The 72089-nt window shown below is 44.7% G+C and overlaps 1 long non-coding RNA gene across 1 annotated transcript; it reads right to left on the reverse strand.

The window, feature by feature from the left end:
• Positions 1 to 20192: 20192 nt before the first annotated feature.
• On the reverse strand, positions 20193 to 45692 carry LOC120987001. Its single transcript, XR_005775872.1, has 3 exons — positions 45681 to 45692; positions 30777 to 30785; positions 20193 to 20316 (listed from the first exon to the last, which is right to left on the reverse strand). It is a non-coding gene; the product is annotated as an uncharacterized LOC120987001 (long non-coding RNA).
• Positions 45693 to 72089: the final 26397 nt, after the last annotated feature.

A 72089-nucleotide genomic window follows, 5' to 3' on the forward strand; every position in this document is an offset into this window, starting at 1 on the left:
AACAGAGAATCTGGCCTTATGTCAGCGCAGAATCTGTCTTCATGTCATAGCAGAGAATCAGGCTTCACGTCACCCACCACTGGAACAGGCCACTGTCACACATTTAGGCCCAGGCACCCAGGCAGAGGAGAGAGGTCCCGTAACAGAGAATCTGGCCTTATGTCAGCGCAGAATCTGTCTTCATGTCATAGCAGAGAATCAGGCTTCACGTCACCCACCACTGGAACAGGCCACTGTCACACATTTAGGCCCAGGCACCCAGGCAGAGGAGAGAGGTCCCGTAACAGAGAATCTGGCCTTATGTCAGCGCAGAATCTGTCTTCATGTCATAGCAGAGAATCAGGCTTCACGTCACCCACCACTGGAACAGGCCACTGTCACACATTTAGGCCCAGGCACCCAGGCAGAGGAGAGAGGTCCCGTAACAGAGAATCTGGCCTTATGTCAGCGCAGAATCTGTCTTCCTGTCATAGCAGAGAATCAGGCTTCACGTCACCCACGACTGGAACAGGCCACTGTCACACATTTAGGCCCCGGCACCCAGACAGAGGAGAGAGGTCCCGTAACAGAGAATCTGGCCTTATGTCAGCGCAGAATCTGTATTCATGTCATAGCAGAGAATCAGGCTTCACGTCACCCACCACTGGAACAGGCCACTGTCACACATTTAGGCCCAGGCACCCAGGCAGAGGAGGGAGGTCCCGTAACAGAGAATCTGGCCTTATGTCAGCGCAGAATCTGTATTCATGTCATAGCAGAGAATCAGGCTTCACGTCACCCACCACTGGAACAGGCCACTGTCACACATTTAGGCCCCGGCACCCAGACAGAGGAGAGCGGTCCCGTAGCAGAGAATCTGGCCTTATGTCAGCGCAGAATCTGTATTCATGTCATAGCAGAGAATCAGGCTTCACGTCAGCCACCACTGGAACAGGCCACTGTCACACATTTAGGCCCAGGCACCCAGGCAGAGGAGAGAGGTCCCGTAACAGGGAATCTGGCCTTATGTCAGCGCAGAATCTGTATTCATGTCATAGCAGAGAATCAGGCTTCACGTCACCCACCACTGGAACAGGCCACTGTCACACATTTAGGCCCAGGCACCCAGGCAGAGGAGAGAGGTCCCGTAACAGAGAATCTGGCCTTATGTCAGCGCAGAATCTGTATTCATGTCATAGTAGAGAATCAGGCTTCACGTCACCCACCACTGGAACAGGCCACTGTCACACATTTAGGCCCCGGCACCCAGACAGAGGAGAGCGGTCCCGTAACAGAGAATCTGGCCTTATGTCAGCGCAGAATCTGTATTCATGTCATAGCAGAGAATCAGGCTTCACGTCACTCACCACTGGAACAGGCCACTGTCACACATTTAGGCCCAGGCACCCAGGCAGAGGAAAGAGGTACCGTAACAGAGAATCTGGCCTTATGTCAGCGCAGAATCGGTATTCATGTCATAGCAGAGAATCAGGCTTCACGTCACCCACCACTGGAACAGGCCACTGTCACACATTTAGGCCCCGGCACCCAGACAGAGGAGAGCGGTCCCGTAACAGAGAATCTGGCCTTATGTCAGCGCAGAATCTGTCTTCATGTCATAGCAGAGAATCAGGCTTCACGTCAGCCACCACTGGAACAGGCCACTGTCACACATTTAGGCCCAGGCACCCAGGCAGAGGAGAGAGGTCCCGTAACAGAGAATCTGGCCTTATGTCAGCGCAGAATCTGTATTCATGTCATAGCAGAGAATCAGGCTTCACGTCACCCACCACTGGAACAGGCCACTGTCACACATTTAGGCCCCGGCACCCAGACAGAGGAGAGGTTCATTCAACTTTGGGTTGCCCCGCAATATAATGGTAAAATTAAATTAAAAATAGTATTGAATGAGGAAGTGCCCTGGAGTAGAATAATATATTGTTAAGGGGAGGTAGTTAATATCTAATCTGCACAAGGGATGGACAGGTCCTGTGGGATCCATGCCTGGTTCATTTTTATGAACGTCAGCTTGTCCACATTGGCTGTAGACAGGCGGCTGCGTTTGTCTGTAATGACGCCCCCTGCCGTGCTGAATACACGTTCAGACAAAACGCTGGCCGCCGGGCAGGCCAGCACCTCAAAGGCATAAAAGGCTAGCTCTGGCCACGTGGACAATTTGGAGACCCAGAAGTTGAATAGGGCCGAACCATCAGTCAGTACGTGGAGGGGTGTGCACAGGTACTGTTCCACCATGTTAGTGAAATGTTGCCTCCTGCTAACACGTTCCGTATCAGGTGGTGGTGCAGTTAGCTGTGGCGTGTTGACAAAACTTTTCCACATCTCTGCCATGCTAACCCTGCCCTCAGAGGAGCTGGGTGTGACACAGCTGCGTTGGCGACCTCTTGCTCCTCCTCTGCCTTCGCCTTGGGCTTCCACTGGTTACCATGTGACATTTGGGAATGCTCTCAGTAGCGCGTCTACCAACGTGCGCTTGTACTCGCGCATCTTCCTATCACGCTCCAGTGTAGGAAGTAAGGTGGGCACATTGTCTTTGTACCGGGGATCCAGCAGGGTGGCAACCCAGTAGTCCGCACACGTTAAAATGTGGGCAACTCTGCTGTCGTTGCGCAGGCACTGCAGCATGTAGTCGCTCATGTGTGCCAGGCTGCCCAGAGGTAATCACAAGCTGTCCTCTGTGGGAGGCGTATCGTCATCGTCCTGTGTTTCCCCCCAGCCACGCACCAGTGATGAGCCCGAGCTGCTTTGGGTGCCACCCCGCTGTGAACATGCTTCATCCTCATCCTCCTCCACCTCCTCCTCATCCTCCTCGTCCTCCAGTAGTGGGCCCTGTCTGGCCACATTTGTACCTGGCCTCTGGTGTTGCAAAAAACCTCCCTCTGAGTCACTTCGAAGAGACTGGCCTGAAAGTGCTAAAAATGACCCCTCTTCCTCCTCTTCCTCCTGGGCCACCTCCTCTTCCATCATTGCCCTAAGTGTTTTCTCAAGGAGACATAGAAGTGGTATTGTAACGCTGATAACGGCGTCATCGCCACTGGCCATGTTGGTGGAGTACTCGAAACAGCGCAACAGGGCACACAGGTCTCGCATGGAGGCCCAGTCATTGGTGGTGAAGTGGGTCTGATCCGCAGTGCGACTGAGCCGTGCGTGCTGCAGCTGAAACTCCACTATGGCCTGCTGCTGCTTGCACAGTCTGTCCAGCATATGCAAGGTGGAGTTCCACCTGGTGGGTACGTCGCATATGAGGCGGTGAGCGGGAAGGCCGAAGTTACGCTGTAGCGCAGACAGGCGAGCAGCGGCAGGGTGTGAACGCCGGAAGCGCGAACAGACGGCCCGCACTTTATGCAGCAGCTCTGACATGTCGGGGTAGTTGCGAATGAACTTCTGCACCACCAAATTCAGCACATGCGCCAGGCAAGGGATGTGCGTCAAACCGGCTAGTCCCAGAGCTGCAACGAGATTTCGCCCATTATCGCACACCACCAGGCCGGGCTTGAGGCTCACCGACAGCAACCACTCGTCGGTCTGTTGTTCTATACCCCGCCACAACTCCTGTGCGGTGTGGGGCCTGTCCCCCAAACATATGAGTTTCAGAATGGCCTGCTGACGTTTACCCCGTGCTGTGCTGAAGTTGGTGGTGAAGGTGTGTGGCTGACTGGATGAGCAGGTGGTGGAAGAAGAGGAGGAGGAAGCTGAGTAGGAGGAGGAGGAGACAGGAGGCAAAGAATGTTGCCCTGCGATCCTTGGCGGCGGAAGGACGTGCGCCAAATAGCTCTCCGCCTGGGGCCCAGCCGCCACTACATTTACCCAGTGTGCAGTTGGGGAGATATAGCGTCCCTGGCCGTGCTTACTGGTCCACGTATCTGTGGTTAGGTGGACCTTGCCACAGATGGCGTTGCGCAGTGCACACTTGATTTTATCCGACACTTGTTTGTGCAGGGAAGGCACGGCTCTCTTGGAGAAGTAGTGGCGGCTGGGAACAACATACTGTGGGACAGCAAGTGACATGAGCTGTTTGAAGCTGTGTGTGTCCACCAGCCTAAATGACAGCATTTCATAGGCCAGTAGTTTAGAAATGCTGGCATTCAGGGCCAGGGATCGAGGGTGGCTAGGTGAGAATTTACGCTTTCTCTCAAATGTTTGTGAGATGGAGAGCTGAACGCCGCCGTGTGACATGGTTGAGATGCTTGGTGACGCAGGTGGTGGTGTTGGTGGTACATCCCATGTTTGCTGGGCGGCAGGTGCCAACGTTCCTCCAGAGGCGGAGGAAGAGGCCGAGGCGGCGGCAGCAGCAGCAGAAGAGGCCGAGGCGGCAGCAGCAGAAGAGGTAGTAGGGGGAGCCTGAGTGACTTCCTTGTTTTTAAGGTGTTTACTCCACTGCAGTTCATGCTTTGCATGCAGGTGCCTGGTCATGCAGGTTGTGCTAAGGTTCAGAACGTTAATGCCTCGCTTCAGGCTCTGATGGCACAGCGTGCAAACCACTTGGGTCTTGTCGTCAGCACATTGTTTGAAGAAGTGCCATGCCAGGGAACTCCTTGAAGCTGCCTTTGGGGTGCTCGGTCCCAGATGGCGGCGGTCAGTAGCAGGCGGAGTCTCTTGGCGGCGGGTGTTCTGATTTTGCCCACTGCTCCCTCTTTTGCTACGCTGTTGGCTCGGTCTCACCACTGCCTCTTCCTCCGAACTGTGAAAGTCAGTGGCATGACCTTCATTCCATGTGGGGTCTAGGACCTCATCGTCCCCTGCATCGTCTTCCACCCAGTCTTGATCCCTGACCTCCTGTTCAGTCTGCACACTGCAGAAAGAAGCAGCAGTTGGCACCTGTGTTTCGTCATCATCAGAGACGTGCTGAGGTGGTATTCCCATGTCCTCATCATCAGGAAAAATAAGTGGTTGTGCGTTAGTGCATTCTATCTCTTCCACCCCTGGGGAAGGGCTAGGTGGATGCCCTTGGGAAACCCTGGCAGCAGAGTCTTCAAACAGCATAAGAGACTGCTGCATAACTTGAGGCTCAGACAGTTTCCCTGATATGCATGGGGGTGATGTGACAGACCGATGGGCTTGGTTTTCATGCGCCATCTGTGCGCTTTCTGCAGAAGACTAGGTGGGAGATAATGTGAACGTGCTGGATCCACTGTCGGCCACCCAATTGACTAATGCCTGTACCTGCTCAGGCCTTACCATCCTTGGAACGGCATTGGGCCCCACCAAATATCGCTGTAAATTCTGCTGGCTACTGGGACCTGAGGTAGTTGGTTCACTAGGACGTGTGGCTGTGGCAGAACGGCCACGTCCTCTCCCAGCACCAGAGGGTCCACTAACACCACCACGACAATGTCCACGTCCGTGTCCCTTATTAGATGTTTTCCTCATTGTTCCCGTTCACCACAATTCTGAGAATGGCAAATTTGGGAATGCTTTTTCAACCCAGAACAAAAAGTCTGCTTTTACGGTCACTACAAATAACTTGACCAGCTAAAACTGTGCAGATTTGGTTGAATAGAGATGTGAGACCTGTTTTTTTTTTGCGCTGTGTGACAGTTATAGGTTTAATCACAGAATGACACTTCTATCAGCACGCTAGCGTGTGTCTTAGGTTTTTCTAAATGACACTATCAATACCTTCAATGTAAAATTTTCTTTTTGGGATAGATTTCAAGTAGGCCTCAAATACCACAAACTAGTTATTTTGAGAATGGCAAATTTGGGAATGCTTTTTCAACCCAGAACAAAAAGTCTGCTTTTACGGTCACTACAAATAACTTGACCAGCTAAAACTGTGCAGATTTGGTTGAATAGAGATGTGAGACCTGTTTTTTTTTGCGCTGTGTGACAGTTATAGGTTTAATCACAGAATGACACTTCTATCAGCACGCTAGCGTGTGTCTTAGGTTTTTCTGAATGACACTATCAATACCTTCAATGTAAGATTTTCTTTTTGGGATAGATTTCAAGTAGGCCTCAAATACCACAAACTAGTTATTTTCAGAATGGCAAATTTGAGAATGCTTTTTCAACCCAGAACAAAAAGTCTGCTTTTACGGTCACTACAAATAACTTGACCAGCTAAAACTGTGCAGATTTGGTTGAATAGAGATGTGAGACCTGTTTTTTTTTTGCGCTGTGTGACAGTTATAGGTTTAATCACAGAATGACACTTCTATCAGCACGCTAGCGTGTGTCTTAGGTTTTTCTGAATGACACTATCAATACCTTCAATGTAAGATTTTCTTTTTGGGATAGATTTCAAGTAGGCCTCAAATACCACAAACTAGTTATTTTGAGAATGGCAAATTTGGGAATGCTTTTTCAACCCAGAACAAAAAGTCTGCTTTTACGGTCACTACAAATAACTTGACCAGCTAAAACTGTGCAGATTTGGTTGAATAGAGATGTGAGACCTGTTTTTTTTTGCGCTGTGTGACAGTTATAGGTTTAATCACAGAATGACACTTCTATCAGCACGCTAGCGTGTGTCTTAGGTTTTTCTGAATGACACTATCAATACCTTCAATGTAAGATTTTCTTTTTGGGATAGATTTCAAGTAGGCCTCAAATACCACAAACTAGTTATTTTCAGAATGGCAAATTTGGGAATGCTTTTTCAACCCAGAACAAAAAGTCTGCTTTTACGGTCACTTCAAATAACTTGACCAGCTAATACTGTGCAGATTTGGTTGAATAGAGATGTGAGACCTGTTTTTTTTTGCGCTGTGTGACAATTATAGGTTTAATCACAGAATGACACTTCTATCAGCACGCTAGCGTGTGTCTTAGGTTTTTCTGAATGACACTATCAATACCTTCAATGTAAGATTTTCTTTTTGGGATAGATTTCAAGTAGGCCTCAAATACCACAAACTAGTTATTTTCAGAATGGCAAATTTGGGAATGCTTTTTCAACCCAGAACAAAAAGTCTGCTTTTACGGTCACTACAAATAACTTGACCAGCTAAAACTGTGCAGATTTGGTTGAATAGAAATGTCAGGTCTATTTTTTAGGCGCTGGGTGACAGGCTCAACTTGCCCCTGATGTAATATATGGCCAAAAAATAACCACACTGTTGATGGTTAAATGCACTTGGGTGACACAGGCTCAGCCTGCAGCTGATGTAGTATATGGCCAAAAAATAATCAGACTGTTGATGGTTAAATGCACTTGGGTGACACAGGCTCAGCCTGCAGCTGATGTAGTATATGGCCAAAAAATAACCAGACTGTTGATGGTTAAATGCACTTCGGTGACACAGGCTCAGCCTGCAGCTGATGTAGGATATAGCACAAAATAACCACACTATCGATGGTTAAATACACTTGGTGATAGCTCGTGCTGGCGCACCACAAGTCACAAAATGGCCGCCGATCACCCCAGAAAAAAAGTGATCTAAAAACGCTCTGGGCAGCCTCAAAAAAGTGAGCAAGTCAATAATAGCACTTCAATGATCCACAGCTGCAGATCGATCACAGAATGAAGTCTTTTGGAGGAGTTAATCTGCCTAATGTCGCCCTAATGTCGCAGCTGCAACCTCTCCCTATACTGATCATAGCAGAGTGACGTGCGGCGCTACGTGACTCCAGCTTAAATAGAGGCTGGGTCACATGGTGCACTGGCCAATCACAGCCATGCCAATAGTAGGCATGGCTGTGATGGCCTCTTGGGCCAAGTAGTATGACGCTTGTTGATTGGCTGCTTTGCAGCCTTTCAAAAAGCGCCAAGAAAGCGCCGAACACCCAACCCGAACCCGGACTTTTACGAAAATGTTCGGGTTCGGGTCCGTGTCACGGACACCCCAAAATTCGGTACGAACCCGAACTATACAGTTCGGGTTCGCTTATCCCTAGTGATGTGTAGTGTTGCTTTTGCGCCAAACATATCTTTTGGAATTATGGCCAAAAAGTTCAACCTTGGTTTCATCAGACCATAACACCTTTTCCCACATGCTTTTGGGAGACTTCAGATGTGTTTTTTTTCAAAATGTAGCCTGGCTTGGATGTTTTTCTTCGTAAGAAAAGGCTTTTGTCTTGCCACTTTACCCCATATGAAGAATACGGGAGATTGTTGTCACATGTAACACACAGCCAGTACTTGCCAGATATTTCTGATGCTCCTTTAATGTTGTTGTAGGCTTCTTGGTAGCCTCCCAGACCAGTTTTCTTGTCTTTTCATAAATTTTTTGAGGGACGTCCAGTTCTTGGTAATGTCACTGCTGTGCCATATTTTCTCCACTTGATGATGACTGTCTTCACTGTGTTCCATGGTATATCTAATGCCTTGGAAATTCTTTTGTACCCTTCTCCTGACTGATACATTTTAACAATTATATCCTTCTGATGCTTTGGAAGCTCTCTGTGGAGCATGGCTTTTGCCGTGTGATGCAACTAAGAAAATTTCAGGAAAGACCAACTAGAGTAGCTGAACTTTATTTGGGGTTAATCAGAGGCACTTTAAATGATGGCAGGTGTATGCTGACTCCTATTTAACATGATTTTGAATGTGATTGCTTAATTCTGAACACAGCTACATCCCCAGTTATAAGAGGGTGTGCACACGTATGCAACCACATTATGATTTTTTTTTTTGTTTTCTTCCCTCCACCTAAAAGACTTCAGTTTGTTTTTCAATTGAGTGGTATAGGTCACATTAAAGGTGGAAAAAGTTCTGAAATGATTAATCTTTGTCTCATTTTTTTACAGCACAGAAACCTGACATTTTAACAGGGGTGTGTAGACTTTTTATATCCACTGTATGTATATGTTGAGGAAGGGTTGAGACGCATGCATATATATATATACATACATGCATGCAAACACGTGCGTGCATGTATGATATATATGCATGCATTAATCACGTTATAGGAGTATGTGCGCGGATCTGCCCTTAGTGGCCCACAGGGGCTCATGAAGGCCCCTGTGGGATATATGTGATCCCTTTTAATATATGTAGGGGCTTGTGCCCCCTTATGATGTAGGGGCTTGTGCCCCCTTATGATGTAGGGGCTTGTGCCCCCTGATAATGTAGGGGCTTGTGCCCCCTGATAATGTAGGGGCTTGTGATGTGCCCCTTATTATCTGTGCCCCCTTATATATATATATTAATGTGGTCCCTTATATAATCCCCCTTAAAATGTATGATTAATGTATACATGTGTATGGATGTGCCCCAAGCATCAATACACATGTATATTCATATAATGCCCCTTGTCATATCCCCATACCATATAAATCCCCCCCCCCCTTACATGGACACAGATGCATCAATCTAAATGTGCCCCAAGCATTTACATTGATGTAATCTGGGTGAAGGCGCCAGAATGACCGGACAAGCTCCGGTCATTCTGGTGAACTCAAAAGGATTCAAATTCAATAGAATTTGAATCCTTTTGTTCTAATTATCTGCAGTCCTGCTGGAGATAATTAAGCATAATAGAGAGAGAGGAGATACCTCCGCTCACTCTATTATGTGCATTCTGGCATCGCAATTACCCTTGCGATGTCCAGAATGCTGGGAGCTACAGGCGGGAGATCAAAGGATCTCCCGCCTGTCAGCAAGTGCACGCAGCCCTGCGGCGCGCGGGCAGGGACGCGCGGGCAGGCGCGGTGACGTCATCTAACCGCGCCGGCCCACGTGTCCTGCACTGGTGTGTGCGCGCGCGCGCGCCCCCTGGTGGCGCGGGAGTGCGGGCCGCCGGGGGGGATAAATATCCGGCGGCCCTGGCACTCTGGAGTCAGGAGAGGCCCCCCCCACCTTGAAGAGCGCATTGGCGCTCAGGACAACGCGGCCCCACCGGCCCAAGGAAAGACCGGACCCCCCTTCCTCCCTGATACAGCGCGGTCCTCCCCAAGAGAGCGCAGGCAGCCATCCGGGCTGCGCTGCACAGAGGACCCCTGCTGCCCCCCCCCCCAGAAGGAGGAGAGCGTGATCGGCGCTCGAGACAGCGCGGCAGTCTCCCCCCTGCTGGAGAGAATCACCCTGGATGAACGAGCAACAAAACATTAAGTATCGCCCCCTTACTAACCCCTATCCCACCAACGATATCCTAACCCTATTACCCCTTGGGACCCCTGGTATACCCAGTCCCCCCCCTCTGGTTAACCCCTACCAACCCCCATGGAGCTGTATCCCTGACCCCTATTACCCCTGGTAACCCTACCCTATTCACCCCTGGTTAACCCTGTTACCCCTGGTCACCCTTGATCCCCTGATCCCTGGATCCCCTGGTTACCACTGTACCCTGATTAACCCCTGGTTCCCTGCCTTGGTTCCTCTGTAGAGCATGCTTCTGCTCTGCAAACAATCCTTTTTAACCCTTCGTCATACCCCGTAGGGACAGTGTATAGTCAGGTGAGGTGGATTGTTAATATAACTTGTATGTGTGAACTGTGTAGTTAGTTTATGGGTGGAATTGGGAATGTGTAGTGTAGTTTAGGATTGTATATGTAGTGCTGTATTGTAGTGTACTGCGTGCGTAGTGTATTGTTAGTGTATTGCGTGGTGTAATAAATACCGTTATATTTGTACCCTTTTGTGTAGCGTGTACTTGTTAGCGGTAGCGAGTTAGTAAGGCGCATGCAGCTAGCATAGCGATCAGTGTAGAGCATAGCGAAAGTATTATTGTTATATAAAGGCATAAATGGGCGGAGTCATCAATAGACGGCTCCTCCCATTTATGAATATTAATTATCAATATTTGCATAAATATTGGTGATTAATATTCCCCCTTTACAGTATATATATATATATATATTGTGAGACAGTGACGGATCTCGCACAGGTTAGAGGCAAGGAAGGGGTGGATAGTGTGGTCCACACCCCTATTCCACTACAGGTGAGACCAGCTGGAAGTAATCAGGCTGGCATAAAGCACCTCCCAGGGTGTCAGCAAGGGGGAGTGTGTTACCTGTGGACAGATGCCTGGAGGCTCTGTGTGTTCCAAGCCAGGAGGGCTGAGAGTCCACTATTCCCCAAGAGACACTGGACTGGAGACAGTGGGCGTACTGTGCTCTGTACAGCCAGGAGGCTGTGGGACATTGGCTGAGAAAGCCGCATGTGTTCACAGGGTGTGAACAGGGACTTAGGTGAGTCAGGAACATTATGTTTAGTTAGAGCCTGGACGGGCGAGTGTTTATTATTTTTGTCATTTTGCTTGTGCTGGTGTATCACAATAAATTAACTGTTTGGACCTGAAACCTGGTGTCCTGAAGCCGTACCTGTGAGGATGATCCCCTGAAAGAAAGCTACCCCTCACAATATACAGATAGTTAGTTAGTGGGAGATACTCAGTGTACCTTAGTTAGTGAATAGTGTAGCTGATAGGTTCCAGTGCAGGGTGTTAGGTACACTATATAGTTAGTTAGTTAGTTAGTTAGTTAGTTAGTTAGCTCTAATATATAATACAGAGAGTTAGTGAGATATAGTCAGTGTAGGTTAATTAGTGAATAGAGTAGCTGATAAAAAGTATTTTTTTTTCTGTTTTAGTGTCATTGTCTTAGTGTTTCGTGTGCTAGGGAGGGATTAACATCAGCGTCATTCGTCTTTGTAAAAATAAAATAAAAGTCTTTTGCTTACTGTTTTATTGTCATTGTCTTAGGGTTTCGTGTTCTAGGGAGGGATTATAGTCATCGTCTTTCGTCTTTAAAAAAAAAAAAGGATTTTGCTTGCTGTTTTAGTGTTACTGTCTTAGTGTTTTGTGTGCTAGGGAGGGATTAGCGTTAGCCTTGTTCGTCTGTGAAAAAAAATAAAAAAAATAAAAATCTTTTGCTGTCTGGTTATCTGTCATTGTCTTAGGGTTTCATGTCTATTTTATTGAATTTTTGCCCCATTATCCCAATTGCGCTCCTGTAATTTGCCCACTGGCTCCTGGTATTGCCTACATGGCCCAGGTAGGTTTAGCGTTAGGTCCCGAGCTACTTGAGAAACCTTGGCGCGGTGCTCGGGCTCAGACATGTCCTCACGTAGGACATGTTGTCTAATCTCTCAATTTTAACACCAGTTTGAGGGCTTAGTAAGACCGCAGAGTGCACCTGTCTATGTTTTTGTTATATTATAAACACTGCTTTTTGGTTTAAATTTTTATTTTATTTTTTTATTAGGTACACCCCAAAACATTGGGAAATATAACCTATGATAACCCCCTCCAGTCGTGCTAAACACACTTTCAGACAATACACTGGCTGCAGGGCAGGCCAGCACCTCCAAGGCAAAAAGGGAAAGCTCAGGCCATTGTGCCCAATTTGGAGACCCAGAAGTTACAGGGGGGAGAACTATCAGTCAGTTCGTGTAGGCGTGTGCAAACATATTGCCCCACCATGTCGCACGTCCCCTTGATATTCACGATCCAATTGGATATCTGCTCTATCAACTTTTGATGTTCTTTTATGCGCATACCATGGTGATCATAGGTAACGGAGAATCAGGGTGCTAGGCCGGAGAGGGAGCCTGAGAAAGGGATACCACATCCAAGGGAGGTCAATGGATGAAATCTGATTGGGTGGAAATGTGGGACAAGTTATTGAAGCGGAAACATGCAAGGAAGGCAGCAGGCACGTGGCAATTGCCCACTCCCGAGGAAGTGATGATAAATAACAATACAGGACTCTTAAGATGCCCTGTTATTGGAATGATTAATTAAAAATTACAGGGAATGTCACTGCGGTATTTTGGATTAGAAAACGTTAGACAGGAGAGGCCCTGCTGCCGCTTTGTTGACTCTAGATAACTTCTGCCTGATCGTACGTCTCTGTGAAGTCCACGATCCATTTGGATATCTTCTCTATCAACTTTCGATGCTCTTTTCTGAGCCTACCATGTTGATCACGGTTATCGACGAATCAGGGTTCCACACCGGAGAGGGAGCGTGAGAAAGAGAGACCACATCCAAGGGAGATCAATGGGTGAAATGTAATTTTGATCGAGCGGAAATATGGGTAAAGTTATTAAAGCAGAAGCATCGAAGGAAAGGAGGGGGCGCGTGGCAATTACTCACTCCCGACTTGGGGAGGTAGTGACGATAAATAACAATACAGGACTCTTAAGATGCCCTTTTATTGGAATGATTAATAAAGAATTATAGGGATTGTCACTGCGGTATTTTGGATTTGAAAACGTTAGCCAGGAAAGGCCCTGCTGCTGCTTTGTTGACTCTAGATAACTTCTGCCTGATTGCACGTTCATGTGACGTCCACCATCCATTTGGATATCTTCTCTATCAACTTTCGATGTTCTTTTCTGAGCTTACCATGTTGATCCAGTTTATCGGCGAATCCTGGTTCCACGTCAGAGAGGGAGCGTGAGAAAGGGAGACCTCAACCAAGGGAGGTCAATGGCAGCAATGGGATGAAGCGGAAATGTGGGACAAATTATTAAAGCAGAAGGATTGAAGGAAAGAGCCAATTAAAGACGAATTTTAGAAATTTAAGTCCCTGTCACCTATGCAGAGCAGGGGTTTTTCATTGCCAGAAATGGGTTAATGTAACCCACCAATGGAACAGATTATTTTTAAAAATTTCGGTCCCTGTCACCTATGCAGAGCAGGGGTTTATTCACGTCAAAAATTGTAAAATGTCAACCCAGGAATGTAACAGAAAAATTTGTGACATTTATTAACCTGTCTACTAGGTAGAGTAGGGGTCTATCACAGCCAAAAATTGTTCAATGTCACCTAAAAAAGTAAAATAAAAATTTGTGAAATTTATTAAGCTGTCAACTAGGTAGAGCAGTGGTATATCACTGCCAAAGATTGGTTAATTTAACCCGAAAATGTAACAGACAAATTAGTGTTTTTTTTTTACCTGTCTACCAGGTATAGCAGTGGTATATCACACCCAAAAATAGGTGAATTTCACCCGAAAATGTAACAGACAAATTAGTTATTTTTTTTTACCTGTCTACTATGTATAGCAGTGGTATATCACACCCAAAAATTGGGGAATTTCACCCGAAAATGTAACAGACAAATTAGTGATTTTTTTTTACCTGTCTACCAGGTATAGCAGTGGTATATCACACCCAAAAATAGGTTAATTTCACCCGAAAATGTAACAGACAAATTAGTTATTTTTTTTACCTGTCTACTATGTATAGCAGTGGTATATCACACCCAAAGATTGGTTAATTTAACCCGAAAATGTAACAGACAAATTAGTGATTTTTTTTAACTGTCTACCAGGTATAGCAGTGGTATATCACACCCAAAAAAAGGTGAATTTCACCCGAAAATGTAACAGACAAATTTTTTTTTTTTTTTACCTGTCTACTATGTATAGCAGTGGTATATCACACCCAAAGATTGGTTAATTTAACCCGAAAATGTAACAGACAAATTAGTGATTTTTTTTTTACCTGTCTACCAGGTATAGCAGTGGTATATCACACCCAAAAATAGGTGAATTTCACCCGAAAATGTAACAGACAAATTAGTTATTTTTTTTTACCTGTCTACTATGTATAGCAGTGGTATATCACACCCAAAAATTGGTGAATTTCACCCGAAAATGTAACAGACAAATTAGTGATTTTTTTTTAACCTGAAAACTAGGTATAGGAGTGGTATATCATACCCAAAAATTTGTGAATTTCACCAGAAAATGTAACAGACAAATTAGTGAAATGACATGAAATAAAATAAAATACATACAAAAAAAAGAAAAAATAGATTTATGAGGCGGAGGTCCATATGGAGTAGGATTTTGAGGAGGCGGTGGATGTAGAAGCGGTGGTGGAGGAGGACGAGGTAGCCAACACTGGTTTTTGGTTTTATTTTTTAAATTTATTTATTAGGGTACACTCCAAAAGAGTAGGAAATATGAAAAATACAAAAATGAGAAATTGCGCTGTAGTATAACAATGGCTGGGTTAGGGTGGTATACATGTCTATTCTGCACGAGGTACGGACAAGTCCTGTGGGATCCATGCCTTGTTCATTTTAATGAATGTGAGCTTGTCCACATTGGCTGTGGACAGGCGGTTGCGCTTGTCTGAGAGAACCCCCCCTGCCGTGCTAAACACAGGTTCAGATAATACACTGGCTGCAGGGCAGGCCAGCACCTCCAAAGCGTAAAGGGCAAGCTAAGGCCATGTGCCCAATTTGGAGACCCAGAAGTTGAAGGGGGCAGACCCGTCATTCAGTATGTGTAGGCGTGTGTAAACATACTGCTCCACCATGTTGGTGAAATGCTGCATCCTACTAAGACGTTTCATATCAGCTGGTGGTGCTGGTTGTTGTGGCATGCTGACAAAGCTTTTCCACATTTCGGCCATGATAACCCTGCCTTCTGAGTTGCTAGCGGTGCCACAGCTGCGTTGGCAACCTCTTCCTCTGCCTGCCCCTTGTGCATCCACTGTGCCCCCGCTGTCAGGTGGTAATGCCACCAGCAGCGCGTCTACCAGCGTGCGCTTGTACTCATGCATCTTACGATCATGCACCAGTGACAAAGCTTTTCCACATTTCGGCCATGATAACCCTGCCTTCTGAGTTGCTAGCGGCGCCCCAACTGCGTTGGCGACCTCTTCCTCATCCTCTGCCTGCCCCTTGTGCATCCACTGTGCCCCCGCTGTCAGGTTTGTAATGCCACCAGCAGCGCGTCTACCAGAGTGCGCTTGTACTCGTGCATCTTACGATCATGCACCAGTGAGGGAATTAAGGACGGTATGTTGTCCTTGTAATGCGTGCGTGCTGCAGCTGAAACTCCGCTATCGCCTGCTGCTGCTCGCACAGTCTGGCCAGCATGTGCAAGGTGGAGCTCCAACTTGTGGGCACGTCACATATGAGGCGGTGAGCGGGAAGGCCGAAGTTACGCTGCAGGCGAGCAGCAGCAGGGTGAGAATGCCGAAAGCGCGCACAGACGCCCCGCACTTTATGCAGCAGCTCTGACATATCGGTGTAATTTTTAAGGATTCTCTGCACCACCAAATTCAGCACATGCGCCAGGCAAGAGATGTGCGTCAAACCGGTTAGTCCCAGAGCTGCTACGAGATTTCGCCCATTATCACACACCACCAGGCCGGGCTTGAGGCTCACTGGCACCAACCACTCATCGGTCTGTTGTTCAAGGCCCGTCCACAGCTCCTGCACGGTGTGGGGTTTGTCCCCCAAACAGATACGTTTTAAAACTACCTGCTGTCGTTTACCCCTGGCTGTGCTGAATTTGGTGGTGAAGGTGTTACGCTGATCGGATGAGGAGCCGATAGAGGATGAGGAGTAGGAGAAGGAAGCAACAGGAGGCAAACTGAAGCGCCCTGCAATCCTCGGTGATGAAAGGACGCCAAACTGCTATCCGCCTCAGGCCCAGTCGCCACTGCATTTACCCAGTGTGCTGTTATGGAGATATAACGTTCCTGACCGTGCTTACTGGTCCACGTATTCGTAGTGAGGAGCAATTTGCCACAGATGGCGTTGCGCAGTGGAAACCTGATTTTGTCCTGCACTTGGTTGTGCAGGGAAGGGATGGCATGCCTGGAAAAGTAGTGGCGGCTGGGCACAACGTACTGTGGGAAACCCTCCGCCATAAGGCCTTTAAAACTCTCTGTTTCCACCAAACGGAATGATAGCATTGCAAAGGCCAGTAATTTTGAAATGCTGGCATTCAGTGCCAGGAATCGCGGGTGGGTAGGGGGGTACTTCCTCTTCCGCTCCAGTGTTTGGGAGATGGAGAGCTGAACGCTTCCATGGGACATTGTGGAGATGCTTGGTGACCCAGGTGTTGGTGTTGCTGGCAGATCCTCTGTTTGCGGGGTGGCAGGTGGCACTGTCACTCCAGAGGTGGATGAAGAGGCCGAGACTACAGCAGAAAAGGAAGCAGGAGGAGCCAGAGACCTTTCTTGGTTTTTGAGGTGTCTACTCCACTGCAGCTTGTGCTTTGCACTTAGATGCCTGGTCATGCAGGTTGTGCTCAGGTTGAGAACGTTTATGCCTCGCTTCAGGCTTTGATTGCACAGCGTGCAAACCACTCGTGTCTTGTTATGAGCACATTGTCTGAAGAAATGCCACACCAGGGAACTCCTTGGAGCTGACTTTGGTGTGCTTGGTCCCTTGCTGCGGTGGGCAGTACCAGGCGTACTGTCTAAGGGGACAGCCGCTCTGCTTTTGCACCCTGCTCCCTCTTCTGCTGTGCTGGTGGCTGTGTGCGACCACCGCCTCTTCCTCCAAACTACATAGGTCACTCGCATGACCTTGATTCCATGTGGGGTCGAGGATCTCATCGTCCTCCACTCATCTTCCACCCAGTCTTCACCCCTTCTCTCCTTGTTGGTCTGCACACTTTCGAAAGCCCCAGCAGTTGGCACCTGTATTTCGTCATCATCCGAGACGTGCTGCGATGCCCCTCCCATGTACTCATCTTGAAACATAAGTGGTTGGGCATCGGTGCACCCCAATCTACTATCGCCTGTACTTGTTCTGGCCTCACCATTCGTAGAGCCGCATTAGGCCCGACCAAATACTGCTGAAGGTTCTGTCGTCTACTCGCACCTGAGGAAGGTGTTTCACTTGTGCGTGTAGCTGGCACAGATTGGCTACGACCTCTACCTGCAACAGGAGCTCAACCAGCAGCACCACGACCCGGCCCAAGTCCCTTATTTAACTCTCTCCTCATATTTTTCAAATTTAGGATCTTGCTCAAAATGGGTGTTTTTTTAATAACAGAATAGAACAACAGTATCTAATGTGTGTATCTCACAATGACATATGCAGCAAAAGCTGCAAAATTAAGATTTTTGCCCTAAATGTGTGTTTTTTTAATACCAGAATATGACAGCAGTATATAACGCTTGAATTTCACACGTACAGATGCAGACAAGGCCGCAAATTAAGTATTTTGCCCAAAATGGGTGCTTTTTTTATACCAGAATAGCACAGCGGTATCTAAAGCGTGTATCTCACACTGACAGATGCAGACAAGGCCGCAAAAACCCAGAAAGTTATAGCTGTATTTCTAGCTTAAATTGCACACTGACTAATGCGGCAGAGGCCCCAGATTGAGGGTATAGCCAAAAATGGGTGTTTTTTCAAAGCCAGAAAATTATTGAAGTATTTCAAGCTTGTTTTTAACAATCACAGATGCAGAAAAGGCTGCAATATTAAGTATTTTGCCCTAAATGGGTGTTTTTTGAATAACAGACTATGACAGCAGTATATAACGCTTGAATTTTACAAACAGAGATTCAGCAAGGGCTATAAAATGGTGTATTATGCCCAAAAAGGGTGTTTTTGCTTTATTTCTAGCTTAAATGGCACACTGACTAATGTGGCAGAGACCCCAGATGGAGGGTATTGCAAAAAATAGGTGTTTTTTAAAACCCAGAAAATTATTGAAGTATTTAAAGCTTGTTTTAACAATAACAGATGCAGCAAAGGCGGCAATATTAAGTATTTTGCCCAAAATGGGTGTTTTTTTTACTAACAGAATATGACAGCATTATATAAAGCTTGAATTTCACACGTAAAGATGCAGCAAGGGCTGTAAAATTTAGTATTTTGCCCAAAAAGGGTGTTTTTTAAAACCCAGAAAATTATAGCTGTATTTCTAGCTTAAATTGCACACTGACAAATGCAGCAGAGGCACAAGATGGAGGTTATTGCCAAAAATTGGTGTTTTTTCAAAGCCAGAAAATTATTGAAGTATTTCAATCTTGTTTTAACAATAACAGGTGCAGCAAAGGCTGCAATATTAAGTACTTTGCCCAAAATGGGTGTTTTTTACTAACAGAATATGACAGCAGTATATTACGCTTGAATTTCACACTGACAGATGCAGACAAGGCCGCAAATTTAGTATTTTGACCAAAATTGGATGTTTCTTTACTAACAGAATATGACAGCAGTATATAACGCTTGAATTTCACACGTACAGATGCAGCAAGGGCTGCAAAATTGAGTATTTTGCCCAAAAAGGGTGTTTTTTTAAAACCCAGAAAATTGTTGCTCTATTTGTAGCTTAAATTGCACACTGACTAATGCGGCAGAGGCCCCAGATGGAGGATATTGCAAAAAATGGGTGTTTTTTAAAACTCAGAAAATTATTGAAGTATTTAAAGCTTGTTTTAAGAATAACAGATGCAGCAAAGGCGGCAATATTAAGTATTTTGCCCAAAATGGGTGTTTTTTTACTAACAGAATATGACAGCATTATATAAAGCTTGAATTTCACACGTACAGATGCAGCAAGGGCTGTAAAATTGAGTACTTTTCCCAAAAAGGGTGTTTTTTTAATAAAAGAATATGACAGCAGTGTATAACGCTTGAATTTCACACTGACAGATGCAGACAAGGCCGCAAATTAAGTATTTTGCCCAAAATGGGTGTTTTTTTTACTAACAGAATATGACAGCAGTATATAACGCTTGAATTTCACATGTACAGATGCATCAAGGGCTGTAAAATTGTGTATCTTGCCTAAAAAGGGTGTTTTTTAAAACCCTGAAAATTATAGCTGTATTTCAAGCTTAAATTGCACGCTGACCATTGCGTCAGAGGCATTGCCAAAAATGAGTGTTTTTTAAAACCCAGAAAATTATTATAGTATTTCAAGCTTGTTTTAACAATAACAGATGCAGCAAAGACTGCAATATTAAGTAGTTTGCCCAAATTGGGTGTTTTTTTTACTAACCGAATATGACAGCAGTATATAACGCTTGAATTTCACACGTACAGATGCAGCAAGGGCTGTAAAAGTGAGTATTTTGCTCAAAAAGGGTGTTTTGTTTTTTAAAACCCAGAAAATTATAGCTGTATTTCCAGCTTAAATTGCGCACTGACTAATGATGCAAAGGCACCAGATGTAGAATATTGCCAAAAATGGGTGTTTTTTTAAACCCAGATTATTATTACAGTATTTCAAGCTTGGATTTCAATGTCACAAAAGCACATATGCAGTGCTGGTGCACTGAGCTTGCCTAAAATGGCCGCCGCTTCCCACCTAACTAACAGACGGATAAAAGTTATATTTCTCTGTCATTGGGCTCAGGGCAGGGTAAAAAGATTGTGCACTGCACCCACACAACTAAATCTATGTAGATCGCTGAGTTCAATTGCAGTTCTGATTAAAGTTTCTTTCCTATTCTCTCCCTCACAGCAGCAGCATCCTATCCCAACACTAAGCACAGCAGAGTGACGTGCAGTGCTACGTGACTCCAGCTTATATAGAGGCTGGGTCACATGCTGCACTGGCCAATCACAGCCATGCCATTAGTAGGCATGGCTGTGATGGCTTCTAAGGGCACAGAGTTAAACACTTGTTGATTGCCTGCTCTGCAGCCTTTCAAAAAGCTCCAATAAATCACCAAACACCGAACCTGAAACAGAACTTTTAATGAAATGTTCGGGTTCGCTCAACCCTACTCTTAAAGCTTTGACCATCTTTCACTTGGCACAACCCAATGCTTCCATGACATCAACTGAAGTCAAGATGCAAAGACTGTATATCTTCTGTGAAGGTTCAGCCAAGGCAATTGCTGCCATAGTATACCTAAAAGCCATTGATGTCAAAGAACAATGCCATATAGGATTTGTCATGAGGCGGAACAAACTTGCGCCACTACGTGAACACACAATTCCCAGACTGGAACCATGTGCTGCTGTGCTGCAGTGGAGTTGGCTGAACTTATAACAACAGGAATGAACCTGGAAATCGAGGTAGTTGAGTTTTACATATATGTCAGCAATCGGGTGCTATGGATCAGGAGATCCCCTTGTCCTAAACATATGCACTACATGACCATGCACCATAATCCTTCAGACCACGCGACTAGATCCGTCTCACCAAGCAACCTTAAGGACACAACATGGTTTACGGGTCCTGCATTCCTGTATCATTCAACGTCTTGCAGTACCAGAGACGACACATTTTAATTGGTAGACCCAGATTCTGATGAAGAGATCCGACCTGAAGTGTCTGCTCTACGTACAGTGACTTTGGACCACCAGCTCAAGTGCCATCGTTTCAACAGGTTCTCCGCCTGGATGTCACTTGTTTGTGCTATAGCCTGTCTAGTTCATATAGCTCAATCTTACAAGCCGACATTACCTGTGAGCCAGAAGCCCTGCAAGAGTTAGCATAACTGCAAACACGCCTTTACCGCTGCTAATCTGGAAAGGTCCAGGAGTATAATAATTCGCACTATATAACACGAATGTTATGCTAAAGAAATAGACTACCTCAGCAAAGGCCAAACAGTCTCCAAGGATAGCACTTTGAAAAGGCTCAATCCCACCATTGACCAAAATGGGTTGCTAAAAATGAAGGATGCAGTAGTGGCATCTGTTGATGCCAGATGAGGAGTGTTCTTCCCAGCAGGGTTAGAAGATGATTCCAGTTCATTCTGCCAGAGTCATGGTAATTCTCAAGTGGTTTTACACCAGAGGAAGGTTTCCCTACCCAAGAATAAAGCCAGCTATAGGGCATATGGGCCTTGGAGAAAGCCAGACAGGATCTGAGGAAAATACAGCCTGATCTGTAAGTGTTATTCCCTCTGAGTATCTTGCAAAGACTTTGCCTGCCACTTATGTGAAGCCTGCCTGTGACCAACATTGTACATGTGGAACTAACTGAAACCTGTAAATAGTTGAACTGTTCAGTAAAAAGAAGCTCTGGTTCACTGCAACTTTGTATACCTCAATTATTCCTACAACAAATCGGTGTGCCACCGTTACCGGCACTGGCGTCACGAACTATAAGCGATCTTGCCATCGGCACATTAAACTTCCAACACCCAGGGCACCTCACCTACCACCTGGCCTGGTCCCTATACACAGAGAGTGCCCCAGAGGATTCATATGCCAGCCTCTCCATCACTGCTGTATGCCTGCCCAGGGTAAATAAAAACTGTGAGTACCAAGAGCAACACTCGGTTTGTTAACTACCCCTGTGACCTCATATTCGCTCACCCTGCAGGACTGGCGCACTGCAGGTGGTGCACTGCATTGTGGGAGGGAAAAGCATCCTGGGAAAGAGAAGTCTCCAGGACACATCAGCAGAACTGTCCTTTTGCATATTTCCTTCTTAAACTCCACCATCCTTGTAAAAGCATATCTGGTGAGAGATGTAGATTTGTTTCAGGGATTTTGTGTGTTGCAGAGCTGTTCAGCTTGTTGTAATTGTTACTCAGGGAGTTGTTACTACTGTTAGATAGACATGTAATCTTATGTATAGGCAGCCATTTTACCATGTGCTTCAGTGTTAATGTAATGTTATAGTACATGCTAAACTTAATACATGTTATTTTTATTCTTGTAGTTTTACCAAACAATCTGCTGCCACTCCATTCCATCTTCCAACCCCCAAACATTGGGTGTCAGATAGTGCCAATAACAACAGCTAGGGAGAAGTTCCCGTCGTCATGATGCAGGAAAGAAATAACGGATCAGAAATCGCTAAGTACCTCACCCTCAGGGACCTCATCAGTACTAGCCTTATGAACTTTGATGGTCGCCCAGAGAACTATAGAAGTTGGAAGGCCACCTTCAAGGCAACAGTTCAAACCCTTGGTGTTCCGCCTATGAAAGAACTTGACTTACTAATTTGATGGCTAGGTCCATGGTCAAACTGTGTTAAAAGACTCAAAACCGTTCATATCTACGAACCAGCCAAAGGCCTTCGTCTTCCATGGGAAAGATTAGAGCAGACATACGGCGGCTCGGAAGTAGTTGAACATGCCTTATTTAAACGACTATACAACTTTCCAGAATTATCCAATACAGACCGCCAAGGGTTCCAGGAATTAAGCGACCTTCTTCTTGAGTTTGAAATTATCAAGGGAGACCCGCAGCTACCAGGTCTCAGCTTTCTTGATACTTCCCATGGTGTGGGCCTGATTGTGGAGAAATTACCCCTCAATGTTCAAGATCAATGGGCAACAGCAGGTTCAAAATACAAGGAGCAACATCGCGTTCCCTATCCACCATTTTCATTCTTCTGTAAGTTCATCAAGGATTTAGCTAGAGCCAAAAACTATCCGAGCTTCAACACATAGAAACATAGAATGTGTCGGCAGATAAGAACCATTTGGCCCATCTAGTCTGCCCAATATACTAAATACTATGAATAGCCCCTGGCCCTATCTTATATGAAGGATGGCCTTATGCTTATCCCATGCATGCTTAAACTCCTTCACTGCATTTGCAGCTACCACTTCTGCAGGAAGGCTATTCCATGCATCCACTACTCTCTCAGTAAAGTAATACTTCCTGATATTACTTTTAAACCTTTGCCCCTCTAATTTAAAACTATGTCCTCTTGTAGCAAAACCTTGGGGGCCAACATCTTTGGCTCTACTAAACAGAGACACGAGACTTTCAGTCCCAGACAGAGAAACCCTAAAGGTTTAGATTCCGTGAAAAAGACAGGGGTTGTGCCCACTATTAACGCAGCCGCTTTCATTGGAAACGAAAGCCCTAAGGAACCAGATCGTCATTGCCATATCCATGATAAACCACATCCTTTAAGGAAGTGCCGTGTCTTCATAGGAAAGCCCTTTGAAAAACATAAGGAGTTCCTAAGGAGTCGTAATATCTGCTTCAGATGCTGTGCATCCGCTGAGTATTTCGCCAGAGACTGTGAGGTTCCAGTCAAGTGTTCTGAATGTAATAGTGATCTACATGTGTCCGCTGTTCACCCGGGACCAATCAGGCGGAACCTAGAACCAGTTAGCTGGCGCAAGCCCCATTCCGATCAAGGAAGGGAGAGTCATGGCGGGGAGAGTGCCGACCAACCAACCACTACCATCATGCCCAGATGCACAGAGGTATGCGGAGAAGGACTTGTGTGCGGTAAGTCTTGTTCCAAGATTTGTTTCCTACTGCACAACCAGAGAAGAACGTAAAAATGTATGCTATTCTAGATGACCAAAGTAATCGTTCCCTAGTTAGCCCTAAGTTCTTTGATCTGTTCAGGATAGAGGGAGAAACTACACCCTACACCCTAGGAACATGCTCTGGTCTTGTGACAACCTCAGGAAGGAGAGCTAATGGTTTCACCTTGAAGCCCATCAAAGGAGATAAGAAACTCTCTCTTTCAACCCTTATTGAGTGTGACGAATTGCCGGACGCAAGGGATGAGATTCCCACACATGAAGCCACACAGCATCACCCTCATCCCAGAAACATAGCCAGAGATTCCTCCCCTTGATAACCATGCCGAGATCTTACTCCTGCTAGGTAGAGACATTATTGAGGCTCATAAGGTCCTTGAATTTCGCAATGGCCCTTTCAACGCTCCATATGCCCAGAAACTTACAGTGGGTTGGGTCATCGTGGGGGATGTATGTCTGGACAGAACCCGCAGACCCTGCCAAGTACACTCATTCAGAACCAACGTATTAAGAGGGGGACGAACTTCTTACTTCAGGCAATGTCCCAACCACTACTATGTGCAAGAGAGCCCCACGCTGAAAACCAAGGAACAGCCAGCAAAGCCCTGCAAATACAGTCGTGGCCAAAAGTTTTGAGAATTACATAAATATTGGAAATTGGAAAAGTTGCTGCTTAAGTTTTTATAATAGCAATTTGCATATACTCCAGAATGTTATGAAGAGTGATCAGATGAATTGCATAATCCCTCTTTGCCATGAAAATTTACTTAATCCCAAAAAAAACTTTCCACTGCATTTCATTGCTGTCATTAAAGGACCTGCTGAGATCATTTCAGTAATCGTCTTGTTAACTCAGGTGAGAATGTTGGCGAGCACAAGGCTGGAGATCATTAAGTCAGGCTGATTGGGTTAAAATGGCAGACTTGACATGTAAAAAGGAGGGTGATGCTTGAAATCATTGTTCTTCCATTGTTAACCATGGTGACCTGCAAAGAAACGCTTGCAGCCATCATTGCGTTGCATAAAATGGCTTTACAGGCAAGGATATTGTGGCTACTAAGATTGCACCTCAATCAACAATTTATAGGATCATCAAGAACTTCAAGGAAAGAGGTTCAATTCTTGTTAAGAAGGCTTCAGGGCGTCCAAGAAAGTCCAGCAAGCGCCAGGATCGTCTCCTAAAAAGGATTCAGCTGTGGGATCGGAGTGCCACCAGTGCAGAGCTTGCTCAGGAATGGCAGCAGGCAGGTGTGAGCGCATCTGCACGCACAGTGAGGCGAAGACTTTTGGAAGATGGCCTGGTGTCAAGAAGGGCAGCAAAGAAGCCACTTCTCTCCAAAAAAACCCATCAGGGACAGATTGATCTTCTGCAGAAAGTATGGTGAATGGACTGCTGAGGACTGGGGCAAAGTCATATTCTCCGATGAAGCCTCTTTCCGATTGTTTGGGGCATCTGGAAAAAGGCTTGTCCGGAGAAGAAAAGGTGAGCGCTACCATCAGTCCTGTGTCATGCCAACAGTAAAACATCCTGAGACCATTCATGTGTGGGGTTGCTTCTCATCCAAGGGAGTGGGCTCACTCACAATTTTGCCCAAAAACACAGCCATGAATAAAGAATGGTACCAAAACACCCTCCAACAGCAACTTCTTCCAACAATCCAACAACAGTTTGGTGAAGAACAATGCATTTTCCAGCACGATGGAGCACCGTGCCATAAGGCAAAAGTGATAACTAAGTGGCTCGGGGACTAAAACGTTGACATTTTGGGTCCATGGCCTGGAAACTCCCCAGATCTTAATCCCATTGAGAACTTCTGGTCAATCCTCAAGAGGCGGGTGGACAAACAAAAACCCACTAATTCTGACAAACTCTAAGAAGTGATTATGAAAGAATGGGTTGCTATCAGTCAGGAATTGGCCCAGAAGTTGATTGAGAGCATGCCCAGTCGAAATGCAGAGGTCCTGAAAAAGAAGGGCCAACACTGCAAATACTGATTCTTTGCATAAATGTCATGTAATTGTCGATAAAAGCCTTTGAAACGTATGAAGTGCGTGTAATTATATTTCACTACATCACAGAAACAACTGAAACAAAGATCTAAAAGCAGTTTAGCAGCAAACTTTGTGAAAACTAATATTTGTGTCATTCTCAAAACTTTTGGCCACGACTGTATACCTTAGACCCTGCAGGACATGATGGACAGAAGAGACAGTATCTGGAGTATATTCCCACAGTCCCGGCTCCTGGACGCAGGTCCCACAAATACGTCATCGATCATTCCAAACCTTCCACAGACATGGAGTATGACCCCATGGTGAACTACTCCGCCAGGCTCCTCAGCAAGGAGAAACCTGACAAGGCGACCAAAAGAAGCCGGGCCTATAGTCAAGGAGAAGACCATACAGCCTCTAAAAGAAGTAGAACCCATAGTCAAGGTGAAGGCCAAACAGCTTCTATTGAAAGAAGTAGGACCTATAGTCCCGGTGAAGGCTATACAGCCTCTTCTAAAAGGAGTAGAACGTCTAAGATATTGGTGGAAACTAAATGTTCTTCTGACTTGGATCCTCCATCTCCAGATGTAAATGAAGGAGGAGACATTGTTGCACAGTACGATGTAGACAATGCTGGAAACTCCTTGAAGTCATTAAACTAGACAAAGATCTAAAGCCAAAATCCGGGAAGAGCGAGCGCATAAAAGAGCACAACCTTTATACGTTTCGGTGGAAGCAGGTACAACATCTCGTCAGTCAGTTCTGAAAAAGGTGGAGAAGAGAGTACCTCTGCCTCTTGTAAGAATGCAAAAGGTGGCAAGAACCAAGGCCTAATTTAAAGGAAGGAGATTTTGTGCTGTTTAGAGACAAACAAGTTGATTGTCTCGACTAGCCTACTGGACTTATTACTAAATTTGTTTCCAGTTCGGATGGGAAGGTTCGTAAGGTGGAAGTAAGAACCGCGAGAGGTGGAGTAACCAAGACCTTCTTCCGCCCTGTTACAGAAGTTGTGTTACTCATGCCTGCAGAACTTCCATTTTGAGATCCCTTCTACCAAAGATGCTCAACATCTTCTAAGACTGTTTCCAGTACCAGCTCTATGGCCCAAACTGAAGACTTATCCTTTTTTATTTGAATAATGATTATTGCATGTTTCCTTTTCAGGTAGATGGACATTATTTGCATCTGCAAGCTATTGTTATTTTATACAATTTTATTGTATCCATATATATAGTGGTATCTAACAGATGGGGAGTGTTCTGTTCCAGTATCTTGCATTGTGTATTGGTATGCGCCTCTCTTCCCCCTCCCCTGTTTTCAGGTTCTAGTTAGTTTATCCTAGCCACTCCCTGTTTTCCCAGTGATGCCTTGCTCATAGTTGCTCAGCTTTCTGAGTAGCAGCATCCACTTTCTGATTTAGGAGTTATTGTTTGCATAATTATTTTACCATCTGGATTACCCTGCAACATCTTGTAATAAAATCTCCGGATTAAAAGGCTACTTGATTAACGCCTGGGTGTCTGATGCATAAGCTGTAAGTGGAGAAAATTGCTCTACACAGGTGCATGATTGTATATAGCTGACTTTTGAAACGCCACACCGCTTATGCCCCAACCTATTCATCAAACCTTTTCCTGTGGTGGTGGGAAAATCACTTGGTCTTTCTTGGAGGATCAATCAACTTATACTTGTCACATTTTTTATTAAGGAGGGAATAGATGGCATTCTGATATTATAGGATGGGAATAAATAGTAGTTTCATGACTTTGTCCATGTCATTAAAAATAACAGTATTGGTATCAAATATACCTATGAAATACATAAGAAAGACATTTTTTTCTTGGATTTACAAATTATTAAATCAGAGGATGGTCATTTGATGACAGATATCTATCAAAAGCCAATGTTGACAAACTGTTATTTTCACTAGACAAGCTGACGCCCACACTCCCCTTTTAAAAAATGGAATATCCACAAGTTAATATTTAAGGGCACATTATAATTGTTCAAATGAGGAATCTTTTTTAAAAAAAAGTGCTGAATTATTCTTAAGATTCAAGGCTAGAGGTTATCCATCTCACCCCCTAAATAAAGCCTTTAATAGAGCCAAAAAAATGAAACATGAATACCTTTTAAACACTAATCCCAAGAAGTGAAACAAAATGATTAGATGCATTAGTGACCTACAATCTGTCCTTGGTCAGTATACAAGTGTGAAATACTGAAGAGGTTCAAATCTCAAAGATCAGCTTCTTCAGGAAAAATCCACCTCTGGCTCTGTCTCAGGCTCTTCACCATGTGGTGACAGTTCTTTCTTTAAATTTATACCCAGAATTTGAAATTTCACTAATCCTACTGACCAGAAGAAATATGACTTGCAAGACTCAGAGTGTGGTTTATATAGCCTCATATCTCTGCCCAAAGCAAAATTTTGGAAAAACAACTTAAGAACTAAGACGTCAGATTTCAGGACATTTGAGTACTATAGAGACTAACAAGGATACATCTGTCTCCAGATATATAAAATATGTACAATAACCCCAATGTTTTATGCTTTTGGGGGATAAAAAAAAAGAAAAATCTGAGCAAAGGGTGGAAATCTGAAAATAAATTTATTGCAACATGAAGCCCGTTGGATATACAGACTCAACACTATGAGCCCCACAGGTTTGAATGGGGGTTTATCTTTTTCAGCATTTATAAAAAAAATTAGGGATATGATCAAAATGTTACCTATTATACCCCTACTCAGCCCCCCTTTTGACAGCACCTACCACTAATATATGCAACGAATACAGGGGAGGGGAGGGACACAGAACTAGGCCTCAAGGCTAGGGAGAGGGAAAAGGTCACCTCCTAGGAAGCCCCTAAACCTGGCCCTGACTCCAGTCAGTATGTATAGACCATGAAGGTGGGAAAATACATACGCCAGAACCTAGACCAGAGGTGGGCAAACATTTTTACTTGTGGTCCACAATGGGTTCATATATTGGACCTGGGGGCTGGACCAAGAGTAGATGGATGTTTGTGTAAATTAATATTAATTACATAAAAATTTCGAAACATTAAAGGTTTAGTTTAATTCAAGGTAAAAAAGCATAAAAAGAGTTATTGTACAAAACTTTTATGCAATGTATTTCTTTCATAACATAGTATGTATAACTCACCTTCAATTTTAGTGGGGACAGTGTTGTTGGTCTCCCTTTTTTGCTAAGACATCAAAGTCTGGAGTTAGCTTTGTTGTTGCAATTCGCAGAATAGATATTGTGCTAGTATATAGGGCCCCCATAGTGCCCCCCATAATGTGCCAGTATATAGGGCCCCCATAGTGCTTCCCCTCTTCTCCATAGTGCCCCCATATTGTGTCAGTATATAGGGCCCCCATAGTGCTTCCCCTTTTCTCCATAGTGGCCCCAATAGTTCTTCCACCTCTTCTCCTTAGAGCCCCCCCATATTTTGGCAGTATATAGGGTCCCCATACGGCTTCCCCTCTTCTCCATAGTGGCCCCATAGTGCTTTCCCTCTTCTCCATAGTACCAATCCATATTGTGCCACTATATAGGGCCCCCACCCCCCTTCTTGCCACAGTATACTATAAATAATAAAAACAATAAACACATATACTTACCTTATGCTGCTGTCAGTGATGCGATGCAGGTATCTTCCAGCCTGTGTCCCGCTCTGTATGGCTCAGGCAGCGCAATAACATCATCGAGCCGCCTGAGCTGGCCTCTGATAGGCTACAGGCACTAGGCCTGTAGCCTATCAGAGGAATGGGCAAGGGAGACGCCTCTCCCCTGCTCCTCCGCACCATTCGTCTGTATCGCTGTCCTGAAGACGGTGATACAGATGAACATGGAGATGAGCACTTCCACAATGGAAACACTCATCTCCACTCCTGCTCCTCTGGACAGCTCTGTGGGCCGGATAAAAAGGTCCTCAGGGCCGTAGTTTGCCCATCACTGACCTAGACCCTAGGAACCCTGAAATGCCCTAGGTAGTGGCAGGGAATGAGATTACTGGTTCCTTCCCAGGTGAATGAGCCAGCGTCTCCCTGAGGCCTAGAAACAACAAGCACAGGGGAACAACCAAATACAAAGAGCAGCACAAAATAGAAAATGGATGAGCTACACAGGTAAGGTTCACAGACCAACTCTTCCAAATCCAATCAGAGAATATCAACTGCATGGTATAAAGGGTAAGACCAAACTAAGTACGGAATGCAGTAATGAGCATGGGCTGCACTGACAAGAGGTGTGGTAATTACCAAACCACAACACTGAGAATCAAGAGGCTGTCAGTTATATGATACATAATTCCCTATTAAAGTGGGGAGATTTATCAAGCTGATTTGAATTAGAACTGTCTTAGTTGCCCATAGCAACCAATCAGAGTTCACCTTTCATTTTCCAAGGGAGCTGTGAAAAATAAAAGGTGGAATCGGACTGGTTGCTATCGGCAACTAAGCCAGTTTTAATTTACACCAGTTTGATAAATCTCCCCCTATATGGACAAATATAAATATCATAGAATACCGACCATAGCTACAGTCAGGTCCATAAATATTGGGACATCGACACAATTCTAACTTTTTTGGCTCTATACACCACCACAATGGATTTGAAATGAAGCAAACAAGATGTGCTTTCACCGCAGACTGTCAGCTTTAATTTGAGGGTATTTACATCCAAATCAGGTGAACGGTGTAGGAATTACAACAATTTTCATATGTGCCTCCCACTTGTTAAGGGACCAAAAGTAATGGGACAATTGGCTTCTCAGCTGTTCCATGGCCAAGTGTGTGTTATTCCCTCTATATCCCAATTACAATGAGCAAATAAAAGGTCCAGAGTTCATTTCAAGTGTGCTATTTACATTTGGAATCTGTTGCTGTCAACTCTCAAGATGAGATCCAAAACGCTGTCCAGTGAAGCAAACCATCATTTGGCTGAAAAAAACAAAACAAACCCATCAGAGAGATCGCAAAAACGTGTCCAAACTATTATGATACAGTATATAATTTTCCATTATAGTGGTGACCCTGTCAAAATATAGATATTATAGACTACTACCCATACCTAATGTCAGATATATCCACACCTGATAATCTATACTTATTTGCTTATGTGTATAGTAATTAATATTAGTCGCATAATGGCTATTTCATATGATTCAGTATTTCTCAATAACAAGACTGCCCTCCTTCTTCTGGTCTTCTTTGTGGCAGACAGGCACATCCTCAAGCAGTATAGTGCCCTTGTCATCATTATCAGGTGTTTTTTCTCCTGCTCAGTCTGCTCCTCCTCGTTGTTCACTGCTCTATTGTGAGACATCCATAATGGAATGTATGACCATGAGAAAACTATTTGCAACCAGCAATTAGCTTGTATGCAAGCTGAACTCCCACCTGGCCAAGTTGCTGATTGTAAAGTTTGCTGCTGTACCACTTGGTTATGGTAAAAGTGACACTTTTTCCAGGCTTGACCAAAAAATAATTTCCGCAAGCATTACTCCTTCTGACTAGATGTCTATAAAACATGTCTCATAATTCTCCAAATGTGGCAGAGTTCCATACCTTACCCAAAATTTTATTCAGCAGGCATCGCTAGTTCAGGCCGGCTGTCCAAAAAGTTTTGTCATTAAGTAAATCTGGTACAGTTCCTTGTCTTCACCAGTTTTGAATTTAGCAGGCAGGCATTATTATCTCTGACCTTTTGCCAGCAGATACCCCATTTCATGGATTTTTGGGTAGGCAGATTGGAACAGTGTCTGGAACAGGCCCAGTTTGCTCTAGCTGTACTGTCTTGACCAGCCTCTAATGTCATCTCAGTGTGGGTTTTCAGCATAGCAGGTGGCATCATTCCACCCAAAGGGACAAACATTCTCTGCAGATGTACAAAACATCACTTTTGCCAAAATGAATGAGGCATGAATGAATAGATCTGCCATTGCTGACTGTGGCAATTTATCATCAGCCCTGTAATGCCACTGCTGATGTCTGCCTGCCATCATGCTTCACACTGTATGGCTGCTGCTGCCATTACCACAGCTGCTGATCCCCCTACTGCTATTACCATTAGCTTTACCCTGCCAGCACTACTACTGCTACTATGAACCCTACCCAACCGCACACATCTACTTCCTTGTTTGTTTTATGCTGTGTTGCTACTCCTACCCCTTCTATTGTTTCCACATACCACTATTACTCCTACACACCTTATACCCTACCATTTCCATTTCAACACTGTACAGCTGCTGCTTCCCAAAAAAGAGGGAATTTTTCAAGGCATTTTAATTACATGCCAGGTATAAAGACTGCAGTTTCCAAAGCCTTGTGTGAACATTAAAGGTGTTATCTGGGAAATTGATATTGATGACCTATCCTCAGGATAGGTTATCAATATCAGATTGGCAGGGGTCTGACTCTTGGGGACCCTTGGACAGCTATCCAAAGAGGCTACAGAGTTCTGTGAGGGCTTTGGTCTCTTCTTAGGCCAGTGATGTCATTGTACATTGGTCACATGGCTTAGGCGCTGCTCAGTCCAATTCAAGTGATCGAGGCTGACCTTCCATACCAAGTACAGTCACTATACTATGTACGGTGCTGTGCTTGTTAAGTTGTGAAGAGACTGCAGTATACAGATTTTATACTATCATGTTTCTAACATGGGAAGACACTGGCATTTCAGTAACATTATTATTGGCAGATATGGGTCTATTGAAGGCAAATCCCCATATAAGTTTTACAATTATCATTTGAGAAAAGATTGTCCTTTCACCAGATATTTTCAAGTCATATATCACAGTTAATCAAGTCGCTGCAAGCCTTCTATGTCTCTTCAGAGAGCTGTTGCTATTCACATTCATCAAATAGTTTTAGCAAAGCAGGCAATTCATCTGATCTGTGGCCTTAAAGCCTCTAATGTGATATTTCACGTGGTACAAGTCTGATTCGACCTTATTATTTTAAAATGTGAAGAAAAGGACATTGGGACATAGAATCTTGTCAAAGAAGCAGTGGGTGGCAACTCCTGTCATTTCCAGTTACTACCATGTTTATCAGAGTAATCATAGAAACTTTTTGTTCTATGAACTTTCAAGTTCATTTCTCCCTCTCAAGATTTATTTTATTGTACGTTCTGTCTGCAATTTGACTTACTGACATACCAAGAAATATTTACATGTCCTCATTATAATTCAGAGGTCATGCTTTCCGCTTTTAATTTTTATGTCACAAAACTTTGTACTTTTGTGATAAGGGCATGTAAGAATCCATGTAATAAATCAGGGGAAATTGTGTTGCTTTCTGCTTGCTTTTCAGATTACAATTCCAGGTACAGAAATATTCTTTAATGCTAACTTTATGGAGGTTGTTGAATCTTTTCACTTGGGATATCCCCTTCCTTGGCTAGATTGGAGAGTTGAAAATTAATAGCAATTTGTGCTCTGAAAGACCTGGCCCATACATATATTACATGCATACTTACCAATATTGTAGTTGGTAAATTCATGCATATAAGCCCCAACCTGGGAATGCACCTAAAGCTGCCCAGAGATGGGTAAATGCCACTGTTCCTGGGACTGTCTCTGAAAATTACAGACAGTTCTTGCAAAGTAGGGGCTGTTGGCAACTATGTACATGGTTGACAATTATTTTAAATAGTCAGCATGTAATACTACCCTACAGAAGTAACAACAGCTAATTGCAGAGGGTTCCAGGAGCCAGCCACTTAGTGATCAACTGAAGATCTTTGGAATAATCTTCTTTAAAGAGGACCTTTCACCAGATTTTATTACATGAGATAAGTATCTTTACATAAAATGTAAATGGGTGAATACTTTTCAAGGCACTGTAAGTACCTGTACTTGCCTGTTTTGTTAAAATAGGGAGTTGTAGTTTTGCAACAGCTGGAGGGCTGCAGGTTGAGCATGCCTGGCCTAGTCAAAGCCCAGATCTAAATCCAATAGAAAATCTGCGGTCAGACTTAAAGATTGTTGTTCACAAGCTCAAACCATCCAACTTGAAGGAGCTGGAGCAGTTTTGCAAGGAGGAATGGGTAAACATTCTAGTGGTAAGATGTGGAAATCTCCTAGAGACTTATCCAAAGCAACTTGGAGCTGTGATTGCCGCAAAAAGTGGCTCCACAAAGTATTGACTTTAGGGCGGTGAATAGTTATGCACATTGACTTTTTCTGTTATTTTGTCCTAGTTGTTGTTTGCTTCACAATAAAAAAAAGAAACATCTTCAAAGTTGTGGGCATGTTCTGTAAATCAAATGATGCAAATCCTCAAACAATTCATGTTAATTGCAGGTTGTGAGACACCAAAACACAAAAAAGTCAATACTTTTTTTTATATAATCCAGTGGAAGGTCCTCTTTGAGTTGTCTTTAAGATGAAAGAATGAAAAAGGATTTATATAATCTCTACATTTTTTCTGTTTTATGTAGACCATTTAAATGACTAAAAATTTTAATTTTCCTTATTGTTAACATAGAAGTGATTTAGTAATGCACAATACATGCTTAGATATACTGATGTACTTTATTTCCAGATTGCAATGTAGATTGCACTGAACACATGATAAATATTAAACAATTGATTGGGGAGCTGTCAATATGTCCTAACAAGTTGTCCTCTGAAAGAGCTGTGTGTTTGTTGATAAGATGCCCAGATCTTTTCTGTGGTATTCAAAATTTTCTGACAATGGAAATGGTGGCATGCCATTAATATTACCCCCTTAAAGATATGTTACATAAATTTACATAACATGCACGCAGGAAATGTATTGAGCTTAGAATCTTAGCCCATTCCATACAGTGCTTTACTGTGGATTCGGGAATATGGAAATCAGTGGGTTGAAAATGGTTAAGTGAATAAATGGGTTACTAAATAATGGCAGTGATAAAAGGCATATGCAGATACAACCACACTTATGGCCATAGAAACTTTTTATCCTTCTTTGTTACAAGTGCCTAGGTTCCCACCCTGAGTGGCTAACATATTTACCACCATGTCTCACCACTGCCACCAAATATTTAACTGTAAATTCTGGGATATGGGAATAAATAGGTTTAAGGAAAGGCTAAGCGTATAAATTATTTTATGGAATAATAGCAGTGATAAAAGACATGCAGATATGGCATACAAACAGCAAATAAAGGGAAATAAACAGATGCTTAGCTTGGCTGAAATCTTTGTAAGATGTCAGCAATGCCCAAGTGGAAGTAGAAAACAGACAAGATAAAGGGGATCATCTATTAAGAAATATACACCACTTTTTTGCGTATTTAAGGGGTTTTGCTGCAAAATCTGTGCCTTTTCCCCGCTCACACCACTTTTCTGAGATGGCTAAAAAAGGGGGGGGTGTGACTTGGGTGGGGAAGAGGGCAGGCAAGGCTGGCCTCTCTCATTTACCATTTTCTATGCTAGTTTATGGAGTGGAAAATGGTCTTAAACTACACGAACAAAGGAACTGGCATAGTTCAAACCATGTTGCACACGGTCGGCTGAACCAAGCACCAAAGTTGCTCTACAAACTTTGGGGCATCCGCTACCAGCGCATGGGGATTAAGACCGCTGTATAAATTGCCGGTCTTAATAAATGACCCCCAGAGTGTTTAAATTGTCTTGTTTAGCACATACCCTTTGTGATGTGCAGAGATTATTTATACTTTTGTGATTGGAACATACCCGTAATATTCCAGAGTATTGCTTAACAAGTACAGTATGTGTTCTGTTTTAGGAAATACACCTGGTACGTGGCCTTGAAGTTGTTATAAGCTAGAAATTTAAAGGTGGTAGAAATAAAAAGACCAACAAAAATAACCCTTCCATACACTCAGTGTGTGCTGGCTGAGTTGTACAGGTGACACCTGCCTACAACATTGCCCTCCTTCCCCGCTATGGTTTGGTGCCAAACAGTTGTGAAGGTGAATAGTGAAGGTTTCCAGGCATGCCACATTAATACTTTCATTCCACCTTGACAGCGATGATCACATTGCTAAAATGAATGCCAGAATTGTCTTTCTTTTTGTCACATCACCTGCCAATTTTTTTTTATAAAATAACTATCAAAATGATATTTTTGCTTAAATCATAATAGTGATGGAAAAATATTTTTTTTAGCTATGACCTCAAAAGATAATTATGCAAAGCAATTTTTTTTTTATAAAATGTTTTTTAATTTTTTTTAAGTAGTAAAACATAAAAACTATACAAATTTGGCATTACCATATTTTCAGCCACACAATTAACTGGGAAAAAAATTTAAACCTTAAAAAGAATGTCGAAATTGCATTTTTTCCCATTTATTTCTGTTAAAGTTCCGACATATTATTTATTTTAAAATATCGCAATACATTGTATAAACATTAAATGGTAGATGGGCAGGTAAAATGAAAAGAAAAGCTAAAATAGGCTGGATCCTTAACGGAGTTGTCTCCCTTCAGCAATTTATCATGTAGATAAAGTAAATAAAAGAAACTTACTAATGTATTGTGATTTTCCATATTGCCTCCTTTGCTGACTTGATAGTTTTTTCCATTTCTTTATACAATGTTTTTGCAGCGCTGACCATAACTCCTGGAAACAAGCAGTGTGACGGAAAAATGAATCCAGACAGCAAAGGAGGCAATATGGACAATCACAATACATTAGTAAGTGCCTTGTATTAACTTTCTCTACATAATAAACTCCATTTGATTCATTTGCTGAAATGATACAAACCATTTAATGGGGTTAAGTTCTTGGTTGTCCTTTATGTATATACAGAATGCTATATGAATATTAGATATGGCCTTGCGGTTCGCCATTTCGCAGCGAACTTTGCTCGTTCGCGGTTCGGCGAACATATCGCAATGTCTGGCGGCACCATATTCTTTTACATTCTGAAGAACTTTGAACCATGACACATCCATCAGGTGGCACAGGACAGCCAATTGAGACTTTTCAGCACATGGACATACCCCCTAACTTATAAATAAACCCAATCTGGCCGCCATTTTATATTCAGTCTTTTGCCAGTGTAGGGAGAGGTTGCTGTGTGGAGCAGGAACAGACTGTTAGGGACACCAAACGCTAGCTAATAGGGCCAGAAAAGTCCTATTGGAACAAATAATTATAACTGGTGTGATATACCAGTTGCCCCCCAAAAAAACTGATTGAGGCAGGGGAGTTATATACCAATAATATACTTTCTAAGTAGTGCATTTGAGTAGTGCAGCATTTGTTTGCGCTTTTGCTCCATTACCGCAGCTACACAGAGTAACAAACGCTATTGGAAAAAACTTTTTCTACTGTTGTGATATACCAGTTGCCCCCCCCAAAAAAACTGATTGGGGCAGGGGTGTTATATACCAATAATCTACTTTCTATATAGTGCATTTATGTAGTGCAGCATTTGTTTGCGGTTTTGCTGCATTACCGCTGCTACACAGAGTGACAAACGCTATTGGAACAAATAATTTCTACTGTTGTGATATAACAGTTGCCCCCCCAAAAAAAGTGATTGAGGCAGGGGTGTTATATATCAATAATATACTTTCTATATAGTACATTTGGGTAATGCAGTATTTGTTTGCGGTTTTGCTGCTTTACCGCAGCTACACAGAGTAACAAACGCTATTGGAACAAATAATTTCTACTGATGTGATATACCAGTTGTCCCCCCAAAAAAGTGATTGAGGCAGGAGTGTTATATACGGTACCAATAATATACTTTCTATATAGTGCATTTGGGTAGTGCAGCATTTGTTTGCGGTTTTGCTGTGTTACCGCAGCTACACAGAGTGAAAAACGCTATTGGAACAAATAATTCCAACTGGTGTGATATACCAATTGCTCCCCCAAAAAAGTGATTGAGGCAGGTGTGTTATATACCATCTTCCACAAAGACTTGGTTGAGTGGCTCACTTAGTCTTCGGCTTCTGTACCCTCCTCATCCTCTCTATCTGCATCCTCTTCACTTTCTGCTGTGTGCATCCCCAAAGACACCACCACCACCATATCCCCACCGCTTAAGTCAGAGGAATTATTTTCCCATCCATTCCAAGACATTACTGATGATCAGCCATTCTTGGCATCGGATCAGGAAGAGGAAGTATCAACGGTCGTTACCCGGTATTCTGACGACAGTACCCAGATCATCCCAAGGAGGGTTGTCCCCGCTGTTTCTGCCTACTCCGAGATCTCTAATGTCAGTGGTGGTGAATGTGACGATGGGGTGTCGATGGAAATCACGTGGGTGCCTACAAGAGAGGAAGAGGAGGGGAGTTCAGAGGGAGAGACGGAGCAGCAGATAGGGAGGAGAAGGAGGAAAAGCAGGCAGAACTTACAATGCACAGAAAGCAAAAAGCAGACTGGTAATGTATCTGGAACGAGCCATCCACCATGCACAGTCACATATAGCGCTCCTATGACGCCGGCACATGACTCCGCAGTGTGAGCTTTTTTGAACGTGTCCACTGCTGACAATAGTGTTGCCATCTGCAGCCTGTGCTGTCAACGCATAAGTCGCAGTAAGCCCAACACTCACCTAGGGACGACCGCCTTAAGAAGGCACCTGGCCTCCCCTCACCGAGCCCAGTGGGAGCAACGCCGTCAGAACCCACAAAGCCACACTCTACGTCCTCCTCCAATTTGTCATCCACTCCACCTTCCACTGTGCCGTAGTTGCTTTCATCTGGCAAAAGGCAGGCTTCTGTAGCCCAAATGTTCGAGCGTAAAAAGATGATGACGCCGGATAACCCTCTTGCCCAACGGCTGACCGCTGGTTTGTCTGAACTGCTAGCCCGCAAACTACTGTCATATAAACAGGTGGACTCAGAGGCCTTTAGAAAATGTGTGGCCATTGGCACACCGCAATGGAAGGTCCCCGGAAGGAAATATTTCTCCCAGAAGGGCATCTCGGAGCTATATGACCAGCGGCAAGTAACTGTATCTCTGGCACACACTGTTGGTGCCAAGATACATCTGACTACAGACACGTGGTCTAGCAAACAAAGCCAGGGAAGGTACATAACTTTTACTGCCCACTGGGTGAATCTTCTGACGGCTGTCAAGCTTGCAACCCGTGGCACTCGTGTAGATTTGCCTCTTCTGCTCCTCCTCCTACTCCATCCTCGATCTTCTCCTCAGTTGACTCCTTCTTTTCCACTGCTACTGTCTCTTCCGCTGTGCCCTCCAAGCTCCCCAGAACCTATTTGACGTGCCTGGTGAGATGTTGCCATGCTGTGCTGCGGCTGTTGTGCCTGGAAGCCAAGAGTCACACCGGTCCTGCACTCCTTTCAGCTTTGAGGTCACAGGCCGATCAGTGGCTAACCCCGCTCAATTTTACAGTTGGTAAAGTGGTGTGCGACAACGGTGACAATCTGCAGAGCGCGCTGAAACAGGACAAAATTAAACACGTGCCAAGCACTGCACACGTCCTGAATAGGGTTGAGCGAAGTGCACCTGCACTGCATATGTGCCAGGTGAAGGGAAAATAATACTGTCTGTGAGTTCAGGGACCCAGGGGGTGACATATTCACATTTCTTTCTGTAAAGTACCCCTGTGCTTAATTTCTGAGAGTGAAATATAATCAGTTAAGTCCATCTGTTCCATTGTGGGGTGACATATTTAAATTTTTTGTTGTAAAGTACCTCTGAGGCCTGCACTGCATATGTGACAGGCAGGCACATAAATTCAGCAAATCCATTTGCAGCCAATGCTGCGTTTGTCAGTCAAATAAAACCATTAAATACCGCTGTTACATTTTTGGGCTTCAAATTCCCATTTTGGGGTGTAAAGTACCTCTGAGGCCTGCACATGTGACAGGCAGGCACATAAGTTCAGCAAATCCAACTTTTCCATTGTAGGCGTGACATATCCACCATTTTTTATGTAAAAAAAACCCTGTCCTTCATTTGTGAGAGTGAAATATAATCTCAGTTAAATCCATCTGTTTCATTTACGGTTAAAAAAATAAAAAACCTTTTTGGGGGGCAATAAAGTAACTTTTTGCCCTGTGCTGCATTCCTGACAGTCCAATAAAACCGCAAAATACTGCAGTTACATTTTTTGTTAAAAAATTCAAATTTTTGTTGTTAGAAAGTCCATTTTCGGCATACGCTGCGTTCCTTTCAGTCAAATAAAACCATGAAATACCGCTGTTACATGTTTGGGCTTCAAATTCCCATTTTTGGGTGTAAAGTAGCTCTGAGCCCTGCATATGTGACAGGCAGGCACATGAATTCAGCAAATCCATCTGTTCCATTGTAGGGGTGACATATCTACCATTTTTTATGTAAAAATAAAAAACTGTGCTTCATTTGTGAGAGTGCAATATAATCTCAGTTAAATCCATCTGTTTCATTTAGGGTTAAAAAAAACTTTTCTGGGGGCAATAAAGTACCTTTTTTCCCTGTGCTGCATGTCTGGTAGTTAAAAAATACAGTTAAATCCAACTTTTTCATTGTGTGTGAGAAAAAAAGAGTGGGTAAAGAGTGGGTGGAAGATGATGTGGAGGATGATGAGGTACTAGATCCCACATGGAATCAAGGTCATGCTAGTGACGTGTGCAGTTTGGAGGAAGAGGCGGTGGTTGCACAGAGGCACCAGCACAGCAAAATAGGGAGCAGGGTGCAAAAGCGTATGTTACATTCTCGGGTGACATTTTACCATTTTTGCAGTGAATAAACCCCTGCTCTGCATAGGTGACAGGGACTTAAATTTCAAAAAATCATCTGTTCCATTGGTGGGTGACATGAACCCAGTTTTGCCATGAATAAATCCCTGCTCTGCATAGGTGACAGGGACCTAAATTTCAAAAAAATTGTCTGTTACATTCTCGGGTGACATTTTACCATTTTTGTCGTATACAAACCCCTGCTCTGCATAGGTGACAGGGACCTAAATTTCAAAAATTCATCTGTTACATTGATGGTTGACATTACCCCATTTTTGCCAGTGAAAAACCCCTGCTCTGCATTGCTGACAGCGAACTAAATTTAGAAAAAACGTCTGTTACTGATAGGAAGATGCACGACTACCAGCGCACGCTAGACATAGACATGTATACCGGCCTCACCCAGCCATTCTTGTACTCCAGCGCACTTTCTCTTTGTTTTATTTTTTATATTTCCCAATGTTTTGGGGTCTACCCAAATTTTCAACAAAAAAAAAAACAGTGTTGGCTACCTCCTCCTCCTCCACCGTCGCTTCCACCTACACTGCCACATCCACCGCCTCCTTAACCACCTACTTCATATGGACCTCCTCCTCCTAGATCAAGATTATTTTATGTTATTTTAATTTCCCTATCCACATGAAAAGTTTCCTATCCACTTGACTAAGTTCAAAACCTGTCGAACCCCAACTTCCAGGTGTCCACTCAACTCTAGCCCTTAACTTAGTCATGCAGCGATTCATTGCCAAATACCCCGGGGTCCAGGACATCTTGCGGCAGGCCAGGAAAATCTCTGGCCATTTTGGAAGATCTTACAAGGCTATGGCTCGCCTTGCTGACGTTCAGCGGCGACACCACCTGCCCGTCAGACCTTTGATTTGTGACTGCCCGACGCGCTGGAACTCCAACTTGTATATGCTTGATAGGCTGCTCCAGCAGAAACGTGCAGTAGCTGGGGAGCTTGTTTTTTTCCACCGAGCCAGTGGCTGCTCATGCGCGATGCATGCAGACTTCTGTGGCTATTTGGTGAGATCACCAAACTGGTCAGTCACAGCTAGGGCACCATCAGTGACATCGTACCTTACGCCTTCTTTCTGGAGCATGCATTGTGTGGTGTCATTGATTAAGCCGTCGAGGAGCAGGAATAAGAGGAAGTCGCAATGCTGGATGAATCCCCAGGAGGGGCTACTCCATCTGAGACAAGTCAACAGGAGTCTGAAAAGGAGTCAGAGGATGGTGCTGGGGCAGAGGAGGAGCAAGAAGAGCATGCTTTAAACTTTTATGGGATCCCTGATGTTGTCCGTGGCTGGGGGGAGGAGACCGGGGGCGGCATTATCCTGGACGATTAGCAGGAGCCAGGCCACTCCACCGCTTCCAGTTTAGTGCAAATGGGAGCCTTCATGCTCCAGTGTTTGAAAAGGAACCCAGGTATAAGAAGCATAAAGGGCAAGGACCAGAACCGGTTGGCAACGTACTTAGACCCCCGGTACAAACACAAATGGCGGACATGTTACCAGCATCACAGAGGGCTGTCAAAATGCAGCACTTACAGGCCTTGCTTCGAGAAATGCTGCATTCTGATTTTGCAGGCCCTGGCAGAGGAATTTCCACTCATAGAGAAACAGTTGTGGGTAAGAAGAGGGCGGTTTGAAGATGGGTTGGTCACTTTGGATATGAGATCATTCTTGCAGCCAACCAATCAACAGTCGCCCTCTGGATCCAGCCTCAAGGAACGCCTAGACCGACAGGTGTCCGACAACATCGGGTTAACGGCCAATGTGGATGCTCTGAGAAGCGAGGCACCCCTTGACTACTGGGTGTGCAGGCTTGACCTGGGGCCAGAGCTGGCACAATTTGCAATAGAACTCTTGGCTTGCCCCTCGTCCAGTGTCCTGTCTGAAAGGACATTTAGCGCAGCAGGGGGATCGGGAACGATAAGCACACTCACCTAGCTCACGACAGTGTGGAATACCTCAAAATACTAAAAATAAATGAGGCATGGATCTCGGAGGAATTCAACACATGTGATGAGTCGACCATGTTTAATTGAATTTCCTCATGACAGCCCACAAATATCCGGCACCACCCAGAACAAATAATGGTCCCTGTATTAGGTAAATACAGCGGCATAAAAGTCCTTTTCTTTCCGGTGAATGCCTAATGTTTTGGGCCTCATTAGGGTTTTTTTCAAGAGGGGGGATTTTGTTAGCCATGTTTTTAATCCAAATTTTTTGTTCTTTTAAACATATGTTTTCGACATGTATTTGTGCTGGCCTTCAGGAAAATTGATATCCATTGACCGTCTAATAGACAATAATTTTTGGGACCTTAGTCCACTGGCCTGCTGTAAAATTGATATCCAATGACCGTGTATTCTACCTCCAGCCAGCCACTTACTAATTTGTTCTTTTGTGTAAGCAGAATGCACAATTTTTGGGGCCTGTAGTCCACTGACCTACCGCAAAATTGATATCCAATGACTGTGTAATCTACCATCAGCCAGCCACATACTTATTTGTTCTTTCCTGTACGCTGAATGCGTATTTTTTGGGGCCTGTAGTCCACTGGCCTGGTATAAAATTGATATCTAATGACGGTATAATATACCTCCAGCCAGCCACATACTTTCTTGTTCTTTTCTGAATGCTGAATGCATAATTTTTGGGGCCTGTAGTCCACTGGCCTGCTGTAAAATTGTTTTCCAATGACCGTGTAATCTTCCTTCAGCCTCATACGTACTTGTTCTTTTCTGTACGGTGAATGAATAATTGTTGGGGCCTCGGAGGAAATCAACACCAGTGACGACCAAGTGTTATCAAATTTCAACTATTATCATTAGGGTTTTTTTTTAAAGAGGGGGGATTTCTTTAGCCATGTTTTTAATCCAATTTAATATTTTTGAGTTCTTTTAAACATATGTATTTGACCTGTATTTGTACTGGCCTGCAGTAAAATTGATATCCATTGACCATCTAATATACAGTGGGGGAAATAATTATTTGACCCCTCACTGATTTTGTAAGTTTGTCCAATGACAAAGAAATGAAAAGTCTCAGAACAGTATCATTTCAATGGTAGGTTTATTGTAACAGTGGCAGATAGCACATCAAAAGGAAAATCGAAAAAATAACTTTAAATAAAAGATAGCAACTGATTTGCATTTCATTGAGTGAAATAAGTATTTGAACCCTCTAACAAAAAAAGACTTAATACTTGGTGGAAAAACCCTTGTTTGCAAGCACAGAGGTCAAACGTTTCTTGTAATTGATGACCAAGTTTGCGCACATTTTAGGAGGAATGTTGGTCCACTCCTCTTTGCAGATCATCTCTAAATCCCTAAGGTTTCGAGGCTGTCTCTGTGCAACTCTGAGCTTGAGCTCCCTCCATAGGTTTTCGATTGGATTAAGGTCCGGAGACTGACTAGGCCACTCCATGACCTTAATGTGCTTCTTCTTGAGCCACTCCTTTGTTGCCTTTGCTGTATGTTTTGGGTCATTGTCGTGCTGGAACACCCATCCACGACCCATTTTCAGTTTCCTGGCAGAGGGAAGGAGGTTGTCGCTCAGGATTTCACGATACATGGCTCCGTCCATTTTCCCGTTTATGCGAATAAGTTGTCCTGTGCCCTTAGCAGAAAAACACCCCCAAAGCAAAATGTTTCCACCCCCATGCTTGACGGTGGGGACGGTGTTTTGGGGGTCATAGGCAGCATTTTTCTTCCTCCAAACACAGCGAGTTGAGTTAATGCCAAAGAGCTCTATTTTGGTCTCATCAGACCACAGCACCTTCTCCCAGTCACTCTCTGAATCATTCAGGTGTTCATTGGCAAACTTCAGACGGGCCTGCACATGTGCCTTCCTGAGCAGGGGGACCTTGCGAGCCCTGCAGGATTTTAATCCATTGCGGTGTAATGTGTTTCCAATGGTTTTCTTGGTGACTGTGGTCCCTGCTAATTTGAGGTCATTAACTAACTCCTCCCGTGTAGTTCTAGGATGCTTTTTCACCTTTCTCAGAACCATTGACACCCCACGAGGTGAGATCTTGCGTGGAGCCCCAGAGCGAGGTCGATTGATGGTCATTTTGTGCTCCTTCCATTTTCGAACAATCGCACCAACAGTTGTCACCTTCTCTCCCAGCTTCTTGCTAATGGTTTTGTAGCCCATTCCAGCCTTGTGCAGGTCTACAATTTTGTCTCTGACATCCTTGGACAGCTCTTTGGTCTTTCCCATGTTGGAGAGTTTGGAGTCTGCTTGATTGATTGATTCTGTGGACAGGTGTCTTTTATACAGGTGACTAGTTAAGACAGGTGTCCTTAATGAGGGTGACTAATTGAGTAGAAGTGTCTAACCACTCTGTGGGAGCCAGAACTCTTAATGGTTGGTAGGGGTTCAAATACTTATTTCACTCAATGAAATGCAAATCAGTTGCTATCTTTTATTTAAAGTTATTTTTTCGATTTTCCTTTTGATGTGCTATCTGCCACTGTTACAATAAACCTACCATTGAAATGATACTGTTCTGAGACTTTTCATTTCTTTGTCATTGGACAAACTTACAAAATCAGTGAGGGGTCAAATAATTATTTCCCCCACTGTACCTCCGGCCACATAATCACTTGATCTTTTCTGTCCGGTGAATGCCTAATGCTTTGGGCCTGTAGTCCAGTGGCCTACAGTAAAAATTTTATCCATTGATCGCATAATGTACCTCGAGCCACATAATCAGAATTTCTTTAATGTTAGGTGAATGCCAAATTTTTAAGGCCCGTACTCCTGTAGCCTAAAATATAAAATTTCTAGGCTCCAAAAGGGCACATTTCAGAGAATTTCCCTTAAGGACGCATAAAAATGTCCCCTGATTAAGATAGATTTATTGTTGGAATTTTTGTCATTGATCCCCCTCTAGTATGTCACTGTCCATGTTGTGGGACTATTTGTGCACTTCTACTAAGTATTTGGTGGCTGCAAATATGAGCTGTAGGTTCGCCTGCCATTAAAGTGAATGGGGCCCGCCGTGAACCTGCAGTTTGCGAACCGTCCCGGCCAATGTTCGTCCATCACTAATAAATTTTTTTTTTTTCATTCTTGTTCACGAATGATATTATGTTTTTCCAGAGAAAATTTCATTAGCTACAGGCACAAAATCAAAATGCTTCTTGCCATTTGCAAAACTTTGCTACAGTATCAGATACTCATGATAAATAGGAAGAACTTTGAATAACCCCAGACAATCCTCAAGTTTATTTTTGGGGTGCAGTAAGATTAATTGCTCTCAAAGTAGTGTCTCATAGTCTACAAGGTACCTTCAAACTATAAAAAAATGCATAAAAACTATGGAAAGTGCCAATAGAGTACTAAAACAGTTGAAAATGTTAAGTGATAACCTCAACTTTCAGTTTTTACTATATAAACATCCCAGAACAAGCATTGAATCAGTGTATAAGTACAAAATGATAAACTTAATAGCTATCTCAAATCATTCTCTGTGGTACATTTAATTGTTCCAGCACAGTGAGAAGATAAATTATGATGGCTATTCATTAGCTGAACTATTCACTGTCGTTATGTTAGTGAAATATGCTTTACTTCAGTGGTATATTTGTGATGCCATTATGCCATTGTGCAAAGTTTAATTAACATAATAATTAACTGTTTCATTTGCTGACTGTCCTTGGCTGACTTTTAGCAGGGCATAGTTATGAGCCTACATTTGTCTCCTTTATTTTCACATATTAGAATGCAGATCTGACTTGTACTTAAGTAACTTTTAATTTCATTATTTTGATTTTATATGGTTTTTAGGGAGAAAACTTTTTGTAAACAAAATGTTCATTTTGACTAATGTCTCACAGAGGCTTCTCTTATGAGACACTGAACCATAACAATACTAAGCATGGGTCATTAATAGAGGTTTGTAGAGACATCAAAGACATTCTAGTACTGATTAGCACTATAACATCCCCTAACAAACTAGGATAGGTCTCGCATCTTGTTTGTAAGTTTCAACGTACTGTTATTTGTAATACCTGTGTAGGGTCATATTTAGCACTAGACACCGGGGATCTACTAGCCATTAGACATACTAGTAAAACCATGATCCTTTTTAGAGGGGCTTTCTTTAGCTGGTAGAGCTCAATTAAATTCAATTGAATACCATGAACTCTATGAGATCCCAGAACATTCCTGTCCATATCAGCTTGATTATTTCACTGCATATAATTGACTTGCACAGGGAACCTGTCCTAGAATTTTATAGGCAATAAGTCTAAAAAGAATGAGCATCTTCTCCATGGGAATGGGGCTAGGTGAGTATTCCATTTATTCATTTTTTATTCTCAGTTTTTTTGTGTGGGAAACACTAAGGGGTTCACCATTACTAAGTCGAGGTACTGAAGGTCAACATTGCAACTGGGTAAACAATTCTTCAAAAGGTGGTTTTAACTTCTGAACCCTGCAGTATAGCCATACAGTAGTTTATGTTAATACATTTTTTACATTTCCATACCTAATAGAACCCACATGATAATATAGCAGGCATAGCTTGTCTCACAAGGCACCAGCTGGGCACAACATATTAGGCACTTAAATGCCATATTTGTGGAAAACATTTTTCATTCATTTTTTCAATTTTCATTTTACATCATCTCCTGCTCATTAACTTCTGCAAAATACCTTTGGTGATAAAATGTGCAATCCACCCTTTGATAAATAACTTGAGGGGTATAATTTCCTAGATGGGGTCATTTATGGGCGGTTTGCATTGTACAGCTAGCTCAGGGGCTCTGAAATTGTGATGTACAGTAGCACCCAAAAACCATTCCACCAAAATCTGTACTTCAAAAGCCAAATGGCGCTCCATTTCTGCCAAGTGCTCATACAGCAGATTACATCTGCATTTAAGGCATTTCCATACCTAGTAGAACCTGCCTAACAATTTAAGGCGTGTGGTGTGTCTCAGATGACACACGCAGGATGCAGCATACGGGAAACTGAAATGTCATATTTTTTGTTGAAAATTATTTTTATTTCGAATGGCCCACATCACATTAAGTTCTGCAAAATATCTGTGGTATCAAAATCCTAACTCAAATCTTTAACCACTTAAAGAGGACCTTTCACCAGAATAAAACATCTAAACTAACTATACAGACATGTAGAGCGGCGCCCAGGGATCCCCCTGCACTTACTATTATACCTGGGCGCCGCTCCGTTCTCCCGTTATAGTCTCCGGTATCTTCATAGCTAGGCTCCTCCCTGGAGAACCTGCTGGCGTCTCATTCTCCCATGCTGTAGCACTGGCCAATCGCAGCGCTCAGCTCATAGCCTGAGAGAAAAAAAAAACTCTCAGGCTATGAGCTGAGCGCTGCGATTGGCCAGCGCTACAGCATTGGAGAAAGAGACCCCGTCAGGTTCCCCTGGGTGGAGCCTAACTATGAAGATACCGGAGGCTATAACGGGAGAACGGAGCGGCGTCCAGGTATAACAGTGGAAGCAGGGGGATCCCTGGGCGCCGCTCTACATGTCTGTATAGTTAGTTTAGATGTTTTATTCTGGTGAAAGGTCCTCTTTAAGGACCCGCGCCGTACATGTGCGGCGCTGGTGGACATGACTTAAGGACCATCGCCGTACATGTACGGCGGACTGATCGGGCGGGTGCAGGAGCTGGCAGCCCGATGCCTTCCATAGGCATCAGGGCTTGCCTTCTACGGAAGCCTGTGAGATCCATCCCTTAGGCTGGGTCTCACAGGCAGGCTGTCCGCATAAAAGCTGATAGCCAATGCATTACAATACAAGTTGTATTGTAATGCATTTCAGAGGGGTCAGACCCCAGAAGTTGAAGTCCCAGAGTGGGACAAAAATAAAAAGTAAAAATAAAGTGTTTTTCATAATAAAAAAAAATTAAGTTTCAAGCAAAAAAAAGCCCCTTTCAAAAAATAAAAACACATAAAATTCTAAAAAACCTGAAAAAAAAATGAAAAACTGTGCTAAAACAATTTTTGTCACCTCACATCACAAAAAGTGCAATACTAAGTGATCAAAAAGACCAAACTATCATCTCATCCCACAAAAAATTAGCCCCTACATAAAACAATCGGATAAAAAAAACCAAAAAAAACTCTATAACTATAACACTATAACATATAACTATAACACTATAACATATTTTTGGGGGCTTCAAAAATGCTTTTATTGTGTTAAAATTTAAAAACATTAAGTAGACATATTAGATGTTGACGTTTCTGTAACAACCAGGTCTATTAAAATATCACATGATGACCTAACCCCTAAACTGAACAACGTAAAAAAAAAAAATGACTCTTACCGGTAATTGATTTTCCGATAGCCTCCACAACGGCACTTATAGGAGGGATGTCCCCGCCCCCGACAGGAAACAACGACGTAGAAGCAGAAGATTTAAGGGCCTCCTCCCCCTTACCTAGTCAGTCAATAAGAGAGGACATGGAAGTGATGCCCAAAAAAAAATTCATATGTATTAATAACCAAGGGCAATTACATCATTAGAAAGAAAACAATAAATCTTAGCAGAACTGAGATCCATGTAACAAATATATCAGGGAGGGAATCCCAGTGCCGTTGTGGAGGCTATAGGAAAAATCTATTACCGGTAAGAGTAATTATTTTTTTCCCTAACACCTCCACAACGGCACTTATAGGAGGATTAACAGAGTAATAGGATCAGGGAGGGACAGGAGCAGAAAGTACCCGCGCCCAAATGATAAGTCCTGGTTCTTAAGGATGTCCAGTCTGTAGTGATTGAAAAATGTCATAGGATTGGCCCAAGTTGCGGCTCTACATATCTGTTCTAATGATACTGATGCCGCCTCAGCCCATGAGGATGACACTGCTCTGGTGGAGTGAGCCCTTAGCCCAACCTGGGGCTGGACGTCTTTCTGCATCCATCTGGATATCGTAGGTTTGCTAGCCCCGCAACCTTTGTTGGGCCCTTGGTACTGTAGGAACAGTTGGTCCGAGTGCCTGAAGGATGAGGTTCTGTTGAGGTAGCAGATTACAACCCTTCTTACATCCAAGTTGTGATATTTCTTCTCTTTTTCCGAAGTTGGTGAAGGACAGAATGAGGGCAGCGATACTTCTTGTTCGCAGTGAAATCTAGACACTACCTTAGGTAGGAAGGCTGGGCAATGTTTCAAAATTATGCGGTCATCGAGGATCGTTAGATAAGGAGTTTTATACGAAAAAGCTTGTGTTTCCCAGACTCTTCTGGCAGTTGTAATGGCCGTAAGGAACACGGTCTTCAGTGTGAGAAGTCTCAAGGATATTTCTTCTATTGGCTCAAATGAAGGAGACATTAAGACAGATAACACTAAGTTAAGGTCCCAGGGAGCAACGGTAGGACGGGCTACAGGGGTCTTTCTCACAGCACCTTTAAGAAAACGCTTTACTAGAGAGGACTCTGCCAACTTGATGTAAAAAAACGCACTTAGGGCTGACACCTGCACTCTAAGGGTTGCTGGTCTGAGGCCTTTGTCAAGTCCAGCTTGGAGGAACTGCAGAATTTGAGGAATGTCTGGCAAAATTACGTCACCAGTGAATTTTTGAAAATCTTTCCAGGTCCGCAGATAAATTCTGGATGTTATGGGTTTTCGGCTGAGCATAAGAGTGGAGATAACTGAATCCGAGAGTCCCTTCTTTTTTAAGGTGTTGCGCTCAGTCTTCAGGCCGTCAAGTTCAAGTGTTTGACGTTTGGGTGATTTACTGGGCCTTGATGAAGGAGATCCGGTACGGATGGGAGAATCCAGGATTCCCCTGCCGAAAGATGAAGTAGCAGGGGGAACCAGGATCTTCTCGGCCAGTGAGGGGCTATAAAGATTACCTTGGCTTTTTCTTCCTGCACCTTCATCAAAGTCTTGGATATTAGGCTGAAGGGAGGAAAGGCGTAAAGAAGACAGTCTGGCCATGGTCGGGATAGGGCATCTATCCATAGTGGCTGGTCCCTTTGGGAGAGGGAACAGAACTGTTTGGTCTGTTTGTTGGTCTTTGTCGCAAACAGATCTAGTTTTGGAGTCCCCCACTTGAGATACAACTGATGAAATATTTGCGGATTTAGGGACCACTCTCCTTCTTTCAGAGTCTGACGGCTGAGGAAGTCGGCCAAGGAATTTTCTTCTCCTCTGACATGCAAGGCTGTAAGGGAAATTAGGTTGCTTTCTGCCCAGGAAAATATCTTGTCGCTAACAGCTGCTAGGGAGCAACTTCTGGTTCCTCCCTGTTTGTTTAAATAGGCGACCGTAGTAGTATTGTCTGAGAAGAGTTTTATACTTTTTTGTGATGTAGGCGTAAAGAGAGCGACCATGACGTTGTATACCGCTGAGAGTTCCCTTAAGTTGGAGGAGGCTTGTAGCAGATCTGTTCCCCAAGTGCCTTGGACCACTCTTCCATCTGAGTGACCTCCCCAGCCGATGCTGCTGGCATCTGTGGTAATATTCATTTGATCTCCTTGTCTCCAGGAAACTCAGTTTGAAGGTGTTTTCTGATTCTCCACCACATAACAGATATTTTTACCGACTTTGGGATCATCACGCGCTTTTCCAGGGTCGAGGAGGTGCCATCCCAGGAAGATAGGAGGAACGCCTGAAGTGGTCTTGTGTGGTGTTGGGCCCACCTTACTGACTGGATCGTTGACGTAAGGATACCTAGCATGGTCATGAGGTTTCTTACCGTTGTAGATTTTTGACTGCAGAATAGCGAGACTTTTTCCTGGAGCTCGATCTGTTTGTTCTGTGGAAGAAAAGGGCATTAATTGATGGGAATCTAATGTTACCCCTAAAAAAGTCTTCCTTTGCGCCGGATTTAAGTCTGATTTTTTTAAATTTATGATCCACCCTAGAGTGGTAAAAAATTGCTGAACGTCTGCTAGGTGGGACAGAAGGGTCTCTGCACAGGGAGCGACTACCAGAAAATCGTCCAGGTAAGGTATAATTTGAATGCCTCTTAGGTGAAGGGCTTTGACGACCTCTGCCATGATCTTTGAAAACACCCTTGGGGCTGAGGAGAGCCCGAAGGGGAGGGCTGTGAATTGAAAGTGACATAGCCGTTTTTTTTATAAAGACAGCAATTCTTAAGTACTTTTGATGGGTCATAACAATTGGAACGTGGTAATAGGCGTCCTGAAGGTCCATGGTCGCCATGAAGCAGTCTTGAGGGAGGACATTTATGGCGGATCTCACTGACTCCATCTTGAAGCACTTGTAAACTATAAACCTGTTTAGGCCTTTTAAGTTTATAATTAGTCGATAGGTTTTGTTGGGTTTCTGGATTAAGAAGACAGGTGAGTAAAACCCCTTGCCCTGTTCTTCCGCAGGAACCTGACGAATTACGCCTTTTTGAATCAGAGACATAATTTCTGACTCTAGGCAAGATTGTTTCTCTTGATGAGGCAGAATTTTGTTGATCATGAAACGATCTGTTGGTACTGAAAGAAACTCTAACCTTAGGCCTTGACTTAAGGTGTCTACCACCCAGGGAGATGCTCCCATATTTTCCCAGACGGTAGCAAAGCGGATTAGTCTGCCCCCCACTTGACCTCTGGCGTCATTGTTTTGAGGATGAAGCATTTTCGGGGTTAAAGAGAAACCCTCTACCTTTACCTCTGGAGGGCTGCCATCTCTTCGAACTCTCTTTTTTCTTAGGATCCCCTTTGGGCTGTCTTTGATTTTGAAAGGCACGCCTCTGATGAAAATAGCGGTTCTCCATAGGGAAACCCTTCTTTTTGTCCGCAGCTTTGTCCAGAATATCGTCTAAAGTGGTACCAAATAATCTATCGCCTTCACACGGGATGGAGCATAGGCGGTTCTTTGAGCTCGCTTCCCCTGACCAGGTGCGGAGCCAGACAGCTCTTCTTGTGGCATTTGATAAGGCTGCTGATCTGGCAGAGAGTTTCACTAAGTCCGCTGAAGCATCAGCAAGAAAATTAGACGCTGTGGCGAAACCAACCTCGCCACTGGGTTTTGGAGGGGCCTAGCTGCTGGCCTCTTGCCCCAGGATTATGGGCCCTCTCATCAGCCAAGCCTCATTTGTTCACAAAGGATTTGAACTAACTTGAACTCCTGGTCTAATTCGTGCCATTTTTGGGATGTTAAATGTCTGTGTATTGAAAAGGGTTGTGACATTGTATGTTTGAAATGGTGATTTCTGTTCTGTTGTCCCCACATGTGTATTGGTGATTTCCCTTTGTCTTGAGAGATAATTGGATTGCTCCTCGGGTGTCTCCAGGGCAGAGAGGAGGAAACCATGATGCATTGTGGGGATGTATTGTCTCTGTGTATCCTGCAGTGCTGCATATCTGTCCTGTGTCACAGTCTTCCTTCTGGTCCCCTAGGGGCGTGTACACCAGATGGGCTTGGTTGTTTTATACCTCCCTGTGGGCGGACCTGTATTTGCAACAACTGTAATAAAAACCAGGCTGGGTGTGCCAGCACCTTAGACCACTGCTTGACCCTCAACACGGAGCCTTGTCTCGTTATTGGGGGATCCACTGTATGCTGTTAGAGACTGATTGCCAGGAGTGTAAGCTGATTCCTGTTCGTCTGCTAGCAGCTATTCGTGAGGTTCCAGTTTGGAGTGCTATTTTGTATCCAGTTCGGGAGTTTGGTGTTCTGCAGTAGCTGTGCCTGTCTCTCAGAAAGGGGCATATCGCCTAAACTGATTTTAACCCCTTGTCTGCTGAAACGGTCCGTTACATTGGTGGCAAGCGGCGGGATCGTTCCTACAGCCAGAAGGACAGCTACAGGAGACACCATTTCTGTGTATTCTACAATTTAAGGGCAACGCATGTCCCAGTACAGCGACCCTAAAAGCAACAGGATGGAACCAGCAGGGTTATACGAGGAGGAGGACCTGGATGGCCGGGATGCATTAAGGAAAGGCATCTGGTACCAGGCCCTGGATAATGTACAATACCAGCGGGGTGAGAGTCTCCCCAGTGAAGAGCAGCGGTTGCAGAAGCAAGTGGCCCTGCGGATGCCCTTCCTGGGAGAGCAGCCCCTGGAGGAATGGGTATGGCAGGAGCTATGGCTGGAGGATGCCTACCAGGCGCTTTGGTGGTATATGGCACAGTATATACCCTGGACAGCCGAACATGACAAGCCAGAGGGAGAGGAGTTTGATGGTCCTGGCTTGTTATGGGAGTCCTTTGCAGAGCCTGACTTCGGGAGTCCTGCACAGTCCAGACTTCAGGACATTTTCTATGAGAGGGAGGCTAGGCATGAGTGGGATGACCCCCATGAGGTAGAGCAAGACCTGGCTCACCTAGCAACCCTGGAGTGGGAACTGGAGCAGGACTACCGAGATCTCTTCCACTCCATTGGGAAGGCTCAGCAGGACAGTAAGGTGACAGACCCAGATCCAGACCCATTCAGCTGAGCAGATATTGTAGAGTGTTACTGGGAAGGACCCCAGGTGGCCGGTAGAGATGGGACCGAGGTCTCTCCACCGGTCCTGCAGGGAATTGGGAGCCCAGTCTCCATTCCCCAGCGGCAGTGTGAAGTGCAGGGAGAGGAGAGCAGCGTCCTCCCTCCCCAGCGGCAGGCTGAGTTACAGGGGGCAGAGGTAGTTGTTCCTGCCCCCCAGCAGCAGCATGATTTTTTGGGAATTGGGAGCCCGGTCTCCATTCCCCAGCGGCCGAGTGATGTGCCGGGAATTGGGAGCCCAGTCTACATTCCCCAGTGGCCGTGTGATGTACAGAGAATTGGGAGCCCAGTGTCCATTTCCCAGCGGCCGAGTGATGTACAGGGAATTGGGAGCCCAGTCTCCATTCCCCAGCGGCCGTGTGATTTATTGGGAATTGGGAGCCCAGTCTGCATTCCCCAGCGGCAGGCGGAGTTACAGGGGGCAGAGACAGTCGGTCCTGTCCCCCAGCGGCAGAGTGTCCAGCAGGGAAAAGAGAGCCCAGTCTCCTTTCCCCAGCAGCAGGACACTGTATTGGGAGCGGAGACGGTCGGTCGCCCTCCCCAGCGGCTGGAAGTATGTATGGGAGAGGAGCTCGTTACCCCCTCTCCCCAGCGGCAGCTTAACGCACCAGGCGGAGACAGTAAGCCCCACAACAGTGCAGATGGGACCGTGGTCTCTGCACTTACAGCACAGGGGGTAGAGACAGTCGGTCTCCCCCTCCAACAACCAAGCTCCAACCAGGCTTCTTCCATGGTAACGCTGGCACCAGGGCAGAGTACCGCTGATACCTGCCCACAAAGCAACCTCCACTCCAAGCAAGGGAGCAACACAGAGACCGGGAGTACCAGCTACCAACATAACCTTGGTGGACTCACTGAACAGAGACAGGCTACCAAATTCAACAGGTCCAGTATTGGGTTGTGGGTGGACTGCCAGACTAACTCAGGTACTGACCGTGAGTCTTCCCTGGGAGGGGGAGATGTGTGGCGAAACCAACCTCGCCACTGGGTTTTGGAGGGGCCTGGCTGCTGGCCTCTTGCCCCAGGATTATGGGCCCTCTCATCAGCCAGGCCTCATTTGTTCACAAAGGACTTGAACTAACTTGAACTCCTGGTCTAACTCGTGCCATTTTTGGGATGTTAAATGTCTGTGTATTGAAAAGGGTTGTGACATTGTATGTTTAAAATGGTGATTTCTGTTCTGTTGTCCCCACATGTGTATTGGATTTCCCTTTGTCTAGAGAGATAATTGGATTGCTCCTCGGGTGTCTCCAAGGCAGAGAGGAGGAAACCATGATGCATTGTGGGGATGTATTGTCTCTGTGTATCCTGCAGTGCTGCATATCTGTCCTGTGTCACAGTCTTCCTTCTGGTCCCCTAGGGGCGTGTACACCAGATGGGCTTGGTTGTTTTATACCTCCCTGTGGGCGGACCTGTATTTGCAACAACTGTAATAAAAACCAGGCTGGGTGTGCCAGCACCTTAGACCACTGCTTGACCCTCAACACGGAGCCTTGTCTCGTTATTGGGGGGATCCACTGTATGCTGTTAGAGACTGATTGCCAGGAGTGTAAGCTGATTCCTGTTCGTCTGCTAGCAGCTATTCATGAGGTTCCAGTTTGGAGTGCTATTTTGTATCCAGTTCGGGAGTTTGGTGTTCTGCAGTAGCTGTGCCTGTCTCTCAGAAAGGGGCATATCGCCTGAACGGATTTTAACCCCTTGTCTGCTGAAACGGTCCGTTACATACGCTTTCTTGAGAGCTGGTAGGGAAGCCAATATTTCTTCTCGCGGGGTACCCGCCTCCAGGTGATTTTCTAGCTGGTTCCGCCAAACTGAGAGTGTTCTTGCAGTACAGGTAGAAGCCATACTTGGCAGCAGCATAGCTGTGTTAGTCTCCCATTATTTTTTTAAAAGGCTTTCACACTTTTTGTCCATGGGGTCCCTGAGGAGGCCAGTATCCTCAAAAGGTAGCGAGGTTCTTTTAGAGATCCGGGCTACTGGTGCATCTACCTTTGGGGTTTTTTCCCACAGGTTTGAATCCGAGTCATCAAAGGGGTATTTGCGTTTAAAGGCGCCTGATATAGCAACCCTTTTTTCTGGATCTTTCCACTCCCTAGCAATAAGGGACTTGACATTATTGTGAATGGGGAAGGTTCTTTTCTTCCTTTCCCCTAACCCTTGGTACATCTGGTCTTGTACGGAATGAGCCTCCTTCACCTCCTCAATGTTCATAGTGGCTCTGATGATTTTTTAGAGCCCATCTGTCTCTTCCGGTTGAAAGAGGGGTTTACCCGAGTCGTCTTCAGAAGAGGAGGAGTCTGATCCTGAAAAGACTTCCCCTTCATCCAACTCAAACCCGGCGTCAGAGGCTAGAGATCTTTGAGAGGTGGATGGTCTTGGGGATGACGGCATTCTTAGGTCTACTGCCGCATTAACTTCCTCTTTAATTATTGACCTCATAGATTCGAGAAGGGAAGGAGATTCCTCTGAGACAATTTTTTCTGTGCACTTGGGGCACAGATGCTTTTTTGATTTGGAGGAGAGTGCTTTGCGACAAATGGCACATCTTTTTCGTGCCAGATCTCCACCAGGCGGTTTCGGGGTCGCGGTCTCTCTGGCCTAAGATCAACACAGAAACACAATGGGGAGCACATTTAGAGACCAGCAAAAAAACTATTTGAGAGGCCAGACCCTTCACCGGTGGTGGAAAGCAGCAGGCACAAGTGCACAATATAAGGTATAGTATAGAATAACATAACAGCTTTAAGCATATCGCTCCTCTGGGAGGAGGCTTACCGGGCTGAGGGCAGAGGCAGAGGGATCCACTGGCTTTCTTGCGGTGTCCATGTCTCCAGGGCCCAGCATAGTCAAGCGTAGCACGAGGACGCTATACTGTCTGAGGGGAACTTTTGAATTCTGCGCCGCTGGAGCTCCGCCTTCTCGCGAGATTCTCTTGCCCAAGGAGAATCTCACCCGCTGATGTCAGACGTCGGACGTCGGATGCCGCGATAGTTCCCCGAAACTATCGGGCATGCGCCCGGGGACGCCTGCAAGCAGGACTTACTCCCAGGAACAGGAAGGGAGGCCAAGCGTCCCCGAGGACCCGTTCCCTGCTCCAACCCTCCCACATAAGTGTGGGGAAGGACCCCAGGAAACGAGGTGAGGCTGGGCGGAAAAGAGAGTTTCTCCTCGACTGCAGGAGCGGCTTTCATGTACGTCCGCCGGACAGGAAACAACGACTGACTGGGTAAGGGGGAGGAGGCCCTTAAATCTTCTGCTTATACGTCATTGTTTCCTGTCCAGGACGGGACATCCCTCGTATAAGTGCCGTTGTGGAGGCGTTAGGGAAAAAAAGCTATTTTTGGTCACCATACATCACGAGAAGTGTAATACCAAGTGATCAAAAAGTCATACGCACGCCAAAATAGTATCAATCGAACCGACATTTCATCCTGCAAAAAAATTAGACCCTACCTAAGACAATTACCCCAAAAATAAAAATAAACTAAGGCTCTCAGAATATGGAGACACTAAAATGTTATTTTTTTTAGTTTTTTTGTTTCAAAAATGCTTTTATTGTGTCAAACTTAAGTAAATAAAAAAGGTATACATATTAGGTATTGCCACATCCATAATGACCTGTTGTATAAAAAATCACATTATCTAACCCCTCAGGTGAACACCGTAAAGCAAATAAAATAAAAACTGTGTAAAAAAGCAATTTTTGGTCACCTTACATCACAAAAAATGTAATACTAAGTGATCTAAAAGTCATATGCACCCAAAAATAGTCTAAAATAATATCAAACTGTCATCTCATCCCGCAGAAAATTAGACCCTACTAGTGTTGGGCGAGCATGCTCGGCCGAACTCTAATATTACTTGAGCATCACGATGCTCGTCACATCTCGGTGTTCGGCCGAATGCCGCGTGTGCTCGAGCGCGATGCTCGAGTCTACTCCCTGCAGGTCAGTACTGGCATTCACTGAAATGCCGTAGCCATGTTGGCTACTGCCGTTACAGTGATTGGCTAACCGGAACACGTCATCGGGTGCTATATAGCATGACACATGTTCGGCTCAGTCTTATGCCTCATTCACACAGTCAGTGTTCGGTCAGTGATTTCCATCAGTAATTTTGAGCCAAAAGCAGGTCCGGCTCTAAACACAGAACAGGTGCAGATCTATCCCTTATACCTTATGTCTTTGGAGGCTCCATCCTGGTTTTGGCTCACAATCACTGAAGGAAATCACTGACCGAACACCGACTGTGTGAATGAGGCTTTCGTCAGGGAGAGCTGGAGAGCAGAAGGGAGAGATAGTGTAGGAAGCGAAATAAGAATATTTTAGCTTTTATACTTGTTAGAGATCCAAAAGCTTGCAATTGTTTGGCCGCTGCAGACAGCGACATTATCTGTGCTACATCTCTTGTCCAACGTGTGCGCAGCCTAAAAATATCTGTGACATCCAGTGTATTTTTTCTGTAGACGGTGTTCGCTGCTGACAGTTACATTACCTGCGCTACATTTCCTGAAAACCGTATTTTTCGCCCTATAAGACGCACCGGCCCATAAGACGCACCTAGGTTTTTGTGAGGAAAATAAGAAGAAAAATATTTTTAACCAAAAGGTGTGCTGTGTGTTTGGAACTAATGGTGGTCTGTGGATGGCACTATTACTGGGGATCTGTGGATGACGGACACTGTTATGGGGGGATCTGTGGATGACGGACACTGTTATGGGGGGATCTGTGGATGACGGACACTGTTATGGGTGGATCTGTGGATGACGGACACTGTTATGGGGGGATCTGTGCATGACGGACACTGTTATGGGGGGATCTGTGGATGACGGACACTGTTATGGGGGGGATCTGTGGATGACGGACACTGTTATGGGGGGGATCTGTGGATGACGGACACTGTTATGGGGGGGATCTGTGGATGACGGACTCTGTTATGGGGGGATCTGTGGATGACGGACACTGTTATGGGGGGGATCTGTGACGGACACTGTTATGGGGGGGATCTGTGGCTTGCACTGTTACAGGGGGATCTGTGGCTGGCACTGTTACAGGGTGGGATCTGTGGCTGACACTGTTACAGGGGGGATCTGTGGATGGCACTGTTACAGGGGGGATCTGTGGATGGCACTGTTACAGGGGGGGATCGGTGGATGACACTGTTATGGGCTGGGGGATCTGTGGATGGCACTGTTAGAGGGGGGATCTGTGGGTGGCACTGTTATATATGTGCCATCCACAGACCCCCCCAGCCCATAACAGTGCCATCCACAGATCCACCCCCGCCGCCGCCGCTCCAGTTTACTAATATAAGATGTCTTATTTAATTAATAGTTATTAAACATGCCCCCTCACTCCTAATAGTACCTTACATCCTAACCGCTTCAGTAGAACCCAGGCAGGCAGGCCGGGTGGCCGGCGCGTCCCTCACTGACGTCACTTGCCTGCGCCGCCTGCTTCATTCATAAAGTAGGCGGCGCAGGCACGTGACATCAGGGAGTTACGCTGCCGCCCGCCCGGCCTGCCTGCTTGCATTCTACTGAAGCTGTTAGGATGTATGGTACTATTAGGAGTTGGGGGACATGTTTAATAATTCAATTAATTGAATAAGACATCTTCTATTAGTATACCGGAGCGGTGGGGAGGGGCTATACTACACTGACTGCACCGCCCCGCCGTTATTGCCGGCCGCCAGCTCCTCCTCCCAGTCCCTCCCCGAGTCTCCGCTCGCTCCTACATCGCAGCTTGCGATGTAAAACTGCAAGCATTCGCCCCGTAGGATGCAGGGGCATTTCTCCCCCATTTTGGGGGGAGAAAAAGTGCGTCTTATGGGGCTAAAAATACGGTAATGTTTGCATATCGGAAATATCAGTGACATTCAGTATAATTTTTTTGCTGCTGGTGGCAGCGACATTATCTGCACTACATCTCCAGTATAACGATAGCGCATCCGAAATATCAGTGACATTCAGTGTAATTTTTTTCGCCGCTGCTGACAGCAATATTATTTGCGCTACATCTCCTATGTAATGTGTGCGCAGCCTAAAAATATCTGTGACATCCAGTGTAATTTTTCTGTAGACGGTTTACGCTGCTGACAGTTACATTACCTGTGCTACATCTCCTGTATAACGTTTGCGTATCCGAAATATCAGTGACATTCAGTCAAATTTTTTTGCTGCTGGTGGCAGCGACATTACCTGCACTACATCTCCTGTATAACATTTTCCCATCCTAAATATCAGTGACATTCATTCAGTGTAATTTTTTATTAGGCCGTGGTGACAGCAACATTACTTGTGCTATACCTCCTGTTTAACGTGTGCGCATCCTATATATCAGTGACATTCATTCAGTGTAATTTTTTATTAGGCCGTGGTGACAGCGACATTACTTGCATTATACCTCATGTTTAACGTGTGCGCATTCTAAATATCAGTGACATTAACTCTGTCATTTTTTATTAGGCGGTGGTGACAGCGACATTACTAGCACTATACCTTCTGTTTGTGCAGAACGTGTGCGCATCCTAAAAATATTTTTGACATTCTATGTAGTCTATTTGCACATACGCTTACAAAACCTGCACTACTGTACGTGTGACATACTTGCAAGTATATGTACCATTTAATATGCGCAAGGCGAGCAGTAAGGGATGGGGAAGTGGCTGTGCTGCTGATTTGGATCCGATGGTTCTATTATGGACCCGTTATTCTAACCCCTGCAGTCACCCTCACTGCCTAGAGGAAAGAACTAGTTGTGTTCCCATGACTGGTTGTGGAGGGTTATGACTAGCCCCTGCATACTGCCTATCCCTTCTAAAAGTTCAAATGAGACCTGGATAGTGAACCCTAATCTCCCAAATGAAGTTGTGGCACCTTTTTTCTAGCTCACTTCTGTCCATCAAAATCCCACACTGTTCCATCCTTCTGAGAAGTGACATTTGCTTGCCACCAAGGGGCCTCTACCCACCCAGTTATAGGAAGGGCCACTACTGTGGACTTATATTTTTGGTCATCCTGCCCCACTCTCCTCTTTGTGGCAAACTGCCAGAAAGACATAAGGGCGAGTTCATAAAAAGTCAGGGCAATTACAAGAAAAGGCATAGTCCTTGAGCTCACAGGGCTGTGGGTACAAATCCAGCAATTCCTAAGATTCAAGTCTCTATGCAATATTTGGTTATGTTTAAGAAACTTATTGTCCCAGTCCCCCTTCAACATCTCATTAAGAGTCCATATTGTTGGCACCAAGATCAATAGTCACACAAGGGGAATGAGAGGCATCATCTCTTCCAGTTTCAACACTCAAAACGTTCTTGAAATGCGTGGACCCAAGCTGTTTACTTGTATTGGCAGTTGTGAAGAAGACTTGGAAGGGTTCATCAAATTGGGGGTTGAGGCTTTTCCTGACGTGTCTCCTCAGGACAACCCAGTATCCTGGTTCCAAAGAGTGGCTCCCTTCAGGACTATTTGGATCTTAGGTAGCTGTATGTAGTCCACCTGCAATCTCTTAAACAGGTAATCTGCTCTCGCGCTGCTCTTCCTGTGTACTCGGGTAGGCTTTCCAGGGTTATGCCTTGCACATGTAAGGCATAAGTGTACAACTTTTTCTCAGCTGCAATCTGAAACCCTGGGGCAAACTAGTTCTGTAACAGAAGGTATGAATTTATGGACCACTGACTGGGACAAGGCGGCCATCATGAAAAACAAACAACAGGGCAGACAGACCTTAGTGCGTATACGCCAGGACCTTCCTTCTCCTTGTAAGGCACCTCCCTCCATCCATACATACTTATGAGGGGATGTCTGGTTCTAGAGGGTCCATAGCAGTTCTACTTCTACTGCAGGCATGGCCGATGGGGCAGCCACCATCAAGGGGAGTAATGCTGCCTTTCTGGCCGCCTGATCTGACAAAGTATTCATCAGAGTTTCAGTGGGTCTGCTCTTTGGTGTATGCTGCCACCTTCACCACGGCTGCTGTTTTATGTAATATCAGTCCAATAACTGTCGTACAGCCTCAGCATTTTAAGTTTACCACCAGAGCTCAAGAAACTGCAGCTCTGCCAAATGGCTTCAAAGTCATATGCTACACCAAACGCATACCTCGAATCCATATGGATGTTCACCTCTTTTTCCATTACGCAGATTACACGTTGCAGTGATTGCCTTCAGCTCCACATCTTGTGCCAAGCAACTAGAAGGGAGTAGTTTCTGTATCACTGCCTCTCCAGTTTGGACTACGGCATACCCGGTGACAAATCTTCCTTGGTCTTTGTCCCATGATCTCGAGCCATCTATAAAATACTCAGCAGAAGGATTATTGAGTAGTACACCAGGAATGTTTTCATACCTATCAATAGTATCATATTTTTGTGTCATGTTTCCTGGGCATTCCTCACTGACTAATTAGAAAATTACATATCAAACACATAGTGCACAACAGCACTCTACAAACCAAATAAAGTACAAAGGTATATTGTATTGCCAATGCTATGCTAATAAATTAGAGATGCTTAGCAAATACATTTTGTACAAAATTATTTAAGCCCGTCTGCCGCACGCCAAGGCAATCTCTATAAGATGGGTCCTAACACTAAACCTCACCTGTTGGGTGCCATAACAGCGACCATGAAATTCAGAAAGTGTAGGTCCCACATGCATGCTGGGCCCCTTTTGGTTTATATCTCTATGGTGCCAAAATGGCCTCCAATGAATCCAGGGACTACAAATACCAGCATGCATGCTGAGCAAACTATGTACTCATGCTAATTAAAATCAGCCCATGACGCAACACAGGCCACAGGAGTGCACGACCAAATAGGAGTCAGCCACTACTCCCATACAAACTACAAAACAAAAGATGTGCTGACCCGCCCCCCCCCCCTCTTTTGTTTTGCAATTAGAAAATTAGAGACAGGATGTCAACTTGTTCTCCGCTTTCTTTATGCCCTCCCCCCTTTTTCCAACTACACGAGCAGCAAGGTGTTTGGATTCAGAATATTGCAACACTTAACTAGATTGGAGGGTAAGAGAAGTGAAACCTTATATCTGATGAATCTAACCTTGGAAAGGTGTCTGGCCTAGCTGTAGCCAGGTGTCTGGATTGGTAAAATTTCAGACACCACATGGAGCACTTGCAGCTTTTTAACAGGTTCAGCTGCAGCCACAACTGTTCAGAAACAAACTTTAGATCCTATGGTTACAGGGTGCAGAACCACTGAGTACTACCCCAAATCTATTTGGAACACACAAGGTCAGAACTCAGTTCCACACAGACATAACAAGGAACCGACCCCTCCTTCAACGTAGAACAGACATAGAAACATCATATGGGGACAGACACAAAGAAACATTTCCAATACATTAACACAATTTCCTTTAACTAACAACAAAAAAAAGGTTTTCCTGGAGCTCCATACACATTATATAAAAGCACATAAAATACAGTGATTATTAACTCTCTCAAAAATGCTTTTATTGTGTCAAACTTAAGTAAATAAAAAAGGTATACATATTAGGTATCGCCACATCCATAATGACCTGTTGTATAAAAAATCACATTATCTAACCCCTCAGGTGAACACCGTAAAGCAAATAAAATAAAAACTGTGTAAAAAAGCAATTTTTGGTCACCTTACATCACAAAAAATGTAATACTAAGTGATCTAAAAGTCATATGCACCCAAAAATAGTCTAAAATAATATCAAACTGTCATCTCATCCCGCAGAAAATTAGACCCTACTAGTGTTGGGCGAGCATGCTCGGCCGAACTCTAATATTACTTGAGCATCACGATGCTCGTCACATCTCGGTGTTCGGCCGAATGCCGCGTGTGCTCGAGCGCGATGCTCGAGTCTACTCCCTGCAGGTCAGTACTGGCATTCACTGAAATGCCGTAGCCATGTTGGCTACTGCCGTTACAGTGATTGGCTAACCGGAACACGTCATCGGGTGCTATATAGCATGACACATGTTCGGCTCAGTCTTATGCCTCATTCACACAGTCAGTGTTCGGTCAGTGATTTCCATCAGTAATTTTGAGCCAAAAGCAGGTCCGGCTCTAAACACAGAACAGGTGCAAATCTATCCCTTATACCTTATGTCTTTGGAGGCTCCATCCTGGTTTTGGCTCACAATCACTGAAGGAAATCACTGACCGAACACCGACTGTGTGAATGAGGCTTTCGTCAGGGACAGCTGGAGAGCAGAAGGGAGAGATAGTGTAGGAAGCGAAATAAGAATATTTTAGCTTTTATACTTGTTAGAGATCCAAAAGCTTGCAATTGTTTGGCCGCTGCAGACAGCGACATTATCTGTGCTACATCTCTTGTCCAACGTGTGCGCAGCCTAAAAATATCTGTGACATCCAGTGTATTTTTTCTGTAGACGGTGTTCGCTGCTGACAGTTACATTACCTGCGCTACATTTCCTGAAAACCGTATTTTTCGCCCTATAAGACGCACCGGCCCATAAGACGCACCTAGGTTTTTGTGAGGAAAATAAGAAGAAAAATATTTTTAACCAAAAGGTGTGCTGTGTGTTTGGAACTAATGGTGGTCTGTGGATGGCACTATTACTGGGGATCTGTGGATGACGGACACTGTTATGGGGGGATCTGTGGATGACGGACACTGTTATGGGGGGATCTGTGGATGACGGACACTGTTATGGGGGGATCTGTGGATGACGGACACTGTTATGGGGGGATCTGTGCATGACGGACACTGTTATGGGGGGGATCTGTGGATGACGGACACTGTTATGGGGGGGATCTGTGGATGACGGACACGGTTATGGGGGGGATCTGTGGATGACGGACACTGTTATGGGGGGGATCTGTGGATGACGGACTCTGTTATGGGGGGATCTGTGGATGACGGACACTGTTATGGGGGGGATCTGTGACGGACACTGTTATGGGGGGGATCTGTGGCTTGCACTGTTACAGGGGGATCTGTGGCTGGCACTGTTACAGGGTGGGATCTGTGGCTGGCACTGTTACAGGGGGGATCTGTGGATGGCACTGTTACAGGGGGGATCTGTGGATGGCACTGTTACAGGGGGGGATCGGTGGATGACACTGTTATGGGCTGGGGGATCTGTGGATGGCACTGTTAGAGGGGGGATCTGTGGGTGGCACTGTTATATATGTGCCATCCACAGACCCCCCCAGCCCATAACAGTGCCATCCACAGATCCCCCCCCCCCCGCCGCCGCCGCTCCAGTTTACTAATATAAGATGTCTTATTTAATTAATAGTTATTAAACATGCCCCCTCACTCCTAATAGTACCTTACATCCTAACCGCTTCAGTAGAACCCAGGCAGGCAGGCCGGGTGGCCGGCGCGTCCCTCACTGACGTCACTTGCCTGCGCCGCCTGCTTCATTCATAAAGTAGGCGGCGCAGGCACGTGACATCAGGGAGTTACGCTGCCGCCCGCCCGGCCTGCCTGCTTGCATTCTACTGAAGCTGTTAGGATGTATGGTACTATTAGGAGTTGGGGGACATGTTTAATAATTCAATTAATTGAATAAGACATCTTCTATTAGTATACCGGAGCGGTGGGGAGGGGCTATACTACACTGACTGCACCGCCCCGCCGTTATTGCCGGCCGCCAGCTCCTCCTCCCAGTCCCTCCCCGAGTCCCCGCTCGCTCCTACATCGCAGCTTGCGATGTAAAACTGCAAGCATTCGCCCCGTAGGATGCAGGGGCATTTCTCCCCCATTTTGGGGGGAGAAAAAGTGCGTCTTATGGGGCTAAAAATACGGTAATGTTTGCATATCGGAAATATCAGTGACATTCAGTATAATTTTTTTGCTGCTGGTGGCAGCGACATTATCTGCACTACATCTCCAGTATAACAATAGCGCATCCGAAATATCAGTGACATTCAGTGTAATTTTTTTTGCCGCTGCTGACAGCAATATTATTTGCGCTACATCTCCTATGTAATGTGTGCGCAGCCTAAAAATATCTGTGACATCCAGTGTAATTTTTCTGTAGACGGTTTACGCTGCTGACAGTTACATTACCTGTGCTACATCTCCTGTATAACGTTTGCGTATCCGAAATATCAGTGACATTCAGTCAAATTTTTTTGCTGCTGGTGGCAGCGACATTACCTGCACTACATCTCCTGTATAACATTTTCCCATCCTAAATATCAGTGACATTCATTCAGTGTAATTTTTTATTAGGCCGTGGTGACAGCAACATTACTTGTGCTATACCTCCTGTTTAACGTGTGCGCATCCTATATATCAGTGACATTCATTCAGTGTAATTTTTTATTAGGCCGTGGTGACAGCGACATTACTTGCATTATACCTCATGTTTAACGTGTGCGCATTCTAAATATCAGTGACATTAACTCTGTCATTTTTTATTAGGCGGTGGTGACAGCGACATTACTAGCACTATACCTTCTGTTTGTGCAGAACGTGTGCGCATCCTAAAAATATTTGTGACATTCTATGTAGTCTATTTGCACATACGCTTACAAAACCTGCACTACTGTATGTGTGACATACTTGCAAGTATATGTACCATTTAATATGCGCAAGGCGAGCAGTAAGGGATGGGGAAATGGCTGTGCTGCTGATTTGGATCCGATGGTTCTATTATGGACCCGTTATTCTAACCCCTGCAGTCACCCTCACTGCCTAGAGGAAAGAACTAGTTGTGTTCCCATGACTGGTTGTGGAGGGTTATGACTAGCCCCTGCATACTGCCTATCCCTTCTAAAAGTTCAAATGAGACCTGGATAGTGAACCCTAATCTCCCAAATGAAGTTGTGGCACCTTTTTTCTAGCTCACTTCTGTCCATCAAAATCCCACACTGTTCCATCCTTCTGAGAAGTGACATTTGCTTGCCACCAAGGGGCCTCTACCCACCCAGTTATAGGAAGGGCCACTACTGTGGACTTATATTTTTGGTCATCCTGCCCCACTCTCCTCTTTGTGGCAAACTGCCAGAAAGACATAAGGGCGAGTTCATAAAAAGTCAGGGCAATTACAAGAAAAGGCATAGTCCTTGAGCTCACAGGGCTGTGGGTACAAATCCAGCAATTCCTAAGATTCAAGTCTCTATGCAATATTTGGTTATGTTTAAGAAACTTATTGTCCCAGTCCCCCTTCAACATCTCATTAAGAGTCCATATTGTTGGCACCAAGATCAATAGTCACACAAGGGGAATGAGAGGCATCATCTCTTCCAGTTTCAACACTCAAAACGTTCTTGAAATGCGTGGACCCAAGCTGTTTACTTGTATTGGCAGTTGTGAAGAAGACTTGGAAGGGTTCATCAAATTGGGGGTTGAGGCTTTTCCTGACGTGTCTCCTCAGGACAACCCAGTATCCTGGTTCCAAAGAGTGGCTCCCTTCAGGACTATTTGGATCTTAGGTAGCTGTATGTAGTCCACCTGCAATCTCTTAAACAGGTAATCTGCTCTCGCGCTGCTCTTCCTGTGTACTCGGGTAGGCTTTCCAGGGTTATGCCTTGCACATGTAAGGCATAAGTGTACAACTTTTTCTCAGCTGCAATCTGAAACCCTGGGGCAAACTAGTTCTGTAACAGAAGGTATGAATTTATGGACCACTGACTGGGACAAGGCGGCCATCATGAAAAACAAACAACAGGGCAGACAGACCTTAGTGCGTATACGCCAGGACCTTCCTTCTCCTTGTAAGGCACCTCCCTCCATCCATACATACTTATGAGGGGATGTCTGGTTCTAGAGGGTCCATAGCAGTTCTACTTCTACTGCAGGCATGGCCGATGGGGCAGCCACCATCAAGGGGAGTAATGCTGCCTTTCTGGCCGCCTGATCTGACAAAGTATTCATCAGAGTTTCAGTGGGTCTGCTCTTTGGTGTATGCTGCCACCTTCACCACGGCTGCTGTTTTATGTAATATCAGTCCAATAACTGTCGTACAGCCTCAGCATTTTAAGTTTACCACCAGAGCTCAAGAAACTGCAGCTCTGCCAAATGGCTTCAAAGTCATATGCTACACCAAACGCATACCTCGAATCCATATGGATGTTCACCTCTTTTTCCATTACGCAGATTACACGTTGCAGTGATTGCCTTCAGCTCCACATCTTGTGCCAAGCAACTAGAAGGGAGTAGTTTCTGTATCACTGCCTCTCCAGTTTGGACTACGGCATACCCGGTGACAAATCTTCCTTGGTCTTTGTCCCATGATCTCGAGCCATCTATAAAATACTCAGCAGAAGGATTATTGAGTAGTACACCAGGAATGTTTTCATACCTATCAATAGTATCATATTTTTGTGTCATGTTTCCTGGGCATTCCTCACTGACTAATTAGAAAATTACATATCAAACACATAGTGCACAACAGCACTCTACAAACCAAATAAAGTACAAAGGTATATTGTATTGCCAATGCTATGCTAATAAATTAGAGATGCTTAGCAAATACATTTTGTACAAAATTATTTAAGCCCGTCTGCCGCACGCCAAGGCAATCTCTATAAGATGGGTCCTAACACTAAACCTCACCTGTTGGGTGCCATAACAGCGACCATGAAATTCAGAAAGTGTAGGTCCCACATGCATGCTGGGCCCCTTTTGGTTTATATCTCTATGGTGCCAAAATGGCCTCCAATGAATCCAGGGACTACAAATACCAGCATGCATGCTGAGCAAACTATGTACTCATGCTAATTAAAATCAGCCCATGACGCAACACAGGCCACAGGAGTGCACGACCAAATAGGAGTCAGCCACTACTCCCATACAAACTACAAAACAAAAGATGTGCTGCCCCCCCCCCCCCCCCTCTTTTGTTTTGCAATTAGAAAATTAGAGACAGGATGTCAACTTGTTCTCCGCTTTCTTTATGCCCTCCCCCCTTTTTCCAACTACACGAGCAGCAAGGTGTTTGGATTCAGAATATTGCAACACTTAACTAGATTGGAGGGTAAGAGAAGTGAAACCTTATATCTGATGAATCTAACCTTGGAAAGGTGTCTGGCCTAGCTGTAGCCAGGTGTCTGGATTGGTAAAATTTCAGACACCACATGGAGCACTTGCAGCTTTTTAACAGGTTCAGCTGCAGCCACAACTGTTCAGAAACAAACTTTAGATCCTATGGTTACAGGGTGCAGAACCACTGAGTACTACCCCAAATCTATTTGGAACACACAAGGTCAGAACTCAGTTCCACACAGACATAACAAGGAACCGACCCCTCCTTCAACGTAGAACAGACATAGAAACATCATATGGGGACAGACACAAAGAAACATTTCCAATACATTAACACAATTTCCTTTAACTAACAACAAAAAAAAGGTTTTCCTGGAGCTCCATACACATTATATAAAAGCACATAAAATACAGTGATTATTAACTCTCTCTAAACACTCAGTGTCTTATCAACCATTCGTATTCGGCCTTGTCTACAAACTTCACACTCAAACAATCAATTTATGAGGACAACACTTCCATTATCCCTTTTTAGTCATGAGGTCACTCCACTCACAGCTACTTACCCCCACTGTCTCCCTTCATACAAGTACCCAGCTTTCCTGTAACTCAACAATCCATTCACACACAGATATTCAGGGAGAAAGTAACATATAAAAAACACAATTTCTGGCTACTAATGGACATTCTTCTTATCTTCTCTCCTACAAACAGAAACGTAAAACAGATACAAATCAAATCATTCAAGACAAAACCTTAAAAATGCATATAACAAAATAAGCAAAGCCACGTGGACTTACTGATATTTATAAGGGATATCCCAAACTATATACAAACATCACCATTAAAATTACTTGTTAGTTGGATACACATATAAAAGTACAGTTTTCTCTTTTTTTTTCTTCTTCACATGTTGCACATTCCCCTTAAAAAGAATTAGAAATTGGGAAAGAAATAATCAATCTCTACTTCGATTCTTCTTGTTTACAATCTATAGTAAACAAAAGGAAGACATTTCATAGCCATCACTTCAAACCTCAGTTTAATTATTTAATTCACTATATATTCAACTTTCCTACTCTCTTGTACGGTTTGAGGTGGCACCAACAGCAATTTATAGGATCTCGTCCAGCCTGTCTTTATCGCACTTACACCTCCTCTATTAACTGGCCCGGGGGTTCCTCCACCTGATTATAAACATTCAGTCTAATTACCTGAAGGTTTGGGGCTACCAGGTTAATATCTTTTAACCCTATGAGGTATCCCCCTTAAACAACCTTCACTAATCCCCAACCCTTCTCATTGACACTAAACATTAACTCCACAAACACATTCAGAATATGACATGCTATATTCTCAAGTTCGTCAGAAGTATTCCAAAACTTTTACAGTTTGTCTATTTTCCCCGCTGCACCTTTCTTATGGCGCATATTATTTTCCCCGCTGTCACTTTCTTATGGCACGTATATATTTTTTTTATCCCAATACCCTCTCTTAAACCAGAGACAGTCTTACTACGAATCTTCTGGCAAGGACTCTTTGTGTCGCCCTCACTGACGGAATTGGAAACAGCAGACAATGTACACACAAATCAACCGACAGATGACCCGTAATGACAGGTGAATTCAACCTAGATTCTGAGCAAGTACATTTACCTGTCTTTGGTGGCCTTCAACAGCCGGACAAGACTACGACCCCACTGAACCACACCACGGGGATACACAGGTAAGGAACTAAATTAAAGAATCTCTTACCGTGTTCGGAGGTGATCAGGCTCCGTCCCCGTCCATGGTTTAGATGGTGTCGTGGTGCCTCTCGGTCGGCTGGTTGTCAGTCACAACTCAGAATCCCTGTTCAGGCGCCAAACTGATTTGGATCTGATGAACCTCAGATTAAATGTGGTGATCTGCCGTTGAGCCTAATTAATAGAATGTGTGCACGCCGGAAGAACACACTGACACACAATATTTAGTTGGAGAACTTCCAAGATTCTCTCCCTTTAATAGGGCTGGGTGATGCCGTATATAGGACACACAACATAGGTTTACATAGGCAATGTGCTATAGTACATTAGGCAGTTCATGATTGGCTGGTTCCATATAAGGTCGTCTTCTCCAAGGGTCCTTATCTCGTGTGCACAGGGTGGGTTCCAGATGGAGGAGTCATCTTAGTTTCTGTAAGCTTCACTCGGGGCAGGATAGGAAGAGCTGGCAACCATTTTTGAGTAAGGAATGTATAGGCAAGTGAAATGAGCATTTTATAATTCCCTCACTGTCCCTCATACTGCTTATGGTGCACGCGGAGGCTGTGGCCCTGGGCGTGGGGAAACTGTGCCTGCTGCCAGAGCACAAGAAACACACTCATCCACGATACCTAGCTTCATGTCCCAGTTTGCAGGGTGGCACAGGACACCACTCTCAAAGTCAGACCAGTGCGACCAGGTGGTCGGTTGGATTGCAGCAGATAATGCTTCCAGTCGGTTAAGCACTGCCCTGTCTTCCACAAAGTCCAGTCTCAGTAGCCAAGAGTCTGGTCAACAGAATCCTGACCCTGATACTCCTTCCACCCACCATGGATAGTCTTGGCAAACGAGTGTTCCCACACTCGGATATTCCGAGGAGCTGTTTTCATCACCATTCCTTAATTTGGGCATCTCGCCAAGCCCGCTTGAAGAGGGACATGAGGAGATTTTGTGCCCTGATTTCCAAACTCTGGAGTCCACAGTCAGAAGAAAATGACGGTGGGGAACAGCAATTAGTGTTTCACAAGGATGATGATTATGATGAGACACAGTTGCCAAAAAGTCAACCGCAATTAGTGTCTCAAGAGGTTCATGATGAGGATGAGACACAGTTGTCAATAACTAAAGTTGTTGTTAGGTCAACAAGTCAGGAGGATGACCAGAATGAGGAAGTGGAAGAGGAGGTGCTGGACGATGAAGTTACTGACCCAACCTGGGAAGGTGGCGAGGACAGCAGTACAGAAGGAGAGGGATCCGCAGCACCGCAACAGGCTGGAAGAGGCAGGGGGTGGTAAAAGGGAATGGCGGGCAACACCAAACAGACCCAACACTGTTCCCCGGAGCACCCCCTTGCGGAAATCTCCCTTGCCCAGGGGTAGATGTTCCACAGTCTGGTGCTTTTTTGAGTTAAGTGCTGACGATAAAAGAATTGTCATTTGCAACCTGTGTCGTACCAAAATGAGCAGGGTGTGAACACTAGCAAACTCACCACC

This window comes from Bufo bufo, chromosome 1, assembly GCF_905171765.1.
Source record: "Bufo bufo chromosome 1, aBufBuf1.1, whole genome shotgun sequence".
NCBI classification, from domain to species: Eukaryota; Metazoa; Chordata; class Amphibia; order Anura; family Bufonidae; genus Bufo; species Bufo bufo.